At 36.2% G+C, this 72,089-nt stretch overlaps 1 protein-coding gene across 1 annotated transcript; it reads right to left on the bottom strand.

Moving 5' to 3' along the window:
• Nucleotides 1–15,767: 15,767 nt before the first annotated feature.
• LOC103015242 (dual specificity protein phosphatase 3-like) lies at nucleotides 15,768–55,518 on the bottom strand. The gene is made up of 2 exons (XM_057540389.1): nucleotides 55,428–55,518; nucleotides 15,768–16,336 (listed from the first exon to the last, which is right to left on the bottom strand). The coding sequence occupies exons 1-2, from the start codon at nucleotides 55,516–55,518 to the stop codon at nucleotides 15,768–15,770; spliced, it is 660 nt and encodes a 219-aa protein (XP_057396372.1).
• Nucleotides 55,519–72,089: the final 16,571 nt, after the last annotated feature.

Genomic DNA, 72,089 nt, shown 5'->3' with positions numbered 1-72,089 from the left:
GAGTATGGCACTGGCATAAAAATAGCACAGAGATCAATGGAACAGAATCAAGAGCCCAGGAATAAATCCCCACATGTGCAATCAACTAATATTTGACAAGGGAGCCAAGATTACTCAACAGAGAAAGCATAGTACCTTTATAAATGGTGCTGGGAAAACTGGGTAATCACATGCAGAAGAATATAACTGGACCCCTATCTTACACCACTCACAAAAATTAACACAGAATGGATTAAAGATTTAAACATAAGGTATGAAGCAATAAAACTCCTAGACAATAAAACTCCAAAAAAAAAAAACCTCCTAGATATTGGGGAAAATCTTGACATTGGTCTTGGCCACAATTTTTTGGATATGACACCAAAAGTGAAAGCAACAAAAGTAAAAATTAATACATTAAACTAAAAAGCACAAAAAAAGAAATAATCAACAAAATTAAAAGGCACCCTAGGGATGGGAGCAAATATTTGCAAATCATATATCTAGTAAGGGGTTAATATCCAAAATATATAAGGAATTTACACAACTCAATCTCAAAAAACAAGCAATCAATCAATCTGATTAAAAAACAGGCAGAGGACATTTTTCCAAAGAAGACAAACAAAGGGCCAACTGGTACATGAAAAGGTGCTCAACATCACTAATAATCAGGGTAATACAAATCAAAACCACAATGAGATATCACCTCACACCTGTTAGAATAACTATTATCAAAAGTCATGATGTAACCAATGTTGGTGAAGAAAATGGATTTTTTGCAATATTTTTAGGAAAGTAAATTGGTACAGCCACTATGGAAAACAGTATGGAGATTCCTCAAAAAATTAAAAACACATCCAGCAATCTCACTTCTGGGTATATATCCAAAGGAAACGAAAACAGAATGTAGAAGAGATACCTGCACTCCTATATTAGTTGCAGCATTATTCACAATAGCCAAGACATGGAAACAACCCAAGTGTCCAAAACAGATAAATGGATAAAAATAGATGTGGGTTGTATGTGTGTGCATATAGTATAAATAATATAAAAATACTACTCAGCCATGAGAAAGAACATCCCGCCATTTGCAACAACATGGATAGACCTTAAGGAATTATGCTAAGTGAAATAAGTTAGGCAGAAAAAGACAAATACTGTATAATATCACTTAAACATGAAATCTAAAAAATTTGCTGTCATAGAAACAGAGTAAAATGGGGTTTTCCAGGAGTTGGTGGGTGGGGGAAATGGGGAGATGTTGATCAAAGGGTACAAACTTCCAGTTTTAAGACAAATAATTTCTGGGGAGCTAATGTACAACATGATGGGATTATAGTTAACAATACTGTAGTGTATAGTTGATAGTTGCTAAGTTGCTTAAATGTTCACCACAAAAAGAAGAGGTAATATGTGACATCATGGAGGTGTTAGCTAACACTATGGCAGTACTTATTTTACAATATATAAGTGTATCAAATCAACATGTTGTATACCCTGAAATTAGGCAATGTTATATGTCAATTATATCTCAAACCAGAGGAAAAAGAAAACACAACTTATCAAGATTTATGAGATACAGTGAAAGCAGTGCTGAGAGGGAAATTTATAGCATTCAATGCATGTATTAGAAAAGAAGAAAGATCTAAAATCAATGATCTAAGTTTCCACCTTAAGAACTGAATAAAAGAAGAGCAAAGTAGACCCAAAGTTAGCAAAAGAAAAGAAATAATAATTAGAAACAAATAAAACTGAAAGCAAGAAATCAATAAATAAAATCAATGAAACCCAATAGCTGGTTCTTTCTCAAGGTCAATGAAATTGATAAACCTCCAGCCAGGCTAAGAAAAGAAGAGAGGGGACACAAATTACTAATAAAGTAAAAGAAGGAGGATCATACTGATGACACAGACATTCAAAGAATAATAAAGATATACTATTAACAGCTCTATGCCCACAAATTTAATAAACTAGAAAATGGACCAATTATTGATATGATCTGTCAAAACTTAAAAAAGGAGAAATAGATGATATGAATAGGACTATATTTATTAAAGAAATTCAATCAATAATTAATGTTCTTCCAAAACAAAAAGCACCAGGCCTAGGTGGGTTCACTGGTCAATTCTACCAAACATTTAAGAAAGAAATTATACCAATTCTCTAACATCTCTCAGAGAATAGCAGAGAGAATACTTACTAATTTGTTCTATGAGGTCAGCTTTACCCTAATACCAAAACCAGACAAAGACATACAAACAAGTAAAACTACAGACCAATATCTCTCATGAGCATAGACATAAAAATCCTCAATTAAATACTAATAAGTCAAATCAAAACAAGTATAAAAAAATTATACAGCACAACCAAGTGAGATTTATCCCAGTTATGCAAAGCAGATTCAACATTCAAAAATCAATTAATGTAATCCATCACATAAACAGAAAAATTACATGATATCAATAGATGCAGAAAAAATATGGGACAAAAACTAGCACGCTTTCATGGTAAAACCTCTCAGTAAACTAGGAATCAAGTCCTCAACTTGACAAAGACTGTCTACAAAAACCCTATAGCTAACACCATACTTACTGGTGAGAAACTCAATTTTCCTATGAAGATGAGGCAGAAGGCACAGATGTTCCCTCTCATCACTCCTTTTCAGTATCATACTGGAAGTCGTTACTAATACAACAGGCAAGAAAAGGAAATAAAGATATAGAGATTAGAGAGAAAGACATAAAAGTATCTTTATTTGCAGATGACAAGATTGTTTATGTAGAAAATATGAAAGAATCAACAAAACAACTCCTGAAACTAATAAGTGATTATAGCAGGTTGCAGGATACAAGGTTAATATATAAAAGTTAGTTGATTTTCTATGTAACAATGAACAAGTAGATTTTGAATTTAAAAACGTAATTCCACTTACATTATCACCCCCAAAAATGAAAGACTTAGATATAAATATAACAAAACATGTACAAGATCTGCATGAGGAAAACTAAAAAATTCTGATCAACAGCAACAAAGAATTAAATAAATGGAGATATATTCCATGTTAATGGATAGTAAAACTGTACTGTCAAGATGTCCGTTCTTCCCAACTTGACCTATAAATTCAATGTAATCTCAATAAAAGTCCCAATTATTTTATGGCTTTCAATAAAATGCTTCTAAAGTTTATATGGAGAGGTGAAAGACTCAGGATAGCCAACACAATATTAAGAACAAAGTTGGAAGACTGACACTATCCTACTTCAAGACTTACTATAAAGCTACAACAATTGAGACAATGTGTTTAATGAAAGAATAAGCAAATAGATCACTGAAATAGAACAAAGAGTCCATAAATAGGCCCCATGTATATAGTCAATTTATCTTTGACAGGAGAAAAGGCAATACAATGGAGCAAAGATAGTCTCTTCACCAAATACTGCTAAAAAAATCTGGGAATCCACATGCAAAAACTTGAATGTAGACACTACCTTACACCTTTCACAAAAATTAACTCAAAATGGATCACAGACTTAAATGTAAAATCCCAAACTATAAAACTCCTAGAAGATAACACAGGAGAAAACTTAGATGATCTTGGGCATGATGATGCCTCTTTAAATACAACACCAAAGATATTATCCTTGAAATAAATAACTGGTAAGCTGGACTTCATTAAGATTAAATGTTTCTGCTTTATGAAAGACAATTTTAAGAGACTGAGAAGACAAGATACAGAAGAAGAAAATATTTGCATAAGGCACATGTGATAAAGAACTGTTATCCAAAAATACAAAGAATTCTTAAAACTCAACAATAGGAAAACAAACAACCCAATTAAAAACTGGGCAAAAGATCTTAACAAAGACCTCATCAAAGAATATATACAGATGGCAAATAAGCATAGGAAAAGATGTTTCACATCATATATCATCAGGCAAAAGCAAATTAAAAAATAATACCTCCACACACCCATTAGAATGGTCAAATCTAGGACACTGACAACACCAGATGCTGATGAAGTTGTGGAACAACAGGAATTCTCATCCATTGCTGGTGGGAATGCAAAATGGGCCAGCCACTTAGGAAGGCAAGTTGACATTTCTTATAAAGCTAGACATACTCTTACTATATGATCCAGCAAACATACCCCTTGGCATTTATCCAAAGGAGTTGAAATTTTCTATCCACACCAAAACCTGCATATAATGTTAACAGCAGCTTTATTCACAGTGGACAGAACTTGGAAGCAACCAAGGTGTCCTTCACTAGGTGAATGGATAAATAAACCACAGTACATTCAGACAATGGAGTACTACTCAGTGCAAAAAAGAAATGAGCTCTCAAGTCATGAAAGGATGTGGAGAAATCATAAATGCATATTACTAAGTGAAAGAAGCCAGTCTGAAAAGGCTCTCTTCTGTAGGATTCAAAATATATGATATTCTGGAAAAGGCAAAACTATGGATACAATAAAAAGACGAGGGGTTACCGGGGAGCAGGGTGGTAGATAGATTAATTGGCAGAGCACAGTTTCACTGCCCTAAAGAGGATCTGAAATTGCTCCGTGTAATACCGTAACGGATATATGTCATTAAACATTTGTCCCAAGCCCATAGAATATACAATACCAAGAGTAAACCCTAAAGTAAACTCTTAACTTTGGATGATCATAATGTGATAATGTAGATTGACCCTTAGTAAGATCAGGTAAGTGATATTGATAATGGGGGTGACTACATATGTGTGGGGTAAGAGGGTATATGGGAGATCTGTACCTTCCTCTCAGTTTTGTTGCAAACTTAAAACTACTCTAAAAAATTGTCTGTAAAACAATACTTATTTGATTTAGATAAGCCTCAAATAATGCTTTAGATAAGCCTCTCACCACCACCCCCCCCCCATTCAAAACAGTCTAAACTGGACTTATTTTGGCTCTGTCCAACTTTTACTATAATTTGAGCACTTCCTTTGCCAATTAATTTTTTCAGTAATTTTAGCTGTTCAAGTATGCAAAGATTATTCACTGGTGTAAAACAAAAATCAGATTTAACCAATGTCGAATTATTTAGTAAGCAGAGTATTTTGTATTCAGCTTTTAACTACCTTTATCTATCATATTTATTATCGAACAAATTCATCAATTTCCTTTGACAAGTACGTATCAAATGCTTGAATTTATTAATGGATGGAGTGTAGAAAGTTGAAATAGGATTGAGGAGGTGATTTAATCACATTGGGTCTGCATTTTCTCATTTATAAGGCAGTGGCTAGGACAAGGCATTGTCTAAAGTCATATTTACACCTAATATTCTGTTAGGAATCTGTCTAATTTTGACAATGCTCAGTTATTAAGATGAAATCAACCAAGATCTGACCATTCTAGTCTTCTAGTTCAGACTTTTGTCTGAAATATAGAGTATAATTTAAATGATTTAAAATATACCACACATGGAAAGAATATTACATTGCCTTGAAGGTAACCAGTCTAGGAATGATGGAACAAAATCTGCTAGGAACCATATTTAATAAAAATCTAACTCTATAAATGCAATAGGATAACGTGAGAAAATGAAGTGCTATCAGGTAAACAGTGCATAAAACTTTGAAGTAAACTGATGATCAATTTTTTATTTTGAGAATAAGCAAAAGACAAAATGCTTTTACACTTCTGATTATTTCAACTTAGAGGTAAATTTAGGTATGAAGTTACTCTGAACAAGTCCTGGACCCTGAAAATTTAGCACTCCTATCTTCATATAGTAAATTCCTGTGTGCTCACTATATTATAATTGATTTATATTTCTTTTCTAAAAATCATAACAGCAAAATTGTATACCTTTATCACAATGCTATATCATCCATTAAGTTGCATATCAAATGGTGAATATTTTAACGATTTTAATTTTCCTATACCAAGAAATGTGTATTAAAAAAAAGCAATGTGTATTAATCTACTAACAGATTATAATCCATTTTAAGAAATTTTGATTCTTCCTATATATCATAGTAGATATGCATGCAATTGTATTGCATATTGGGTTTTTCTAAATTGCACGTGATAAACTTTACAGATTTATAGGAAAATTAAATATTTTCATATTTAACAGAATTTTCTTGGTTCAAACTACTTTGTTTACTGAATAAAATTATCTTGATCACAAACAGTGGGCTCAGACATTTCACATAATCTTGTGAAATTCGTAAATAAAATGAGAGGCCAAATGTAGTATCACAAGCTTTAGAAGCTTATGAAAATGAACAACACCTAATACATAATTTTACACTGCAGTTTCCAGCAGAATATATTTTATTATATTTTAGACCATATGCCAATACAGATGGAGGAATCAGTGGTGAGAATTTTCTGGATAATGATTTATGTTTAGCCGTCAGAATTTTCTAATTATAACTGAAGTAAGAGTCAGTGTAACAATTATGAAATTTAAATTGTTGATAAAGGCTCTAGAAAGCTTTGAAAAATGATCCCTGCCTGGGTACTACTCATCATATTCTGATTTAATTGGTCTGAAAATATAGGCTGGTGATCAGTATATTTCAAAACCTCCTCTGTATAACTATGGCTATGTAACTGCTTGAGTGCTATGACGAATAAACGAATAAGAGATACTGTAGTTTACAGGAAAATCCAGCAAACACTGGACCTCCTTATAGACATGTCTGAAACAACCAAATGTTCAACAAGAGTCACACATCCCCTTAAATGCACTCTAACAACATAATTAATAACTGATTTTAATCTTTAGGTAAATTTTGTAAATTCTTTTAACTTTATTTTTTAAGGTATGTCTAGTTGTTCATAAGAATTTAAACCAAAGTAACTAAATTATTATTTCTTAACAGATAAAAGAAATTTGGAAGAATAAATAAAAACTAGCTTTGTTATTATCCTTCATTAAAATGTTGCTTTGTATCAATTCTAAGCAAAGATAAGAGAAACTGGTTATTGCTACATTCAGCCTAATTCCTTTGACAAAATACCCAGAAATAGAAGCTCACATTCCATTTGTCCCAGATGGTCTTCTGGGTTGCTTAAAAATACCCTTATTATTCTTGGGCCTGGTATAAGACCTGTTCACTTTTCTCAGATTACTCTGAGATTAATTTTGGCGGTATGAAGACCTACTCATTGAAATCTATAAATAAAATAGCATTACTAGGAAATGTACAATCGTCTTAATTTGAATAATATTAGTTCAAAATAAATAACTTGAAGATGTAATTCAGTTCTATAGAATTTGAAATTTCACCAGCTTTCACAATTTTTTCCAACATCTTATGTCTGAAAATTTTCAAAAATTTGATTTTATAAGACCATTGTTTTACTAACCTTGAATATTCTTAGAAAATTGAATATTCTGATATTTTTGTGCTTTTGTCTTGATTAAAATATTCTCAGGCAAGTTTGTATCCCTTGGGAAATTCCAGGCATATATATAGTCTTCTTCAGTGGAAAGACAGAAGCAGTGACAACACTCAGTTGTTTGTAAAAAAGAAGGAAGGGAATAAGGAAGGAAGGAAGGAAAGGGAAGGTAGAGAAAAAAGAATATCAGTAACAATATAATAATTTAGTCCCCTCAAGATAGCCAAAAAGTATACAAATGGATGACAAGTGTCTGAATTGACTAGCAGAAGGGTGAATGTCCAAAGAACTCGGCAAATGGAAGTTTTGGCCATAGACAGGCAGTATAACCCTAAGTGTCCTATAATCTTAAGAAGGCCTGGTACTCCACGACTTGGGATATCAGTACAGTGTGTCTGAATCCAATGCTGTGTAAACATATGCAGGAAACCCACAAAACTGCTTTTCCACGCCTTGTGGGGAAACTAACTTTCTTTGTAATCAAAAGGTTTGTAGGTTCTGTGATGCGTTAACAAGACAAAAGAATATATGTTTACTGAGATGTACATGAAAAATGGAACAATGCAGCCCCTTATTTTCTATAAGTCATCTAATCTTCCTCAAGCTGGGAAGTGTGGGTAGAATTGAAGTTTGTTTGAACCAAAGTTATTGCAGTCCTCTCCAATTAAAACCATTTCTTTCGAGCTCTTTTGAATAAAGTCTAAATGGTTTAGACTGTCATTTCCTCCCTTATCCTCTATAGAAAGGAGGCTATGGGGAACTTAGATAGCCTTGTGATGCCAGGAAAGGGAGCCCCATTTTCCGCTCCGACCAATTGTCTAATAACGATTATAAATAGTAAATGGTCACAAATCTTAAACATTTTTTATAGCACCAGCATAGAGAACATTTACTGTAGGTTAAAGGGATTATAAGTCGGGGGTATTTCTATTACTTCCTACATAAAGACACATAAAAATGTCACCTGCGCACTCAAACAAGACACCGCAGTTGTTGCATGCCATTGACCTAATGGCGCTTCGATTTGTTCTACCACAAATTTAGCAGTAGTAGCAGCAATCATCATCACTCTGAAAATGTTTTTATTTCTGCCATGTGGGGATGGATGACTAAAGTAAAATTTTCATTTGTATACAGAGAGTAAATCCCACAATCTCAGAGTTGTCATTGTGAAAAATAAGGTGCAGTTCCTCAGAACTGACTTTTTAAGCTTCATGGAAAAAAGTGTCCCTGTATAAAGACACATGGTTATGAGCAAACGATGTGCAATGCTGATTCTAATAAATCAGAAAGTCATCAGAGCCAGAAAAAGCTTTATCTCAAACTGTTTCAAAAGCATATGAAAGATAAAATAAATTTTTGACAAGCTGACAACTTATTATGTTGTTACAGAGAATTTCTAAATTCCACAACCTCAAAATGACAATCTCGTCGGAAGTTTCTACTTAAAGAAATATCTTAGCAAAAATGAACTGGCACAGACGAAGAACAGAAATGACATTTAATCGGTCATGTCAACATGCCCCTTGGGTCAGATTAAAATGTAAAGCTAAAAATAATGCTTTTAAAACATGTTTCACTCACAGGTTTGTTGCCTTAAGGGATTGTCTTAAGGAAAGGAGGGCTGATGATACACTTATATTTATTTGAGATTGTAAGGATTTTCAGTGACTGGTGGAACAATACCAGCCAAAAAACTGGTATTAGTCCAAGCTATCCCACCTAGAAACCAAGATTTTTACATGGCAAATATAGCAATTTCTAAAAGGAAATGACAATTTTATTAATATTTTAGTGTCAATTTCAAAGACTTTTCAGAAATGACATTGAAATCAGAGTGTCTCAAAATTCATTTCAACTTTTAAAAAGTATTGGGTTGGCCAAAAATTTCGTTCAGGTTTTTCCATAAACCCAAATGAACTTTTTGGCCGACCCAATATCATGTACATGAAATGTGTTTAATATTGAACTTCATCTATAATCTTAACATGAAATTAAAAAATAATCCATTTTTAGTTTCTGTATTTGTAAAATTAATATGAGTTCTATTTTTGCAGCAGCTATACTAAATAACAAAAATCTGTTCTTTCACTGTGAAGAATAGCAGTGTATTGTCAGTTGTGTCTCTGTGGCTTTTACTAAAGAAAGTTATAAATTTAGCTTTGTATTGGGTCTGTTTACTATACCCTGCACATTGTTTAGGAAGATGATTTGTGTGTTATAAGTCTAAATTTTATCTTTTACAATGTTTTTCTCTCTAATTAGGTATTTTATGTTTTGACTTTTCTGGTCTTTTTCTTTCTCAATCCCTCTGTTTATGTCTTTTTCTTTGCAGTAGAGATATACATGTGTATGTATACAAACACACACACACACGCAAACACTTCTGAATTCTAAAACATGGTCTATCTAGGGAAGTCATAGATCATATATAGAATTTGAAATTAAGATCCCATCTCACTTTCTCTATCCTAGTTCTTTGTGTGCATTCTTCTAAAATGCTTTGGAAAACTTCAACCTTTGTCATATCTGGAAATTCCTATCATGTTAACTCTTTCAAGGAAAATGTGGAGACAACTATAAATAAAGAACTTGGCCATGTAAATAGATGTGCACTGACTATATCTTATCATTTTAGGGAATGTTTTCTTTTCCTCCTAAATTTTTTAGTTCCACAGTAATCTCTCAATTATATTTGATTTAAAAATGGAAACATTATTGATAAATCTCAAGTCCCCTATCCAGGAAAGAAGAAAGCACAGCTATTAGCCTATTGTGTATTTTTATAAATCTTATTATAATTGCTTTCTACATGTACTTAAATACTTTTAGGAATATAGGGTATTATTTTATATTTCTAAATCATAATTACACATTTTACACATTATTTTTCATATTGCTTTTTTCACTTCTCAATGTATTTTTAAAGATTATTACATGTTAGTACAAACAGATTTATCTCATCTTTTAACCTAATGCATTATCTTCCAGAATATGGAGGAACCATACTTTATTTAATCATTCCATCGCTGAAGAACATCTTTGTAGATTTCAAATATCTGTTTGGAAATATTTATTTCCAACTTTGAGTGGAATAGCTAGTGGCCATTTCACAGAACAACTACAAAAGTCTGATGATATACAGAATTCATATTTTAAAGACAGCAGAGAGCTGAGGGAGCAATGAAAACCACAAAGCTAAGATTCTATATAGGGGAAAGAAAAATTTAAAAACTCAAAGCTGATTTTTACTGTGAGGATATTTGCCAATTTTGAGCATGAACAAGAAGCTAAGATTCCAGTACCAAAATCCCAGGAAAAGGCTGCTGCTAGGAGAGAGAGAAACTAGCAGTCTTTCAGCATTCCAGACGGTTGGTAGAGACTTGGAGGATCTCTAAGACATGGCCAGCTTTCCCCTCAAGGCAATTACTGATTACAGAGATTCACAGGGCACAAAGGCAGAAATGTAAGCATATAAAACCTCTGAAAGCAGAGTTTTTCTGAAGTCTCCTGAAACAAAATTTAGAATTAAGGACAATCCAGAGTGTAGCACCCCACAAAATACATTTGGCCCTGAGTAGAAACCAAGAAAGACCAAAGGTAAACCAGAAGTAGATGACTCTTTGCAGGCTGAAACTCAACTTTGAGCCAGCACAGTTCCTTATTTGACTTGGAAAAAATTAATAAACAAAAATCCCACACAGAGTCGGGAGACCAGCAGGGGGAGCTCTCATGCCCTGCAAGGATAGCAGAGCCCAAGAGGAAAAAGAGACTCCTTGGTATGGACTCAGCCAATGAAAAACCGTGGACGCATTCTTTACTATAGCCACCCAACTTCCTTTTCCTCTCTATAAAACTGTTCTCCTTCCCTTGCCACTGGGGGACTCGTACATGGCTCGCTAGGGTGGCAGACCCTGAAATGCAATTCTCTGCTAATCCTGAATAAAGCCATCTTTGCTGAAGAAATATCTGGCAAATGTTTTGTTTCACGTCAACAGGCTAAAGTGATAACTGCCACACTATATCTTTCCTGCAGAGGGAAGAATAAACTTCGGCAGAGGAAGATAATATTATCTGGAGCATTTGTAACTTTTTGTTCAGGTATGCAATCCAAATTACCAGAATGATATAAAACACAATTGCATGACCAAAAATGAAGAGAAAAAAAAAAAAAAAAAGAAACTGAGTTGCAGATAAATGAGGTATTAGAATTAGCTGAATATGATTTTAAAATAACTATGATTAGTATATTCAAGGAAATTAAAAAATATAGAAAAACATGTTAAATGATTAAAATTTTCAGAGAATTTTTTTAAAGCCAGTGGAAACCTGGAAGTGAAAAATTAAGAATTCAAATGATAGATTTTAATGAGACTATCCAAAGAAGATAAGAAGGGAGATAAAAAGAGAAATGAAACAGATAAAACAAATAGAATACAAGATTTACCCAAACACATACAGACTAAAATACATAAATTATAAAAGGACTAAATGTATCAAAGAACTAAGTTTTCCAGATGACACTAAACAAACCTCAACAATATAATGCTTACAAGAAACACGCCTTAACTTAAAGTATAAATACCCAGATTTGAAAGGAAAAGGAAAAGGAGAAAAATTACATTGTAGAACACTAACCAAAAGAATGAAGGTATAGTTACATTAATATATGACAGAAAAACTTAAGGGCAAAAAGCACTATATAAAATAAAAAGGACATTTCAATATATACAGGTTCCACTTACAAGGAATATATTACAATTCTAAATCTGTATGCACTCATTAACAGTTTTAAAATGGCTAAAGCAAATAACAACAGAACTAAAAGGAGAAATAAATCTATAATCATAGGCATAAAAACATTTCTCTCAATAGGTTACAGAACAAAGATACAAAAAAAATACAAAAATATACAGAAAGGAAATATCCAACACATCAGAATTCACATTCTGTAAAGCACATAAAATTGACTATATTGTATATAAACTTCAACATTTTTCAGAGGTTGACATTTTTCTTTTCTTTTTTTTTTTGTAATGTAAGACATTTATTTTGGTTACAGTTTTAGTGTTTTAACACTGATTTGTGACATAACAGACATTAAACTTCCTTTTTTAAAACCAATTTAATACCTTCCCCTTTTCTGTCCAGAAAATTCACACTTTCACAATCAAATTACCCTAAAAGCTGACAGGAGGTAAGTAAAGCTTCCAACCAGTCTGCTCTCCCAACCGGAGATGGCCTCTCTTTCCAATCAGGATAAAATCTTGACTTGGAAGGACCAAGTTTGTTGGCTCTTCAGTGATTTTTGTGCAGTTTCTATGACAGAAAATTTCCTGCAAGAAAAGCTAATATCTTCACAGTTTAAGATCAGTGCTTACTTCGATTAAAAGATTAGCATCTTATCATTAACTTGTGACACAAGAGGCACCAACATTCCTTTTCCAAGCATCCATCACCACGGGTGGAACACATTGCCACCTGCTGGTCATCATATTGTTACACACCCTATAACTTCCAGGTGGCGGTCAATGTCAATGGGGATTCTTAAAGAACCCTATGGTGTCGGAGCCAAAAGGGACCTTAGAGGTCTTCAGGTTGCTTGAGAGATTGTGATTTCTGCTCTCCAGCTAACTCAGAGTGGCAGGGAAACAGACCAGCCTGCGGAAGGTGTACTGCTTTAGAATTTAGAAGAAAACCATTGGGTGCTCTCATCTGGCCTAGATGGGGGTTTGCTAGTCAAAGAAAGAGATCGGGTCAGAGGAGGGGGTAGAGGCACCGAGTTCCTATTCCATCACTTCCCAGTGTTAGAAAGCTATCCAGAAACAGCTTTCCACTCACAGCTGGGCATGTGTTGGCTCTTAAACAATAGAATTTGATTTTGAGGAGCTACATCTCCTGAAGTAAATATGGGGTTTCTGGGACTAAAGACTATCAAGAAAACCCAAGTTATCAGCAAAAAAATAGCTCCAAAGTGAAGGCACTAATTCTCCCCATGGCCTTTTCTCCAACATACCCCTAACAAAGAGCCCTTCAAGAGCTCTTGGTCAGCCGGCCTAAGTAGCTGTGGCTGTCCTGGGCAGGGACCACTGCCTGGGCGTGGGAGGGGGAGACAGCCCCAGCTCCTGGGCCTCTTCCGGAAGTGGAGCAGAAAGCTCTGACTTAGGGATGCTATATGTTTCCTAGAAGAAGAGCCATACATTCTAACCCAGTTGGGGACCCACGCTTTTTACTTCCTTGTCCTGGAGCAGAGCCCCGCCTTGACACCACAGCTTGAACAGTTGTCCTCTGGCCACAAAGCTAACTGGCTCTTGTGCACAAGGGCTGGGTCATGGACATGCCCGGGGGCTCATTTTTTGAGGAGGAGTGTCTTATGAGAGAAAGAATTCAGCTTCAGAGAGCAGCCAACCTGAAACCTCGCCTCAGTTCTGCCTTCGAGCTGGGAAGCCCTGAGCACCACACCCCTACTCACTCTGAACCCCAGTTCCTTTTCTTAAAGGTAGCAATACATGAATAAGCCCTACCAAGTTAATAGGGTTACTGTGAGGATTAAGATAGATTAAGCGGGAGAGTTATCCGAGCACTGTGAGGGACATGGTGGAGAGGATGGCCATTTCACTTAGGTGGGTCTATTGGGGCAGCTTCGTGTCTGAAAAAGAAGACAGATTCTAGTTTGTTCGGGGCTGCTGAGGTCACAAAGCAAAGAGGACATCCAGGCTGCGGAGGTGCTGCTTCTACTTCTGCCAAGATAGAGACCATTACACCTGGGTGTGAAACCGGAGGCACACCTGCTTCTCCTCAACCTAGCTGGAAGCTTCTGGTCAACTCTGGAAAAGGCACATTCCCCACCTCCATACAGTAATAACGCTGCCAAAATTGAAACTTAAAACTGAATTTTAAATATTCAACAAAAGTCCCTGATATTTCCTTTCAGGTAAGACTCATTTGCAAATCCTTGCAAGTGATCCTACCACCAAGTCAGGCTTCTGGGAGCTTGATACATCCACCAGAACAACACCCTGCATATATTTGGTGCTCAAAAAAAAGAAAAGTTTACTTCCACAAACTTTTATCAGACATCTATGTGCTAAGCACTAGGGCAGAGCTGAGGACCACCTCTCTGCCACTAGGGAACTTGAAGATGACAGCACTGCACCGCTTGCCCCTTTTTGTTCGCTCTACCACCAGTAAAGGTTCCATTTGGACGTTACGCCATGTTTCCTTTCTGCCTGGCTGAGTCATTTTTGCTGCCAAGGCTCCAGGACCTTTTCTGGCAGCAGAGAGCTGTAAGAACTACCTGTGAGTGGGCAGGATGTGAGCTTGGGCCTGTACATCCCCCTGCTTGTCCAGCCACTGGCTGTGTTGCTCTCTCTCTCTCTCTCTCTCTCTCTCTCTCTCTCTCACACACACACACACACACACACACACACACACACACGTGCGCACCCGCGCTATAATTGGCCAGCTTCCTCCTCCTGTTCTTGGAATAGCACCGAGACAAAAAGCAGTGAGCACGAGTGGCTTGGGCTCGCCAGCACTATAATTCAGGACAAAACCCTTGTAATTCTCCAAATGGTGGGGTTTTTAAATAGGCTGGATTTCAACACCCTGTTTTCTAAAAAAGAAAAATAAAACCCTGCCCAAGGCATTGCTCTTCTAACCGACCAAGTGACGCCTGAGAGCCGGGTACCCCAAAGCTGCGGATTCTGAACTCAAGCCTTCCAAGGAGTCACATTTTTCAAACGACTGATTTAGGAGAGTCCTCCAGGGGCATGTATTTGCCCACTCAAGGGTCTCTTTGTTTCAGTATCTTTAATCCTAAGGAAATCATTAAAATGCAGTCTCTTCATGGGGATTTCCACCCAAGGACAACTGACCCTGAGCCAACTTCAGATCTCGTGACGTGCCTCTGTCTAGGAGCAGGTGTGGACGGCTGTGAGGAGACAGGGGAGACGGGCACTGTTCGGGGGAGAGAGACCCGCATTTGCATAGTTCCTTTACAGGGTCGGGGTCCCCACTCAGGAGAGGGCCCAGGGGTGGGCAGTGGGGAGGTCAGGAGGGGCCCCTGTGAGCATCTCAGGCCTTACACTTCCACAGACCTCTTGCCCTGGGTCATCCAGAAGAAGCACGCCCGTCACAGGCCCTCCCCCGCTCTGCTCCCCCTCCTCAGGGTGAGGACATCATAAATTGCAGGCACCAGGGAGCAGGAATGCCCTCCTCAGCAAGCGTCTTTATATGCTCCCCAGGGGGAAAGTGGCCCAGGGCTGTGTTGGGACAGACTTGTCGGCAAGTGCCTGGTGATGCTGGGAGCAGGGTACACTGTGTTTCCTAAACATGGCAGCTTGGGACACCACAACCAGGCCCCCCCAACCCATCCAACCTCTAGAGAAGAGGAAGTGAGGGCACCCTAGAGTTTCAATTTCCCCTCCTTGACTAGTCTGTCATTGAGCTGGCAGAGCTGGGCCAGGAAACCATCCTTGGGGCCGATCTCACGGTCCTGCCTAATGGTGCTCAGGGCAGACTTGACACCCATCTTCTGACTCATCATAAGATGCGCGATGACAAGAGTCGGGGAGCGGCTGTAACCCTCATGGCAGTGGACGAGCACTCGGCCGTTCTTCTGAGCCAGGGCCTGGTCGATGAAGTCCGCCGCCTTTTCAAAGTAGGCGCTGAGGAACTCCTGTGCATCGTTGGCCTTGATGCCCAGGTATGTGATGCCAGAGTCCTTGGAGAAGTTGGCATTGGTATTGACGTGCATGAAGGACCTGCCCTCAGCCGCATTCAAGACGTGGGTGATGCCCAGTTTCTGTAGCCTGGGGATGTCTTGAGCCACAGACGCGTTGCCCACATAGATCCTGGGGGTGACCTCGTTGCAGGGCTGGCTTGGGAGGCTGTAGCAGCCGCTGCCGTCCGAGAGCAGGTCATTGAGATCCTGCACCGAGAGCCCGAACGGGCCCGACAGGCAGCAGCTGGGCCCTGCCGGTTGACATTTTTCCAATGCTAGAAAACTATGACCACAGGGGAACTATGCTAGAAATCAATAAGAAAAACTAACTTAAAATATACAATTGTTTGGAAGTTAAATAATACGTTTCTATACTGGAGAAATTAGAAAAATTGTAAACTAAATGACAATGATAATGCAACATATCAACACGTGAAGTATTCAGTTAAAATTATGATTAGAGGAAAATGTATAGCCTTAAATGCATATGTTAGAAAATAATAAAGGAAAAAAAAATCACAATGATTTATGCTTTCATATAAAGAACTTTGTAAGGAAAGAGCAAATCAACCTCAAAAAAGTAGTACAGAAACAATTAACATAAGAAAAAAATACATAATTAAAAAATTAATTTATTAAAATTTTAATTTAATTAAATTAAAAAATTTGACAAAGCCAAAACTTGATTATTTGAAAACACTAATAAAGATGAAAAATTCAAAAGACTTAACAAGAAAAAAGAAACCCAACATATTACCAATTTAATGCACCAAAAGAAGATTTTGCTGTAGGCTTTACAGATATAAAAAGTTAATAAACTAAAATTATGGAAAGTTTCATACCAATAAATTTAATAATTTAGATAAAATGACAAACTACATAAAAAACACAAATTACCAAATTAAAGTAAAAGAAATTAAAGATATGAATAGTTCCTTATCTATTAAAGAATTTGAATCCAGCATTAAAGTCATTCCCATGATGAAAACTCCAGGCTTAGATGAATATACTGGTGAATTCTTCAAAACGTTTTAGGAATAAATTAAACCAATCTTATACTAGCACTTCCAGAAAATACAAAGAGAGCACATTTACCAACTCTTTGATTAGATCAACAAAAATCTTGATACCAAAACTTAAAAGGGATGCTATAAAAACAAAATTTGCAGGCTAAGTTTTCTCATAAATATAATAAATGCAAAAATCTTAAACAAAATTTAGCAAAACAAATCCAAGAATATATAAGAAAGATAATATACCTCAAATGAGTAGGGTTTTTCCATGAAAGCAAGAGTGATTTAACATTCAAAAAAATCAATGCAATTTACCCTATTAGTAGAAATTTAGTGAGAAAAATAATACCATCATCACATTAGACGCACTTGACAGAATTCAACATCCATTCATGATAACAATTCTCAAAAAATTAGGAATAGAAAGGAACTTCAATAACTTAATGAAAACCATCTTGGAAAGATCCTACAATAAATATCTTAATGATGAATTATTGAAAACTTTCTATTGCAATCAGGAATGAGCCAATGATGCCTGTTATCACCACTTGTATTTAACAGTTTTCGAGTTCCTAAGCAGTGAGATGAGACAGTTGAAAGAAATAAAAGGCATAAAGATTGAAAAAAAAGGAAAAAGGAAATAAAACTTCCATTATTGGCAGATGGCATGTTTTTTCATGTAGAAAATACAAAAGGACCAAGAGCCAAATTATTAGAATTACTAGGTGAATTTACTAAAGTCACTAAATTTAAGGTTAGTTTACAAATATTAATTGCATTTCAACATATCTGTCTCAAATAAATAGAAAATTAAATTTAAAAAATGATACCATTTACAAAAGCACCAAAAAACTTGAAACACTTAAGAAAAAAAACAACTAAGAGGTATGCAAGACTGCTACTCTGCAAACAAGAAATATATTGACAGAAACTTTTAAAAGACAATAGATAGAGGGAAATCCAAGTTCATGGACTGGAAGACTCAAAAAATCATGTACAGATTTGTTGCAATACCAACTAAAATCCTAAAAGGTTTGTTCATTAATTCAACATGCTTGTTGTAAAATGTGTATGGAAATCCAAAGGGCCAAGAATATGCAATGAACTCCTGAGAACTATCAAAACTGAAGGACTTATGAGATATTAAGACCTATTATAAATCTATGCTAATTAATTCAATGTAGTTTTTGCACAATATAAACCAATTGACCAATGGAATAGAATAGTCCAGAAATAGACTCACATAGATGTGGTCACCTAACTCATGTCAAAAGTAACATTTCAGTGTAGTGAGTTGTGGCCAACTGGATATCTTTATGGGAGAAAAAGAAGACTCTTTGCCTTTACTGTATTCCACACATATATAAATCCTAGACAGATTGTAGATTTAAAAGTGAAAGGTAAAACAATAAGACTTTTAGAAGAAAACATAGGAGAATATCTTTATGACCTTGGAGTAAAGAGCACTTTCTTGATTTCTTAAACAGGACACAAACGATATTTAAAAATAAATAAAATGTAATCAATTAGATGACACTACAATTAAAGTATTCTATTCATCAAATGTTATCAATAACTCTGAAGAATACATACAGATGGTCAAGTGGCACATGAAAAGATGCTCAACATCACTAATTATTAGAGAAATGCAAATCAAAACTACAATGAGGTATGACCTCACACCGGTCAGAATGGCTATCATCAAAAAATCTACAAACAATAAATGCTGGAGAGGGTGTGGAGAAAATGGAACCCTCCAACACTATTGGTGGGAGTGTAAATTGGTACAGCCACTATGAAGAACAGTATGGAGGTTCCTTAAAAAACTAAAAATAGAGCTACCATATGATCCAGCAATCCCACTCCTGGGCATATATCTAGAGAAAACCATAACTTGAAAAGATACATGCATCCCAATGTTCATTGCAGCACTGTTTACAATAGCCAGGATGTGGAAGCAACCTAAATGCCCATCAGTGCAGGAATGGATAAAGAAGATGTGGTATGTATATATATATGTATACACACACACACACACACACACACACAATGAAATATTACTCAGCCATAAAAAAGAATGAAATAATGCCATTTTCAGTGACATGGATGGACCCAGAGATTGTCATACTGAGTGAATTAAGTCAGACAAAGACAAATATCATATATCGCTTTCATGTGGAGTCTAAAAAAATAGTACAAATGAACCTACTTACAAAACAGAAATAGAGTCACAGATGTAGAAAACAAACTTATGGTTACCAAGGGGGAAAGGGGTGACAGGAGGGATAAATTGGGAGATTGGGATTGACATATACACACTACTATATATAAAATAGATAACTAATAAGAACCTACTGTATAGCACAGGGAACCCTACTCAATACTCTGTGATGACCTATATAGGAATAGAATCTAAAAAATAGTGGCTGTATGTGTATGTATAACTGATTCACTTTGCTATACAGCAGAAACTAACGCAGAACTGTAAATCAATTACACTCCAATAAAAATTAATTTAAAAAACAATAGGATATTGCTAAGATGCTAAGTATGACATGTCATATAATAAAATATATTTGAATTTTTCTGAAAAAATGTTATAGAGTGAAAAGGCAACACAGAGTTAAGTATTTTTATTGTGTGTATGTATATACGGGTATGTATCTGACAAAATAACTCATTCAAAATATGCAAAGAATTCCTACAAATTAATAAGGAAAATACTATCAAACTAGTATAAGATATATAAAAAACTTGAGTAGGCAGTTCACAACAGAAAATGTCCAAGTAACATACACATATGAAACAGAACTCAAGTAAAGCACAAGGAAATACACACTAAAATCACAATGAGTTAACTTCGCACCCATTAGAACATCTAAAACAAAGGGTGAGACAAAGCTAGGTACAGGCAAGATTATAAAACAACTAGAATTCTGACACTTTGCTGGTTGGAGTATAAACTGGTATAACCCATTTGGAAAACTACTTGTCAGTGTCTAAAAGAGCTGGAGACATGCTGTTCTGTGATGCACATATTACGCTTCTAAGTGCAATACATAACGCAAATGGAAATGCATTTTTCATATAACAAAATAAATGTACAGGATAGATAAATCCCACAAATATACAATTTTAATACTGAGAGGGAAAAAAAGACAAAAGAGTACATCCTATATGATTCTATTTTTAAAATTTCAAAAACTTTAAAAACTAATATACAGGGCTTCCCTGGTGGCGCAGTGGTTGAGAATCTGCCTGCTAATGCAGGGGACACGGGTTCGAGCCCTGGTCTGGGAAGATCCCACATGCCACGGAGCAGCTGGGCCCGTGAGCCACAACTACTGAGCCTGCGCGTCTGGAGCCTGTGCCCCGCAACGGGAGGGGCCACGATAGTGAAAGGCCCGCGCACCGCGATGAAGAGTGGTCCCCACTTGCCGTAACCAGAGAAAGCCCTAGCATGAACCGAAGACCCAACACAGCCAAAAATAAATAAAATAAATAAATAAAGTAGCTATAAAAAAAATTAAAAAAAAAAAACAAAAAAACTAATATACAGTATTAGAATTGGGATAATGGTTAACTTGGGGGTTTCAGGAGTCCTGGTAATGCTCTATGTCTTGATTTCGGTGCTGTTTACATGGGTGTGTTTATTTTATAAAATTCATTAAACCCCACCCAAATTATTTATACATTTTATAAGTAAGCCTTCAATATATTTTACAGGGAGGAACTTTTATTTATGGGGCAGGGGGAGAGATAGAGAGGGAGAGAGAGGAGGTGGTGGAGGGGGCAATGGGGGCAGGGGGAGGAGATTAATAATTTCAGGTATACTTGCCTTTAAAGTCATTACACACTAGCTGAAATATTGGGAAAATTCTTATGCGGGTATTTGAAAGGCAGATGCAGTTTCTCCTTGCCAAGATGAGGCTGTCACATTTGAGGTAACTTTCAAAACTGTATTTTGTACTGAAAAGATGACCAGTTTGCCAATTTTCCTAGTTTCTGGCAGTTAGAAAATTCTCAAAAGGTATTAGTTATTTTAAATTTGGGGGTTTTGTTTCTGCTTTGGTTTTATTTTGTTTGTTTTGTTTTGTTTTAATATCCGGATATGTTGGTATGCAAAATCCTCAAAAATGATCAACTTACAAAACACACATGATTAATGATAGGTACATATTGAATCAAATTGTTTTTGACTCCTGAGAACTTGACTTCTAAAGTCAAGGACCAGTGGGTTGCACAACTGTACTCTACAGACTTTGAACAATAATTATTTTTCTTTTACTTGAAATACTGTAATGAAATAGCCATTCCTCTGAAAGATACAATATAAACTTCTATACAGAGAAACTAAAACTCATCCACCTTCATTTTCTACTTCATGACAGATTTTCCATTACAGGAAAAGCTGGAGCAAAACATCTAAACGTATTTATCTCCTCCCACTTTTTTCAGTGACAACGTATATTATTTTCCCTTTGTCTCTCAACAAACACAAAGGACTGTTGAATTTACTGGAAAATAATTAAGATGAATAACATTAAAAAGATATATGAACATCTCCAAGTTATTCCTTTTACTAATAAAAATTACGATTCACAGAGTCTCACTTCCCATAATTTTTACTGCTTACTATCACCTAGGAGGATCAAATCTAAAAGCTGATTATAGAAAATTATTTACAACCTTTGAAACCCTAAAGGAATCTTTCATGCAATTCTACCACCTCAGTACCTGACAAACCTCTCTGAATGCAAAAAAGAATAGAAAATTAACAACAAAAAAACTGTCTTTAAAGCTAATCTGTCACTTGATTTGACATGAGATTATTCTCTCAAGTCCAGGAATCCATGTAAATTTCCTCCAGGCATCTCTAGGCAAAGTTCCTCTTCATTTTACAACTTCTAGGCAATAAGTACTGAGGCATACATCAATTCTATTATTAAAGGCTCTGCAAAGTAGTGCTATACTAAGGAGGGAAAAGCAACATGTTGGGGTTATGTGTGCTCTGTACTACGGAGGTTGCATGCTCGTCCCAGCCCACTGATGATAATGCTCTGCCCTAGGAACGCCTGCAGTACTCGCCTGGGCCCATGTTACCGGGAGAAAAGCCCACAGATATTTCCTTACCGAGGTCAATGTTGTGGCTGGGCCGGCCCTTGTGGTTCTTATGATGGTCACAGAGTGCACTTTAGCAAAATACTATCAGGGAAATTTGAGGAACAAGATTTATTATCCACAAATCCTGAAGGGTACACAGCATGCCTGAAGACCACACAAGGGGGAGGTTGAGTAGGGGAAGAAAAGAGGTGAGAGGGAGGAGGGGAGGAGCAGGGAGAGTGAGAGTGAGAGAGAGATAGAGAGAGAGAGAGAATGAACCTGGGGCTCTACATTTATTTGGGTCTAAGAGCAAGGTGTTTAGGACTTCTCTAGGTCACTCATTATTGGCTGATTTGAAGCATAAGAGGAGGAATGAGCACACAGGAGCCTGGAGATGGGGTCACTCAAGCAGCCGGTTACCTATGTCACCCAGGGCTTTCTGAAAGGGGAACTTCATGGAGTGGGTGTTCTAGTTCTTTATCTGGTTGTCTTGCTAGTAGCTGTGTCATACAGTTGGTAATATGTTTATTCAAGCTGGAAGTCTTTTGAACTGGATGCCTTGGCAATCAAAACTTAGTGTCAGGCACTTACACCACAGAGATGAAGCCCAAAGGAGATACTGCTTGTGTACCTTGATGAGTATATTTCAGGTATTTCTATTTCTTTACCCGTAAAGTGGATATAATAACTTAAATATTGGTATACTGTGGGGGAGGTAAGATTACATATGAAATAACTTAGCAAAAATGACTGCAATGTATCTTACACAATAGGTGAATATTCAGTGTTAGCTTTTATCCTCATAATAAACTATTCCAGTATTTAGCAGCTTAAAACAACAAACACTGATTATCTTACAATCTCTCATGAGGATTGCAGTCAAGCTGTCGGCCAGAGCTGTAGTCAACTCACAGCCTGATGGGGCTGGAGAATCTGCTTCTAACTAACTCACGTGGCTGTTAGTAGGCCTTGGTTCCAGGATGGCTCCTGGACTAGGCCTGCTGTTGAACACAGAACATTCTATAAAGTTTTCACATGACAGATTGCTTCTCCCAGAGTGAGAGATCCAACAGAGTGCGAGAACCATCAAGACGGAGGCTGCAGGGTCTGATACACATGATCTCCTAAGGGACATATTATCACTTTTGCAGAATGCTAACAGTCACGCAGCAGAATCCTCATGTGCAATGAAGGAGGAGACTACATGAGAAAGTGAATATCAGGAGGTGAGGATCATTGGAGGCCATTTTAGAAGCTGACTCATACAAACAATAATTGTTTATATTATATCTCATAGTTATTTATACTATTTAATGAGCATCTTAGTGTTGTGTTTTTAAATGTATTAATTCATTTAATTTTCACTCTAACCCTATTTGATAGTATTGTAATTTCATTTTTCAAGTACGATAAAAGAAAATTTTAAAGGTATATTATAGCTAATAAGTGGTAGAACATTATGAAATGTAACAATCATCTAGCTAGTGTTTCACAATGATATAAATTAAAAAAGCAAATTTTTCAAAAGTGATAAAGGATTTCAGAAATGGTAGGCCTGCCTTGTGTAATTAACTCTGATTAAAAGTATGATATTTTGCTAGTAACATAAGATTCAGCCACCATTTCAGCTATTACTTCAGCCAAAGAAATTATACTATGCATGAACTATTTTTTAAATATCTATGTACTGTGGAATACTTTTATGGATAGTATTTATAAATATTATATTTAAACATATTTATCTCTCACAATTACTATTTTATGTCTTTCCTCTGTCCCCTGAATTGAGAATTACTTGTATCCCTGTCCTCATCTTTATTCTTTTAAGTTTTCATTTTTTTAAATATATAAACCTAACCAATTACATAACATTCTTCCATTTCCTAATTACATATTATCACTATTTTAATGGTGTATAAAGAGCAGTAGTATTCTTCAGGGAAAATATCCAAACTCAGTTTTTATCTGTGTACAGAAAGAAAATAATTACCAGATATTAGACATTGTAAAAACCTCTATAATTCAAAGTCCTGAGATTTTATATTATAATTCTACTGTTTTCTTTCATGCAGCTAAAACCAAATTATTCTTCCCTAATTCACCAAAGAATTTTTAATACCAAAATAATTTTGAAAACGAATTCCTATTAAAATTTCTTTCTGAGTTTATACCACTAAGATGAGACACACAGGAATCCATAGAGCCTGTGAAAGAGGTAGGAATAAAGAGGAAATTAAGAAATTGGGTATCACAAGCTAATCACCACAACCTACCATTGCTCATATTGCTTTGCTACTGCTTTTATTTCATGTCATTTTTTTTTCATTTTTTTCCCTTTCAGAACTGAAGAACTTCTCTTTAAAGAATACATAAAATTTAAGTAACCACACTTGTATTTAAGTAACATTATTCTTTCCACATCTTGCTCACTCCAACTAAAACTATCAGAATTCATCCATATCTTTTAATATAAAGATTAGAAATTGCTCTGTCTCCTACTACTCTACATTAAAGTTAAATGTGAAGAAAACTAGGAGCTCAGCCCAAAGAAAGCTTATCCAAGTTATAAAGCAGAACATATTTATCCAACTATGTTGCAAATACACGTGTCAATTATGAACATCAGTGTGTGTTTCCTAATTTTTTACATCATCTAAACTTCCCAGGACTAATTAAAACCACACTTATGAAGGGTTCTAAAACTTGAAGGGTTTTTGTTTTTTAAATGAGCTTGGAGTAAATATCTTAAGTCTTGGAGTGCATCAGATGTAGACAGTAAAGCTACTACAATCTAGACTGAAATAGACTGCCTCTGATATATTCCTGGTATACCAAAATTCCTCTCAGTGTCTCTTACTCTGCTATCTGTTACTTTGAAAGTAACATATCAGGATTATCCCCATCAGATTGTTCAAGATGAAGGCTATTATAGTTAAGTCACCCTATTTCATTCATCAACTTTAAAGCATAAGGCCTAAATAAAAACCCAAAGTACCTTTGTGAACTCCCCCAAGATAACGGAACTTGAAACACACATCATTTAAATTTCTATGAAAGAGTTTCTTGAGTATCAGTTGAGTTAGCTGAGGAATAGTTCTTGGCCTTCTTTGGAAAAATACCTAAGAGTAAATAATAAAATTCATTGCCCAGATTTGAAGTATTTCATAAAACCCTGAGTGGAAGTGTGAAATGGACAATTCTTCTGGAAGACAATTTGTCAATATCAAGGACCTTAAAATTTTACATCTACACCTCACCTAGTTTTAGAAATTGGTATAAAAATATGACTAACACTAATTCTACATAGTTTATTTTTATAATAATAACTAACTAAAATAATCCATAAATTATGTTTCCATATGTTAGAATATTTTTGGTCATTAAAATTATGTTTCATCAATTAATATTTAATAACTTATTAAAATATTCATGAAAAGGGGATAAAAAGTTCATAAACAGTATATTTATGAACAGTAAGTTCATAAACAGTAAATTCTGTTTAAAAATATTAGTGGTATTTTGTGTATACACACACACATATATATTTATAAACATTAGTAAATGATAAAATATTTTGTCCAGATTTGAAATATTTTGTAAAACATTGAGTGGAAATGTGAAATGGACTAATCATCTGGAAGATAATTTGTCAATAATATGAAGGACCTTAAAATTTTATATCCACATCTCACCTAGTTTTAGAAATGTATGTATATATTATGTACATATATATTAGGTATGAACATATGTATGTATGTATACATTTCTTTCTCTCTCTCTCTCTCTCACACACACACACACACACACACACACACACATACACACACACTGCTCATTCCATCACCCTAATGTTAGTAATTTGAGATTAGGGAATCATGTAACCCCAAATCTCAAATGGAAACAGCTGTATCCATTCTACTTAAAGGTCTTCACTACATTTTATAGTCAAATTGCAAGCAGCCAAACTGGGAAACAAATACAAATATTCTTAATCTCTAACACTTTTGTTTAATATATTGGATATGAAAGCCAAATTAATTATGAGAAATGAATGCTCCCATTTTCTCAGCTTGAGGTCCATTTTAAATATAGATATCTAGCCACACATAACTGGGTAAGTTCAAGGTTGGCCTAGCTACTTTTGTTACAGTAATTCAACAAAGGATAAATGTTGGAGTACCATGGAAACAAGGATATATTTAATTCTATATCCTGATCAAACCAATTTTGAATCACTTGTTATGCTGACAAATTTCCTTCAGACATATGGAATTAACTTAATAGATTTTCAAATATCATTTGCCCTATAAATCCATTAGTCATTTCACAGAGGTTTAAACAGCAAAATTAGTAAACATTCCTTGGCGTCATTTATATAGAATCTGATTTGGAAAAACTGGTCCTACCTCGTCCATCTTGTAGTGATAAATTTCTAGTAAAGAAAACTTGCAGTAAAATTCATTTATAACAATGGCTTATAACGAAAAATGGCAGTCCTAGGAAAAAAGTTCCTGAAGAATGTGATTTCTGTAACTACAGAGCTACTTCTATGATATTTAACAATGCAACCTTTCATTACTTTTCTCTACCTAACCATTCTAAACTGAGTTAAAAGTGAGAATATCCATCATTAAACTTTCTTGGAACTAGTGTCATTGACCTTGACCACACGTACAGTTGAAATCCTGAACTATGTGGATAATAGGGACATTAAGGTGAAATAAATGTCTTCCTTTTCAGTTCTTTGGTTAACCTCTAGATGTCTAACAACATGGCAGCTGTTGATCCAAACAGAATTTCAGAACAAATCTTGCCCTTTAGACACTTGACAGCAGAAAGTAATTAGACCCAAACTAGGTATAACTGTCCCTTACCTCAGTGAAAAAGAGAGAGAGGAAGATTAAGATGGAGTTAGAAGTGAGGTGGCTCTCTAACTATCATAAATAACCACATTTATAAAGATAACGTATCAGGTTACTATTAACTGCAGTGATTCAATGTCTTATATAACTCAATACTTTGTCAAAAACTTTAAATAGATTATGAAAAATTCTCAATTTCCAAAAAGACAATAAGCCACAAGTATGTTATTTACAAAGGTATTGCTCCATTAAATAATCACTATAAATGATGACTGAATCTCCAGTGCATTCAATACAAGCCTATTTGAACCTCAATGTATAGAAATCTATTAGGAAAAACACTCTGCAAGCTATTCATCATGTGTAAGCACATTTCTCTTTAGGAAGCATATTAAAAATTTAATCTTGGACAACCAGAAATGGTCTTTCTCCACCTCCCTAACCCAGTCAACACCTGAGGCAAATCAGAATGGCTGCTAAGCAATGTGGCTCACATTTTTAGGGTAATTTAAAGAGGTCATTTACCTGGACACAGTCCAGAGGTGAGGAGTAGAATGAATACTTTGGCTGGATAGATGAAGAGGAGAAAGAGCTGATAAGACAGTTTGAAAGAGATGAGACTGCTGCTACATTGGAAGAGTTTTAACAGCACAAGAGATGAACTATTCTTCTCCATTCCTTCTCTTGCTCCCTTTATCATAAGTTGGACACACACATACAGTAGATTCCGATGGACGATTTTAGATTCATCTATGTTTGCCACATGATATCTATAGTATTATAATATTACAAAACTTTTCTGCAGTTTACCCAGAGATAAATTATATTAAATATTTGATATATGTCATTTAGTACCGTTTCTCTTAATGTACAGAATGTGTATCTAATGGGTCACAGATTTGGAATCATGTCCTATATACAATTTTGTATTCACTGTGAGCAAATAATGAGCATTTTCCTATGGGATATTCTCCTAATTTTAATTTGTGTACAGTATTCTACAATATTTATTTACTGGCCATTTAGGTCATTCCCCACTTGCACTATTCAAACATTACCGAACATTCTTTTGAGAACTAATTTTATTCTGTTTCTATTTTATTTGTTTTATTTTACTTATTCTAGCTTTATTCTTATAAGAAAGAAATAATGAGTGAATATATTTTAAAATTGTTTATATATTAGTGTTTTTCAATCCTGGCTGCACATAGAAATTATTTTGAGGAACTTTCAAAAAATATTGGCAGAGTTTCTCTTGCTTTTTAAAGTTCCCCAGGTGATTCAGGTGTGCAGTCAAAGCAGAGGTTGATATGTATATTACCAAATTGACATCCTTAATCTTAATACTAATTCACATTCTTCCAGCATTATAAACAATTGTCCACTCTGTCCAACACTGTATTGTCCTTATTTGAATCTTTGTCAAATGGGTGACAATGGTATCTCATTATCATCTTAATTTGCATTTTTGCTTTCTAGTGAGAGTGAACATTTTTCAAATATACTACCCATTTATAATTTTTTTTTATGAATTGGCTTTTAATATTTTCTGCCCATTTGTTCAATTGCAATATTCAAGTTTTATTATTGTAAATAATCATCCATGAGAATTAAATAATTATTTTGCCCAATAGAGCAAATTTGTCATTTAGCTTTTTTTTTTTTTTTTTTAATTTTATTATTTATTTATTTATTTATTTTTGGCTGTGTTGAGTCTTCGTTTCTGTGCGAGGGCTTTCTTTAGTTGTGGCGAGTGGGGGCCACTCTTCATCGCGGTGCGTGGGCCTCTCACTATCGCGGCCTCTCTTGTTGCGGAGCACAGGCTCCAGACGCACAGGCTCAGCAATTGTGGCTCACAGATCTAGTTGCTCCGCGGCATGTGGGATCCTCCCAGACCAGGGCTCGAACCCGTGTCCCCTGCATTGGCAGGCAGACTCTCAACCACTGCGCCACCAGGGAAGCCCTGTCATTTAGCTTTTAATTTTGTTGATGTAGTAGATTATATAAAGATGTAAAATCACTAATCTATTTTTATAGTTTTCTATTATTCTTATCCTCATTTAAACTAAATGTCAACTGATGTCACTACACTTCTTAAAACTAAGATAAAACCATGCATTGAATTCATTTTCTTAGTCACCTCAGGCTCCAGTTTCCACTGAATTAGTTCAATTTAATGATCATCTTACCATCTCACTCGGGCTACTGTTGTTCTGAACTATATTTACCCAGACCAAGTACCCAGCCTCTTTCTTCAATTTATTACAAATTATTCACATATGGTAATTTTGTGTACAAATTTGGGGAAAACCATGTGACAAAATTCAATATTAGATGTTCCTCTTCTTAAAACTCTCTTGGCTTTTTGATGGATTACATCTACCCGGATCTAACTCTTCGCTCTCCTCTAATCCACAGATCTTTTTCTACAAACACCAAATTAATATTAATGCAGAATGGCTTAAATACTTCTTTTGTTGTCTTAGACCTGACTAAGTCCTACAACTTTGTTTTGGTCAGAGTGGACTACCTACTGTAACAAACACTTCCCAAATCTCAGTGGCTTAAGGCAACAGGATTTTTTAGCTATGATCAGTACTATGGTAGAGGTAAAATGGAGGCTAAGTTCAATTGTTTGGGAACCCTGAATTCTTCCATCTTGTGTTTCTACTATCTTCTTTGTTTTCAAACCGCAGAGGTCAAAAGAGAGAAAGAGAGCTTATGAAAGGCATAAATGCTCTTAACTGCTTTGGTCTTAAAATAACATACATCACTGACACACATATTCAATTAACAGGAAATAGTGATATGGCCCCGTCTAGATAAAGTGGGGCCTGGATATGTGGTCTAAGTGTGCTCAAGTAAAAGAAGAGACATGAACATTGGTGGACAGTAGCAAATCTCACAGGCATATTAAAGCATTTTCCTAAATAAGTAGGGTTTCCTCTAGAAATAAATTCTCATCTTAGATGTTAAGAAAACTAATTGTTTGTATGCTGCACTGAAAGACATTCAACACTCTGAGATCAGAAAATATTCAACCATATTTTATCTATTTACTTCATGATTTCATTATCTGTATTTAAATACTTATACTCCTGGAATATATTTTGGAGTGCAATATGGCTCAAACTTTATTCCAAACTGCTCACCAATTAACCAATACTATTCAATGGTTAATATTAACACTTGACATGCTATCTTCATCATACAGAGAGAGAGAGAGTTTCTTAGATATCACTTCTATTTCTATATCTATATCTATATTACCCCTGGACAAACTATAGTTGACTCTTGAACAGTGTGGGAGTTAATCCGAGTATAATTTATCAAAAGCCCTCCATAATTAGGGTTCCTCTGCATCTGTGGATTCAACCAACTACTGACAGTGTAGTATTGCAGTATTTCCTTTTGAAAAGTATATGTGTATAAAGTGGATCCATGCAGTTCAAACCCACATAGTTCAAGGGTCTACTGTACAATTGTTATTACTGTAGCTTTATAATTTAATATATACCATTAAAACAACCCTTTATCATACTCAAAAATTTTCCCTCCTCTGCTTATTTTTCATGTATAGTTTATATGGATCAAATTTTCTGTCTGGAGTCATATTCCTTCTGCCTGAAGAACTTCTTTTAATATTTCTTGTAGCATAGATCAGCTGGTTATAAATTCTCTCCACTTTTATATGTTTGGCCTTTATTCTCCTTCATTTTTTAATGCATTTGCTTTTGTTATTTTGGGGGGATTATTTTGTTGTTTTCTTATTTTAGTTGAAATTGTGATTGAAGATATTTATAGATTCACTTGCAGTTATAATAAGTAATACAGAGAGAACCACTGTACACAATGCCCAGTTTCCCCCAATGGTAACATTTTACAAACTATAGTATAGTATCACACCAGGATATTGACATGAATACAATGCACTGATCTTATTCAGATTGCCTCCGTTTTACTTGTACTCATTTGGGTGTGTGTGAGTGTATGTGTGTATTAAGGTCTATACAATTTTATCAGTTGTGTAGGTTTGTGGATTTCTTTTCCATTTTTGAGAAGTATTTTTTCTGGATATAACTGACTTCAAAAAAAAAAAAAATCTCTTTAAAGATGTCACTCCTGGCTTGTCTGGTTTCTGATTAGAAGTCAGCTAATACTCTTATATTTTTCCTCCGTGTATAGTGTGTCTTTCTTTCTCTGTCTGCCTTGAAGTTATCCTTAATGTTTGATTTTCAACACTTTGAATGTGACATGTGTAGAGGTGTGTGTATATGTGTATGTGTATATGTGTGTGTGTAGGTGTATGTGTGTGTTTATAGAGAAGGATCAAATCCAACCCATGGACTTTGGAAAGGAATAGAAATTCCTAAGTAGATTTAAGTTGCTCAGAGGAATAGAAAACATCAAAACTCCCCCCTGTGAGAAGACTGTCATTCTTTGACCAAATTGCAAATGGGGGCTGTAATAGAGGAAGTCGTATATTTTGTGACTGGGGATTTATTGCACTTCATTCTGCTTTACTTCACCTTCATCACTATCACATACATATTCTTTGGGGATTTCCTTTCACCTGATCAGGACTACCTTCACCATAAGAGGTCCACCCTGGAGATATTATAAATTTCCTTCTTGTCTTGAGATACTAAGCAACAGCCTATAAGTAATGACATTTTTACATTCTTTCTCGTTGACATTCCACAATTGTACAGAGAGTACAATTATAGGCTGACGAGTGCATTATGTTGTGATTAATGTTTACCTGAACAAACTGATATTTGTCATTTTCATCAAATATCCACAGTTGCATTCTAAAGCAGTTCATAATGACTATGAACCAAAGAAATACAAAAACATTCTAGTATAAGTATTGCTAGGTCTATAGTCAAAGAAAAATAAAACTTAGCAGTATCTGATACAAGTGACAATTTCAAGAAAATCATAATGAAGCCCTAAGTCCTAATCCACCCACACTCTCATAGAGATTACAGGAGATGCCATTACATATAACATTCCTTTTGGGGGAATAGTGATCCAATATCTGCACCTCCACTTACATGAAAGAGAACCACTGAGCCCTAACATTCATTCACTCATTCAACAAATATTTATTGATGTGTTCATCAATGTATTTATGAGCTAGGTATTGAGTGAGATGATTCTTAATAGGCACTGGACTGCAGAGCCAAGTGTGTACTCTCAATTGATTGTAGATCTACTAAGAAGTTTTCATAAAATTATGAAGCAAATACATAAGTATGTACATTTTCATGACTCTGTTTCTCTGCTCTTCTAGTCCAGAGCAACAACACAAGCCAGTTGTTCTAACTCCCAGTATTTCCCTTCTAAAAAAATAGACAATCTTTCTTCACCATTTCCTCCCATCTGATCAACACATATATAGCGATCCCTACACTGCAGTGGCCCAGTGGGCAGGATGGTAGAAGAGTGCCCATATCTTTCTTTTTGATGTCTGCTTTAGTGTATGTTCTGTGGCTACATATTTGCTGACAAGGGTGTAAGAGGTACACATATGAGCCAAGATGAGAACTACAAAACTGCTGCCTTGGGAAGAGCTTGATGTTATAGAACAAATTCAAATGAAGCATTTTAGACCCACCACATTGCATACAATTTCAAATGTTCTTAAGAACTTGAGTTTACAAACCAGGAAAAAAAACTGTTCTCCAAGGCCCCACACACATTGTAAATGGAAGAAGCTAACTAGAGAAGTACTCGCAAATTTACCTTTTTGTCAGCAATGCCTAAGAAGCAGTTTCCATAGACATACCTACTGGGGACTCATCTAATTTTTAGGGCCCTTTCTTTGAATCATCTTCCTCCTCAGGAAGTCTATGCAGAAAGGAATTAAAATAGCATAATGGAAAATGCCTTAGTTGTAATTTTGCAACAAATAGTGCAAATCACATTTGATTAATATATTATTTTTAAAACTCTTTTACATATATCATTGTCTCGGTTAATTATTACAATAATCCTGTGAAGTATTATCAACTTGTTTTTTAGTTATGAGAAATGAGCTCAGATTAGTGCAGCAATTTGACCAAGTTTACATGGCTAATAAATAGATGAAAAAAGATTTAAACTCATGTCTAATTTACAACCAAAACTCTGAGTTCTTTGCACCACATGAAACTGGATAGGCTTTATGCCATTATTTGTAAACAGTAACAGCAAAAAAAAAAAATCTAACTCTAAATAATTATTTATATTGTTCATCCATATAAAGCACAGTTCAGCAAATTTTAAGAAATACTCAGATTAGAAGGAAAGATTTAGTTGGCTCATCAAAATGTGAGATTAAGGAAACTGTGGTCTGGAGGAATGACCTGAGAAAAGGCACTGTCATAGGCTAAATAATGACTCCCAAAGATACCAAGTTCCTAATCTCTGGAACCTGAGGTTGTTAATTTATTACAGCACCAGAGACTCTGCAGATATGACTAAGTTAAGGATCTTGATATATGGAGATTATTTTGCATTATCTGGATGAGCCATAAATGCAATTACAAGTGTTCTTATAAATGAGAGGCAGGGATATTTGAATAGAGAGGAGAAGGCAATCTGACAAGAGCAGGGAAGGATTTGAAGAGGTTATACTGCTGACCTTAAAGATTGAGAAAGGGGCCATGAGCCAAGGAATACAGCCTTAAAATCTAGAAAAGTTAAGGAAACTATACAAGAAGAGTTATTTAGGTGCAAAGCCAGGTGAAGAATCCATGCTATATTTTCAGTCATGTAACCTCCCTGAATACTGTATTAATCTCATTAGTTTGTATTCAATTGTGCCTCAGATAAGTTATATAAAGACAAAATAGTATTAATATAATCACATATAAATATAATTAATGGACATAATTACCTAAAGGATAATTGTATTTTAAAATAATTATATAAAATGGTAATAAGGCATAATAAATCTTCCAAATAAATATCAACATAATATCTTTTATATAATATACAAAACAAATTATTCTTGGATTTTTACAAGTTCTTTTATTCATTCATTGTGGCAGAAGTAACTCACTGTCCAAAAAAACATATTGCTTCCCATTCTTTAGTGTAGAGTTGTTAGCAGGGAAATAGCTGCCCAGCAAGGGACTGTATTTCTCAGTTGCCCTTACAGTCAAGTGTGTCCTTGTGACTGAGTTCTAACTAATGGAATATAAGAGGAAGGTATCACTTCCAGCCCCAGCTCATTAAAAACATGGCATATTCTCCTCCATGTTTTTCTCCTTCTCCCCGTGGGATGGATGATCATCAGTAGTTCTGGATACCTTCAGTGAGAGATGGTGGAGCTACAAGTTAGGGGGAGCCCGAGTCCATAAATTGTCACTAACTGATAGTTATACATGTTTTCAAGTATATGAGCAAGAAGGAATTTTATTTTGAACCATTATATATATTTGTTATGATTTGTTTGTTAAAGTTGTTATTCTTACCCTAACAATACAATCACCACTTATTTATTTATTCAACAAATATTGAGTAAATACTATGGACCACATATGCCTCTGGATCTTGAGGACAAGTCAATAAACAAAGGCTTTTCCCTCATGGAGCTTATATCTACTGTCAGAAAAACAAACAAATGGATCAATCAATAATTTCAGGTAAAGACTACAAAAAATTATAGTGGGATATAGGTACAGAGAAAAATGTAGTATATTTAAACAGGATGGTCAGGAAAGTTTCTCCGGAGGTGACAATTAAATAAGAGTTGAAATAAATGACAGAGAGAGCATATGAATATTGTCAAAAGGGTATTTCAGTAGGAGGGAAGCAGTAAGGCAAAGGCCCTGAGGTAGGAATGAGCTTGGTGTGCTCACACAACATCAATGAAACCAATATGGTGGAGCTCCAGGAGTAAGGGGGAAAATTAGATCACCAAAAGAAAGATCATGTAGGATCTAGTGGGATTCTCATCCCAAGTGTATTTGGAAGCAGGAAGTCAAGAGGGAAAGGAAGAAAGTGATATAAAATACTATACTTTGTAAACACCTCACTCTGGCTACACTGTGGAGAATACCCTGTGGAATTAAGAGTTTAGGTAGGAAACAAATGAAACAGCACACACAAAAGTAACAATGGATTAATCTGTGGTAGCACATATTCAGATTGTGAGTGTAGAAAAAAATGAGAAATTGAAGAGGTGAGGTATAAAGGAAAGATATAAATATATAGTAGAATCATACAAATCATGTGATATACTTTTGTGTTTATGTAATTATATCAGTAGTTAGGATCTAGGAACAAATAATTATAAACAGGTTTGAAGAGGTTGAAGAGGTGAGGTATTAAAGAAAGATATAAATAAAGGATGATTTCAAGGTTTTTGCCTACAGTAACTGGATATTATGGTGATGCCATTTCAGAGATGGGGAAAACTATTGGAAGAGAATGTTTGGGGAAAGAAATCAATAGTTTGATTTTGGATTTGTTAATATTGTAATGCCAATTAAAGATCAGTCAGTTGTAGATCTCCAGTGAGCAGTTGGATATTTTAATCTGGCATTCAAGAGACAGATGAGAGTTGGAAACACTAATCTTAGAGTCATCAGCATGAGAGCTATGGGTTTTAACTAAGGACATAGCATCCCTCGGGGAATTTGGAAAATTTGTGGAGGAGTTTTAGGCCCTCTCACAATTTAGAAGGTGCTTCTAAAATTTAGCAGGTGGGGCCAAAATTGCCAGACTTTTAAATGTCATGTAAGTAGAAAACCTGTTTATAATTATTTGTTCCTAGATCCTAACTACTGATATAATTACATAAACACAAAAGTATATCATATGATTTGTATGATTCTACTATATAAACTCACACATATACAGTCAACTAATATTTGATAATGGAGGCAAGGATATAGAATGGGGAAAAGACAATCTCTTTAATAAATAGTGCTGGGAAAACTGGTTATTTACATTCAAAAGAATGAAACTGGAGGTCTATATTACACCACTCACAAAATTAATTCAAAATGGATTAGAGACTTAAATTTAAGACCTAGAGGATCTCCTAGAAGAAAACATAAGGAAAATACTCCTTGACACTTGGCTTGACAAGAATTTTATGGATATGACACCCAAACCACAAGCAACAAAAGCAAAAATAAACAAGTGGGAATACATCAGACTAAAAGTCTTCTTCACAGCAAAGCAAGCAATTAACAAAATGAAAAGGCAACATATGGAATATGTTGAAAATATTTGTAAACCACATGTCTAATGAGGTGTTAATATCCAAAATATATAAAGAATTCATACAATTCAACAGCAACAAAAACAAATAATTTGATTTAAAAAATGGGTGGAATACTGAAGTACACATTTTTTTCAAAGAAGATACTCAAATAGCCAACAGGTACATAAAAAGGTATTCAGCATCATTAATCATCAGGGAAATGCAAATCAAAACCACAATAAGATATCACCACACACCTGTGAGAATAGCTATTATCAAAAGGGTAAGAGATAAGGGCTGAAGAGAATGTGGAGAAACAGAACCCTGTATACAATCTGTGGTAATATAAATTAGTGCAGCCACTATGGAAAACAGTATGGAGGTCCCTCAAAATATTAAAAACAAAACTATCATATGATCCTGCAATGCCACTTTTGGACATATATCTGAAGAAAATGAAATCCCACTATCTCAAAGAAACATCTGAACTCCTATGTTCATTTCAGCATTATTTACAAAAACAAAGAAATAGAAACAACCCAAGTGGCCATCGATGATGAACAGATAAAGAAAATGTGGTGTATATACAATGGAATATTATTCAACCATAAAAAAGGAAATCCTGCTTTTTGTGACAACATGGATGAACCTGTCATGCTAAGTGAAATAAGCGAGACAAAGACAGTTACTGTATGAACTCACTTATATGTGAAACCAAAAAAAAAAAACCCACAACAACAACAACCTAACAGAACAGAGAATAGATTGGTGGTTGCCTAGGGGTCAGTGGGAGGGGGAGAGTGAAGGTGGTCACAGGGTACAAACTTCCAGTTATGTCCTGGGGATGTAATGTTCAGCATGGTGACTGTATTTAACAATACTATATTGTATCATATATTTGAGAGTTGCTAAAAGTAGATTTGAAAAGTTCTTACCACACACCAAAAAAATGTAACGATGTGAGGTGACAAATGTGTTAACTAACCCTATTGTGACAAGCATTTTGCAAGATAGATAAAGTCACTACATTGTACATCTTAAAAAGAACGTGTAATTTTATGACTAATTATTTTTATGCTTGGTTACTTATACAGAGTTCATATTTGAAAGAGAAAACACGTAATTGATTGGGACAACAGGTTAACTGTGGAAACCCACGTATTTGGAGCCTACCCAGCAGGTAATTGGGACACTGGTGTGGACTTCACCCTGTGGTAGTCAACACAACAAGGCCCCATTAGAGCTGTGGTCACCTTCCAAGCCAGTGATAAGTACAGCCTCTTTAAACCTGTAAGTCACAGCCTGAACATCACCAACTTACCCAAATTTCAGGGTAGCCAATTACCCAAATTGTAGGTCACGATCCTCCAAATAAACAAACAGCCTCAGTAGCATAATTCAGTAAACACATATGTAGAAAATGACAGGAAATTACACTAGTAATTTTGGGTTGTTTTACATAATTTGCAAACTTACTGAGTGCCTCATGGGAGTAAACCCCAAAAAAGGAGAGCCCTGATCTTCTAATGGCCAGGCTGCAACCTCCTGGGGAGGAGTGCCAAACCCTCCTTTCTGCTCTGAAGCAGGATTTCAAGCATGTTTAGACTCTGATGAAGCATCAGTCATTCCGTTTAACAAAGAGGAAAGCCTGGTCACAAACCCAGAGCATATAATGATTTTAAGAGTAGATGACTAGGCGAAAGAATGATGGTAAATGATGATAAATGAGAGTTAAAAAGTTGAGATTTGGACTTCCCTGGTGGCGCCATGGTTAAGAATCTGCCTGCCAATGCAGGGGACACGGGTTTGATCCCTGGTCTGGGAAGATCCCACATGCCGCGGAGCAACTAAGCCCGTGAGCCACAACTACTGAGCCTGTGTGCCTAGAGCCTGTGCTCTGCAACAAGAGAAGCCCCCACAATGAGAAGCCCGCTCACCACAACTAGAGAAAGCCCACGCGCAGCAACGAAGACCCAATGCAGCCAAAAATAAATTAAAAAAAAAAAAAAAGTTGAGAATTGACTAACCCAGGAACAAGGCTGGGTTGTTTATACTGTTACAAAGACTGCCCCCTAAATTGAAGAGAGGTACTGATCTGTTAAGGATTAAAGAAATATCTTTTCTCTATGTCTTTTTTCCCCCCAAACAATCATTTCCTGCCCAGATTAACTCAACAACCTCCTACTATTCTTGCCTCCAGTCCTGTCCTGCTGTTAATATATTCTCCACACTTCAGACAGTGAACTTTCTGAAATGTAAATCAGATCACATCTTTCCACTGCTTTAAAATTCATAATTGGCTCCCTGTAGCCTAGAGGATCAACTCTACACTTTTTTATTGTGTCTCAGTTTGAAACAAGTATCTGGGTACAATTTGGTTTTTTGGAGGTAAGCCCAAGATGCACAAATGATGGAATGAAAAAAGTGAGAGAGGGAATGGAGAAAATTCTATGAAGGATGTGTTAACAAGTAGGTTAGCTCTGAAGGTACCTGGGGCTCAGTTCCACCGCAGAACTGACCTGTGTGTGCACCACATCTTAAAACTGTATAGGGACTGGGGCATTTAGTCATTGTCTAACCGCCCCCCTGATTTGCTGAGAGTGCTCCAAGACATAGTAACACCCTTCCCAATCTGTACTGCTTGAAAGGGAGCCATCTTCCCTGGTCGTATAGACAAAGATCTCAGGCACAAAAGAGAGAAGCAGATACTTCTGTGATGGAAAGGCATCAGTGTTCCAGACACTGTCTCATCCTTCAGCTGCAGGTGAACTCAGGAAGGCTGAGGGAAGATGGGTGGGGCATTCATGAGTTTGCTTCACATGGCATAGCAGACCCTTGTGGTTTGGCATGGAACTCAGCAAACTTATCTCTGCCTATTTGATCCTATAATTCACCCACACCAAACTGCCTGCAGTTTCTTGAATGGACTACACCTTTCCAAAATTCCAAATCCCCAATTGTACAATCTGCTTCTCTTCTCTCTGTGCCCACTGCAGCTGGTTCATATTTTATGAGGGTGCTTATCTAGCGTTATGCAACAATAACAATTTACATACTGAGTCTATCACAGAGAGTGGCATAGAAGGAGCACTCATATGTTTGTTGAATAAAGATGAAAAGAACAGAACAATCCCTTGGATGGTGGTGAGATTGCTGACAGAACAAATAAACACACTTAGCCTGCTGGGATCACGTAGAATAATCCCATCTGCAAGGGAGGCAGAGAAAGTACTTTGCCAGTGTATTGAAACACAGTGTTCCAATACTTCTGGACAACACTGTGACAGGTAGACAAACTAAATCCTTAAATATGGCTAAGAGAAACATGGGTGAAGCTTTCTGAGCTCAAGTTTGGGGTCTGCCCTGAGTCTGAGGTTCTCAGAAGGACCCAAATGATACGTTGCTTTTATTTTATGTCTAAGAGATATTGCTAAATACCTACCAAACTGGATGTATTCTCCACCAGTAGATTTGGAGAGAGCTTCAGGGAGCCCCACTGCTCCTGCTACTTGGCAAAGTTATCACTTCTGCCTCCATAAACATACAATGGATTTTTCCCCCCTAATTCAATTGAGAGACTCAAATGTTCAGATTCATTGAAATGCTACAGAGACAGGATGTTGTGTGAGATTTATAGGGTGGCTCATGAACCTATTAACCTTGCTTCTAAATCTAGGAAGCAGAGTTTCTTTGAGCTCATCTGAGTCTTATAATTGGCCTGATCTCTTTAGGCTGGTGCTAGGTCTTGGCAGGATACTCATCTGGGCACCAATAGTTGTCACAGGACTCTTCTATTTCCCTGGGACCTATTCAGAAGGCATGCTGTAAATTTGTAGCAATAAGATATACCGATACTGGAGTTTTGTGAGGGTAAAGACAGATTTTAGAATTGATGTATCTTAAATACACCTTTAGCAGAAGTGAAAGCAAGCTGCCAAAGACAGTCTTTTTAGCCAATAAACTGGAATTTCTTTTTTTAATTTTCTATTTGGAAATAAAACCACCTTTTGCCACATAGGCAGCAGTGTGTTCACAAGTTGGTGATTTGGGGTCAGGGTCCTGAGCTATGCATTGGAGGGTGTATCCAAGGTTTCTTTGAGCAAACAGAAGAACAGCACCTGTACTTTTTTTTGCAATGGTACATATGAAACAAGAGCTGCCTAATGATTCTGTGAAACACTTTGCTGAAAATAAACTCCCTATACTAAGTGCTCAAAGCAAAACATAGCCAATGAAGGTGACAAGGACATCTATAGATGACACTGAAGAACCAGGCCAAGATCTTCACACAAAATTAAATCTTTTATTCAGAGACAGCCTAGCTCAGAAGGGAAAAGAGGAACAAATGACCCGATGCTTGTGCTAAACAAATGATAGAACACAATAAAAAAATCAACACAAATGATTGCTTTCCCAGCTATGGAATGTTTGGGAGTTATAGTACAGAAGGCCAACAGAGAAAATTGTTTTACCAATATGCCTCTTAACAGTCAAGGGAATGTTAATCCTCCTCATTTATAGAGTCTCATAAATACATATGACCGAAAAGAACAGAATGTGTTAATGACTAAACTCTGACTCATTTCTCTCACTCTGCACATGGAGTCTATTGCCAAAATCTATCACTTCTTAAATGTCTCCTATAATTATAACTTTCCTATTTGCTATCTATGTGGTTTACAACACACATACACGATGTCCGTGGGGTCACAACAGCACCGGGACACCATTTCACAGATTAATAAAACTGGCCGTCAGCAGCATTAGGAAACTGGTTCGACGTGACTCAGATAGTAAAAGGTATAATCTCAATTTCTCATCTGGAAGGTTGTCTTTAAGGCACCATCTAACTCTAAAATGCTATGGTTTGATAATTCCACACCCTCCTTTTCTTCATCAGTCTGCCACTGTCTCAGCATTAGACTTGACCATTTCTCACCGAGGCCACTACAGTTTCCCCTTTATCTGCCAGCAGTAACTTCAGAGAGCAAATCCTTCTTCTTCATTTTGGCCTCCTACAGGGTCACACTCTACTCTAGACATGAAAATAACTCTCTTGGCTCTTGTGCTCATAGCCAAGATGCTCAGCCTATTTTCTCAAGTCTCCCAACAAAGACTGAATTGTATGGCTGATGCCACGACATTTGGGCCTGGCCACTTCTCCACAGTTTATCATGGGTTCATTCACAGCTTGCCCTCTTCCTGATCTCCCACCCTGAGGTTCCACAAAGCTGTCTTATGTGCAAACACACGCATTTTATTTCACTCCACCTAGCTGCCTACAGCTTCCTCTGCTTCTGTTTTCATTTAAACAATTTTAAAAGTTCCCCTCAGAAAAGCAGTTTTCCCAGCTCCCGACTTGGCGTGGCCTAGTCCTGTGTGAAAATGGAAATGGCACATGAACACTATCTGCTGCAGACAGCAAACTCCTGCAGGGCAACGACAAAGCTTAATTATCCGTACTTTGTAGAAAACAGAAAATTAGCACTCAATATGCATTAAATAAAGGAAAACAAACATTTTTATTTTTGTTGCCATTTGATATTTTTATGGGTCATGTTTTGAAATCATTTTGCTCAAAATACAAACTGGAACAAATTTCAGGAGGCTTTTACAACAGTTACTTTAAAAATCATCCCCGCCCCCAGAAAATGAAGCCTCTGGATATTTGATGACTTGACATTTAAGGGAAATTTATGGAAAGTCACGTTATTTTTAACATGTTCATATATGTTCTTTCCATTTTGCACTGTGGGTCTGTGTGTCACAAAGTACAAAGAATCTTCCAAAGTAAAAGTAAAGGTACACGATTTTTATTTTTTTGCCACCATTGTATCCCTGGCACCTCATTGACTTAGAATAAGCCCACAATGAATATTAAATTGAACTTTAATAAAAAATGCATTTTTTATTTCTAAGTCATGAGCAGGATATGAGTTTTAATTGTATAATTTCAATTCTGTGCATGATACATTTCATGGGGAGGGAGGGCGGCTGCTAATTTGAAGGTGTTTGGTCCAGGCAACTAGGTTCAGCCCTGCCTAAGAGTTCATGAACCTCTTGGAAACAGAATTGAAGGCCCTAGTGATTAAAAATAATATCCAGGTCACACAAAAGATTCCACAGTTGTCTTAGGTTCACGCTTCTGATTCATTTCTCATTTCCAATAAGCTTCAAAAGACAAAAATCTTCCATAACAATATCCTTCATGGCTATGTTTTCTTTTCTAATCCCATGGCCATTAGCCCAACCCAAGCCCCTAGCTTTTCACAGAAGATTCACTGTAGCAGACATCACACAGACTTTCCTGATTCTCAGATTTTGCAATTCTGGTACAGTATTCCCTGTAACATAACACATCTTTTTTAAACAAGCATATTCTATCACACTTCGCAAAATTATTGTGTTCCTTGATTTTCCTGTTTATCAACACAGACCCTCACTATCTGACATTTAATACGCTCTGTAACCCAGCTTAAGAAATCTGACACCATTCTTGACTTCTCCCTTTCTGTTGCCAACTCCCCTCCTAAATTAAGCTCTAACCTATCACCAAGTCCTAACTGTTTTACTCTCATGTCCAAGATACTAGCATCTCTCTCAGACTACAGCAAGCCTGTATAGGTAGTAGCTTGATGATGATGGTGATGATGATGAGTGATCCACCCAATTTACTGTATACACAAGAACCAGAACAATCTTATAAAAAATAGGTCATATTTGATGATCTTGCTTAAAAGCCTCCAAAGAAGTTCTATTAATTACCTAAGAACAAAATCCAAATTCTCTACTCTGCTCCTCAATGTCCAGCATTATCTGGGTCCGGTCTATCTGCCTAATTCATCCTGAGCTACTTGCCCCCTTCCTTACTTGGCTTCAGGCTTTAACTTTCTGTTAGTTTTTAGAACCCATCAATCTCTTTCTGTGTTATCTGTTCTCTCCTCACCCCCTCACCTACTTGGCTCCTTTTCAACTTTTAGATCTTGGCTTGAAGGTCAACTCCTTGGAGATGTTTCCCCTCACTCCCCCACCTAAAAAATCCTCCCATCTCCAATATTCACTGTTGTAGCATCTAGCTCATATTGTCTTCGTCACATTAGTAGCATTACTACTACCATTACTTACCACAAACTTGCTTCTTATATGTATTTGCTTACTTGTTTGTTTGCTGCACTCAACTAGAATGTAAGTCATACAAGGGCAGTATATCACATCTGTCTTGTCTACCACTGACTCACCAGAACTGGATAGAGCCTAGTGCATGGTGTGCATGCCATCATTATTTGTGGAACATTCTATCAGTGGTTTTAATTTTACTCAACTAATTATTTGTCTCTACTCCCAGATTCTTGCTCTCCACTGTGTTCACAATTGCCTCGTCTTTGCATCAAGGTACACTATTCCCATCTCTGAGATTTCACTCATCCCCTTTGATTGGAATATTCAACCCTTCCAGCTTGGTCTGCCAAAATTCTGATGAAGTCATCTTGCCCTCACTGATCTTTTGCTCCTTAGCATTTCTCTATCACTTAAAAATTATCCACAAAATTCTAATTCTTATATATACAACATTATATACAAGACAATATTCTAATTCCTTAATATAAATTGCCATCATTTCCTCAACTAAACTCTGAATACATATGTTTGTATATATATTTACTTATTCCTAGAGTTACTATGTCAAAGAACACAACATTGGTTTAGAATCAATTGATTAGAATCAGATAACTTCATATGTATTAGATATATTTATTAGATATCTTAGATAACTTCATAAGAAGGATCTTAAAGAAAGCTAAGACCCATGTGTTTATACTAAAATTCTAAATATCCACCCCAGCAAAGCTTTCATCTTTCACATCTTAACATCTATTTTTTAAAGAATAAATTCCTTTCTCTAGTCCAAAAGACACTTTTGTAAGTTTTATAAGAATTGGGTTTTGCTTGGGTGGTGATGACACCTAAGCTTCCCAAAGTATTCCATACTCTAAAAATTGCAGGAACACAGCATACTGGAGACCATATGGAAACAAGTTCTGCAAGAATTCTGTATAGTTAGCATCTGCTTCTGTCATAACTGGTACAGAAACTGAAACTTGGCTTTTGATTTCTTCTCTCAGGCTAATGCTTCAAGGACAGTTTAATCAAGGAATACTACTAGGAAGTGTTTTGCCAAGATCTTAATAGCTGAGTTACTTTTCAGTACAAACACCTGTAATTCTGAGTATCAGTGCTACTGACTCATGCATCTTTATATAACAAACTCAGACATCAAGTGTAAGAGTAACTTTTACAAACATTCTTGACCCTCAAAGCCAAAGGAAGATTTAAATTTGGGACCAGGGCTGTTTCTGAAGCTCTGCATAGCCTCAACTTCTCCCATATACCAATTTTGCTCTAGGGGCCACTTATTCTCTCACTCAACAAAAAATTATGGGCAGCCAGCTCTTTGCCAGGTTTTGTTCTGGGTGCTAGAGACATTGAGGTAAAAGACGGGCAAGGTCAGTGTTATTCAAGGGGCTTTGTAGCATTCCACTGGTAATCTTAGTGCATTCTTTCCTAACTGGCAAACGTACTTCAAGATCTCTATTTTCCTCATCCTTTCCCTCTCTCAATGCTGGAAGGCAATATAAAATCTTTTTTTTGCCATAATTTACCTCCTAATCTTTAACTCCTAAAAAGAGTTTTAATTCTTAATATTTCTTCTAAATTCTCAAAAATTTCTCATCATACTTAATAATACCATGTTTATAAATCTAAGATGCCATAAATTATAAGAACACACCACTATTTTATGTACCACTAAGAGCAAAAAACAATATCTTTGATAATTAAATTATGTTACAATACTTTTTATCACTTGCAATTTTCTAAAAACATTTTTATTGAGGTATATTTGATTTATGATATTATTCACTTTATTCATTATTACTATGATTCATTTTATATTACAAAAAGAACCCATTTGAATTTATTTAGACATAAATGTTTACTAAATCACTGGTGTTTATGTGAAAAGAAATATAAACATAATAAATTATTTCTAAAATTTCTTCACATTTAGAATCCAAATTACTGATCAATTCAGAATCATTAAAGTCCATAATTTTCCATATAAAATATCCCTTTGTGCCATCAAGAGCCTTGGTGAAACAGCGTTTTTTAATTGTGCCTCATTTCTGTCTTCAGGATTCTCTTGCAAGCTGCAGATTATATATCGATATTTATATATTTATTGATATAAGTTTGTACGCCCAAATATGAGCAGTAAGAAATACATCACAATTGCTGCCTACACGACAGCAGTTGCATGACACCTTTTGATCTCACACATGTTAAAATGTACAAAGATACATGGTTCTTAGAAATGATGAAATATATCACACCAAAAATGTAAGCCAATTTTTTTTAAATGTGCATTATAGCTACAAATTTTAAAAGAAAAATACTCCTGATTCTATCCACAAGTATCTTCAAGGGCAATGTTAGTCTCACGCAGATAAGCAATAAATGTATGGCAAGTTCCAAAACTGTGAAAAACTGCCCAAATATGATTGTTCTCATCACCTCCTAAGGTAGAAACAAGAAATGTGTTCCCATTCAAAATTACCAGTGTCTGCTGTTTGCTCTGTCTGAGGAAACGTCTTGAAAGTGAAACGAAGATCCAAGACTGCCTACAGAATCAGCTTTGCCAAGAACCTTAATTTAGCGCTGTAAAATCCTAGAGCCAGTAGAGAATTTGTAGGATGTCTAGTCCCAATATCCTCCTCTGGCACTGAGGAAACCCAGGCCTGCAGTCACAGAGATAGACATTAGACCTCAAGCTCTCTGAGTCTTGTGCCATAGCTCTTTCTCCCACACACTGCAGCCCTTCTTCTCTGGGAGTCATTCCAGCACTTCCAGAAGAGAAGTAGTACCCCATTCATGCTCCCAATGTGATACTGTTTGGCACTTAAAGGACACACTGCAATACGGTTCTTCTGGGTTTGATTGAAAAGGACTGAAAAATGTCTTTTCAAAACATTCTTAAAGCAGAATTTGAAATGATCTAAGGACCTCTAGGAAAGACAGAGCTGACTAATGGGTAGGAATCACCAATCTGTAACAAAAGTCGGTGAACTATACTTCTTGGGCAAAAACCCCACCTGCCACCTGTTTTTAAAAATAAAGTTTTGTTGGAACACATTCATGCCCATTTCTCTCTGCATTGTCTATGGCTGTTTTCAAGCTATAACAATGGTTGAGTAGTTACAATGGAAACCACGTCGCCCATAAAGCTGAAAATATTTACTATCTGGCTTTTTACAGAAAAAGTTGTCCATCTCCTTACCTAGAAGATAGGCTTTTAAGGACAGAGGCCAGGAATAATAACAAGCTGCAGCTTCAGGCTCCAGAATAGATTTTATGGGTTGATGGTACAGAAAAAACTATTCTTTTTAAATATCCATTTAACCAGGGCACTCATTATCCCTACCTCATATTCATACTTCATCATCCCATAGAATAGAACACGAACACACAGAACATACACACAAACACACATGCACACTTCCAGAAAAAAGGGAGTGGCTTTTGTCCAGTTATCTGCCAGGGCTAACCTTGTTGTCACAATCTAATTAAGTGATACATTTATTTCTTCAGCTATGAAGAATTCTTCAATTACCCTCTTGATTCATTCATGTTTCCCAAAACCCTTGTCCAGTGTATTTGAGCCCTGACTCCAAACTTTCAATACTCCCACTCCTGAGTCATCCAAACCAGTAATCTATTCCTCTGCATTACTTCTACAATAAAATTCTTATCTGATAGACACTGAATCTGTACTGAATACATCCTGCAAGTAGTAAATCTCCATAAACATAATTGGGCTACAGAAGTTCTATTAATAAAAATATTATAAATGAAAATACTGCTTTTATTTTTATCCAAAAATTAATGAATATATATGACTTTTTTTAGAATATAATCTTATAGTTATCAGGAGCAGAGACTTTGGAAATAACTGTGCTCTTCACTTAGCACAAAATTATCCACTTATGCTAAACAAATCAAGGGACTGCCTTGATGGTGAAAACTCAACAGGACTCTTTTAGCATTATCCATATATAAATAAATCAAGAATTTAGCTCACAAAAGAAGAATCACTGGATTTATTTGTAAATCAATTTATAGATAGTGATTCTAGATAAGAAGTAAAGATTCTCCTTTAGAAAATGTTGTAGAACTTATAAAGTTAGGATTTGGGAAAGAGTACAACCCCTAAACTGAGGTGGTAATCTACTAGATGGAAAATATGCACCCAAATAAATGCCTATTTAAGTGCACAATCTCCTATGGCCTTAATGTGCCGCCTGCTAATTTTTTACAGGCAGTCCCTACAAGAATAGAAACATCTTGAAATGCAATTCATTAAATGAGTCCCTCAACCATACTTAAAAAAAAAAATATTGGGAACTCTAATTGACTCTGTAAACTTTCCAACAGAGAGCTTTATGTATCCTAATAGTGTTGGCCAGAGATCATTCCCAACAATTTTGCCTGGGTAAGTAAACCTAAGAGAGAGGTTGGCAGTCATCCCCACTGAGGTTCTCCTAAGCCTGCAAGAATACCTTTACATGCTGGAATTGGTGAAAATACTTCTTTAGATATTCACACTTTCCAATCCCTCCTTTTCCTCCCAGCTTGATTTGTAGTATTTTGGTTCATTTGCTCTCAATCCAAAAGAAAATAAAATAAGCTTACTGAGGATTTAGGAGAAAATATAAAAGATCTGGGGATGCTGAGAAGAAATACAAGAGAAACAAATACGGCACTGGGACATTAGACAAAACCTGGCATAGAGTTGCAGAAAGAAGGAAAACAGATTTACTTGAAGAAAGAAAAATAGTATCCAAAATATAAGAAGCTGGGTGGAGTGGGAGAGGAGAAGGCAGGGAACAGAGGAATGAGGGTAAATACGGCAATCAGATGGAGAACTCCTAGCTTTGAGAGCTTATAAACATTGGAATGATTTAACAATCTCCTTGAGAGAGTTGTGAAATGTTTGTTCCTGGAAATGTTTAGACAAAATGTAGGTAAATTGATGCAGAGAAGTAATTTAGTTGACATCTCTAGATGTCCTTCCAACTCTGATTCTATGATTTTGTAACTTAAGAATGACTGAGGTAATGCCAAAAAAATAATAAGAACCCAAGCTTATGTTAAGCATACACACAAGATTTATGGTCTGCCTCAGAACTTTTTTCCAGAGTAACATGGAGTGAATTTCAAATGCATCATTCTCTGCCGGTAATCATTTGTTTAAGTGCTAAGAGTGACAGTACAATTGTGTAACAATATTCAGTCTATATATGTAATTGCCCTTCTGGCTTTCTTTGTATTCTTGGTCCAATTTTCTTAAACTCCAAATCAGATAAATGTCTCATCAGCTTTCCAGTAGTCTTCCTAAAGATATTACAATTTCTTCAGATTCTACTAGATTATTTCTATATTCTTAATGACAGGCCCAGCCTCAGTTAAACAAGCTAAAGAACTTTTTTTTTTTTTTCAAATTTCACAAAATGTTGATCCATTCTAATGCAATTTTATTCTACATTATGAGGTATGCCTTCCTGGGAAGCAGCAGCATACTTATGTTTTCATTTAGATATGATATAATGGGTTTGATTTGGGGGACGTGAGTTAATTCTGTATTTTCTCTCATTTATCTGAGTTTTCAAAATTCTATATATTCTCCTTTTGGTCCATCACACAAAAAAATGTTCATGTTAATTTACCACCATGCAAACCAAAGGGAGGCTCTAACAACAATCAAGCTTCATGGTAGCAGCATTCTTCAGAATGTTATCCTTTATTATTCCCTAATGTATAGGCCCATTTTTTTAGGGGTAACATTGTATCTGAAGGCCGACTTTCAATTACATATGATATTCAAAAGCTGTGCAGTATTCAAACCTGGCTGAAATTTCCACCAGGATTATATTTAGACTATTTCCCACTATCATTTTAAGTGAGCATTTTTTTTTACCCACTCTGAATAATACTGAACTACCCAGTCATTATTCCTTTGGCCAGCCTCTGCTATTTTCTGTTCCCCTTTTCCTTTTACTCCAGTAATTGCTTGCTTTCAGTTCTTTTTATAGGCCAACCAATTCATCACATGTATTCAGTATTTTCTCATAATTTTCACTCTAAATACTGTTTCTGACATCTCATCAATATCCTATTGGGTCTCCCTATTTCTGCTTTTATTTAAATGCTAATTATTTCAGTCTTGGGCATTTTGGAAGAATTAATGAGTACATGAGAAAACTGATGTTCTTAAAATTTTAAGGTCATTAACCCAGCTAGTTATTAACTCTCAAAAAAGGTCCTTATAGGAAAGAAGGTGATTATTGTTCCTGTAGCATCTTTAATTTAAAAAAAAAAGAAAAAAGGGAACTATTTTCTTTGGTACAACTGGTTTTCAGACATAATAGGATTCATGAATTTAAAACAAATTTAGGAAATGTCAAAGAATAATTTTAAGACATTATCTGTCAGTGAGCCATTTTATTTTTATACAAGGGAAAACAATAAATAGATTAATTTCTTTAATGACAGACAAAAGCAGAAGAGGAGAGAACAAAACTGTTTGAGAAGAGTAAATCATTTTTTTTACCCCCTTGGGTAAACGACAGCTAGCAAAGAGCCAATCAAGATATTCACAAGGAGACAATTTCACCCATTTACAGATTCTCTGAAAAGCACAGCGAGTTTTGCAGTGAGGCGCAAGCAAGCCCATCCCTGAGTAATGGTTCTGGGCCCTTTCTCCTATGAGAATTTCTCAACTCCCCCCAGTTTGATCAAACTCAGCTCCCTAGTCTATCTGGCTGTCAGGGCATCAGTTCCCTCTGACACAGAACAATGACCTGAAGATTACTTGGGGGCAAGTGGCTTTGTATTAGCATGTAAGTATGTGAATATAAACAGCAAAGTTGGACAAAAAGCTTATGGATTTTACTTCTTGTGTCATCTTGATATGACCCCTTTCATCTTGGAGCACTTTCTTGCATCTGGCACAAGATGTGACAGGATCTCCTTGTACTTTTCTTCCCCCGACCTGGCTCAGCCATTTCTCTAGAGACCCTCATTTCTTTCTCTTGGTGAGTGTATTTAGAAAACAAATTCTGAGCACTAGGTGTGTTCATTGCTATAAGGGTATTCTTATATCTAGACCTTTCCAGTTCATAGAGCAAGAAAATACACCTATGCTTTCAAGTCCAAGTCAACACCACCAGATCAGTTAAAGGTTCACTGTGAAGCTAATGAGCTCCTTCTAATGTTCTATACCTAATTTTGTTATTTCTAATTTTTCTTAAAGAGATTCTGCACAATTGTATAAGCTTGAAGGCTCAAAAAAACTGTATACCTAAATTCTCATACCCTAACACAGGGTCGCCTTCATATTCTACAATACCATTCTTGTAATCTGCCTTCTTTAACAGTGAAAACCGATTCCTAAAAAGATCAATATATAAACTCACCTTCTTTATGTTCTAATATACATAAAATAGTTTTGGAATTATAATACCAATAGCAATACCTACAGCAAACCTGCTAAGTAAAGTTTAAGATTTGATTGCCATCTGCCCTTTGAATGCATTCTACAAAGGGTTGTTTAAAGTTATTTGAATTTTTACTTTGTGTAGTTATCAATTTCATAACACATTAGGTTCATTTATATGTATTTCTATTTAATTTTAGGGATTTTTACTAATTATATAATAATTTAATCTTAGTTTCATTAAATATTTACATGACTCAAAACTCAAAATGATAAAATTAGAGATAGCATTCCTATCCTTAACCTCTCCAATCTGTTCCTACCCATCTTAAGGCCTGCTCTGAAATCTCATATTATCCCTGACTCTTATGGGGAAGAGTAGCCTTACTCTCTTAACTTTATCATACTTAACTTGCTTTATTGTCCTTAATATTACCTATCACTACAGGACATAATTTTATTTATTCATTCATTCATTTATTTATTATCTGCTTCTACTAGAATATAAATTCCCTGGGAATACTTTGTTTCATTCACTGCTATACTCCAAGAACCTAGAATAATCCCATGCATAGTAGGTACTCAATACATATTTGTTGCAGGAATTTAACGAATGAGTAACATATTTATTTATACAAATTGGAGCCACCCTATAAAGACTGTTCCAAAACTTGTCTTTTTTACACAATATTTCCTGGAGATCATTCCACATAAATGTTTCCCTTATTTGTGGAAGGCTACATAATATTCCATGGTGAGGCTATAGTGTAATCTGTCCTCTGTTGAATGGCATCCAGGTTGTTTCCAGTCTTTCACTGCTGCAGACCCTGCTGTAATGAACATCCATTTACTCATAGTTGAGTTCATTTTTATATTTAATATATTTAAAATATTAATCTTCAACAAAAGTTGCTGTATAATAGAGAAGAAAGGAAAATTTAGATCTATTTTATAAGATAAATATGATTTCAAAGACATTTCCTACTTATGGTAGCTTCAGATTAAGCTGCAGACTTATAGATGATATATATTGGTTTTACGCATTCTAAATGGTATTTAGGTGCAAATGCTTGAGAAGAATAGAATAAAATGATTTCTAAGATCCTATGTAACCCCAGGATTACTCCAGGGTATCCTATGCTCTTTTGGTTCTATAGAATATACCAGATTTATTTTAACCCATTTTTCCCAGATCTTTTAAGATATTAATGTGTAAAATGATAGAAGTCTTTTGAAATAGAGTATTTACATCTACAGGTAGTATTAGGGTTCTTTAATTCACTCAGATGTTTACAGCAAAAATAATGACAGTAATGGACAACGTACTGAATTTAAGAAGAAAAAACTGAGTTCATAATGATACTGTGAGAAAACAAGAGAAAGAGGACAAGCTGTACATGTGTAAAGTGAAAGTCCAAAATGTGAACAATTTGGAAATCTAGGAGAAAGTATCCAAGTGTACTTTAAAATGTTTCAAAAATTTTAAAAATTGGGGGAAAGGAAACAAATAATGAAGGTGAGTCTGAAAGGCAAGGAGCAGGTGCATGGTGAGATGCAGAGACATCTACGTCTCTCTCACCCTTCTGTTCCTCAACCTACCTTCCCTCTAAAAAAAAATAAGTTGCACTAAACTACCTGCTCTGACAAAAGCAAACGTAATTCCATATACAGTTTGCTATGGATAATGCATTCTCAAGAACTACTTTATTTTAAAATACTAAATTTTACATTTGAGGATTTCCTGGGAAGTGGAAGTGACATTTGAAACTAATACAAAAATAAATGTAAATACTGTAACAGCAGGATATTTTATGTGTCTATTTGATAGGCAAACTGCAACACAATCCTAATTAAATGTAGTCTCTTTAGAAATACATACTGATGACAAAGGAGGCAAGGATATACAGTGGAGAAAAGACAGTCTCTTCAATAAGTGGTGCTAGGAAAACTGGACAGCTACATGTAAAAGCATGAAATTAGAACACTCCCTAACACCATACAAAAAATAAACTCAAAATGGATTAGAGACCTAAATGTAAGGCCAGACACTATAAAACTCTTAGAGGAAAACATAGGCAGAACACTCTATGACATAAATCACAGCAAGATCCTTTTTGACCCACCTCCTAGAGAAATGGAAATAAAAACAAAAATAAACAAATGGGACCTAATTAAACTTAAAACCTTTTGCACAGCAAAGGAAACCATAAACAAGACAAAAAGACAACCCTCAGAATGGGAGAAAATATTTGCAAACGAATCATCAAAGGATTAATCTCCAAAATATATAAACAGCTCATGCAGCTCAATATTAAAAACACAAACAACCCAATCCAACAATGGGCAGAAGACCTAAATAGACATTTCTCCAAAGAAGACATACAGATGGCCAAGAAGCACATGAAAAGCTGCTCAACATCACTAATTATTAGAGAAATGCAAATCAAAACTACAATGAGGTATCACCTCACACCAGTTAGAATGGGCATCATAGAAAATCTACAAACAACAAATGCTGGAGAGGGTGTGGAGAAAAGGGAACCCTCTTGCACTGTTGGTGGGAATGTAACTTGATACAGCCACTATGGAGAACAGTATGGAGGTTCCTTAAAGAACTAAAAATAGAATTACCATATGACCCAGCAATCCCACTACTGGGCATATACCCTTAGAAAACCATAATTCAAAAAGACACATGCACCCCAATGTTCACTGCAGCACTATTTACAATTGCCAGGTCATAGAAGCAACCTAAATGCCCATCGACAGACAAATGGATAAAGAAGATGTGGTACATATATACAATGGAATATTGCTCGGCCATAAAAAGGAATGAAATTGGGTCATTTGTAGAGACGTGGATGGACCTAGAGACTGTCATACAGAGTGAAGTAAGTCAGAAAGAGAAAAAACAATATCGTATATTAATGCATATATGTGGAACCTAGAAAATGGTACAGATGAACCGGTTTGCAGAGCAGAAATTGAGACACAGATGTAGAGAACAAACGTATGGACACCAAGGGGGGAAAGCGGCTGGGGGTGAGGGGGGTGTGATGAATTGGGAGATTGGGATTGACATGTATACACTAACGTGTGTAAAATGGATGACTAATCAGAAAATAAATAAACATTAAAAAAAAGAATGTGTCTTGGTTTAACAACAACAACAACAAAAAAGACATACTGAACACACATTACTTTAACATTAGCACTTATTCTAAATCCAAAGGTGATTTAGGTAATGTAACATAACATACCTTTCAGGAAAGTGTCATATTAAACTAAGCAGGGCTGGCCTGTTTATCCTTCATTCCCAGGCTTCTCTCCTCCCTTTTAGAAGATTCCCACATCTTCAGGGGTTCGCCATCCAAAGCACGTGTTATTTATTCATTCACTTTGTTTCTCCTCACCACCGAAATCTTACCTCTGCCTTGTATCTGCTCTACTCGACCCTCTGCTCCCTGATTCTTAAGCACTGCATGGAAATTCACCTTCTGTATCCCTTTCCTTCATGGTCCACAGTATTTGCTAGCTAGCATTATAAATCATTCCTGCTTAGCATGCTAATTAGGAGAGCAAGTTGACTGCTCCGTAAGTATGTGAACTGTAGCCTTCTGACAACACCACGGCTTTCTAATGCCTCAATTACATCAAAGTTCTTCCTCAGCTTCCTCTGTAAACCTACAGCCCTGTGCACATCTTTGTAAAACATATTACTTAATAGTGAAATTATTTCTCTAGGTCTTTATCGTATCCCAATCAGACCAAGTTCCTTAAGAGCGCAGATCATATCTTGAACATTTTAGTATCCCTATACATAACCCAACACTTAGCACATTATAAATGCTCAGTAAAAGACTATGTGACTTACTTATCAAATTGAAAACAATTTATTTCTGGAAACACTTCAGCCTGGAAGTAGACAGTGCATTTCAGAGAGAATTCTTTAAGAAAAACCAAACTAATGTGAGGAGTAACAAGCAGGGAGACCAAAGACCAGAGCCTTTTCCAGTTGCCAGAAAAACTCCCTGTTGTTGAAAGCAGGTAGATTCAAAATAGCCTTTTGGTTGAAACAAGGGTAGCCTTATGGGAGAAGCATGCCTAGTGCCCAATCTTGAGATAATCCAACAAAGAACCCATTTCAAAAGAACAGAATTTGAGCCATTTCTGTTAAGCCTTCACTTTTACCCAGGTGATTCTTGTTACAGTCAGAAAGCGGGGGGTGGGGGGGAGAAACAACTTTACCCAAAACAATTTTCAAGAAAAAGAGTACAATAGATTATATATGACCACGAATCTCCTCCTGGAACTTAAAACCTTAATCTATTTAATATCCTGGTCCTACAAAAAGCAACAGTGCCTCTCAAAAATAAGCGGGAAAGAAGAAATTGTCTTGGGAGGCAAACACAATCACGGAGTTGACATCTATTGTATACTGCAGTAAAGATTAAATGCTAAAACTTTCAACTATGGGAAACAACTTACAATATTATAGTTCTCTAGACCTGACAGATTATAAGAGTGAAAGAAAACTGGGGTGAAGGCAGAGAACCAGAACTCTAAACCCAGCATCTGTATCTTCTGTTCACCCAAGCAAAGCACTTGACTTACCTGCACCTCCGATTCTTAATCTGAAAACTGAGTACGTTGAACTTGCTGTGATTTTAAGGTTCTTTCGAGGCATATTATTAAATAATTCCATGTTTGATTTGTTTTTTTCTGAGAATAAAAGTAAAATGGGGGTGAAACTGCCCATAAACTGTATTAGTATATATGAGTTTTGAGCGATTCCTGGGCTGCACTGCCCAGAGCTTGCTCTCAAGACCAAAGCTGGGCTCTCACGGCGTTATTCTCGGGCGGTGGGAGTGCTGGCTGCAGATAGCTTACAGCTGAGTCTCTCTCAAGGAATTAACCTCAGGTGCAGGGGGTTGACTGGCAACAAACACTTCTTCCCAAGGAAGAAGTAGCTACCAATCAATGCAGAGATACGAGGACTCAGCCCTCTTGCCTCAATTTGGGACAACTCTGAAAGACAATCCGAGGTCTAGAGCACCCCAAGGACTCAAATAAAGCCCATTACAACCACAGTGCAAATTCTCCCCCAACCCAATCCTGCTATCCCTCACTCCCTTTTATGTATCGTGTCCAAGAGTATTCCCCAGTGTCCTCCTAACAGCACATCTCCATCTCAAGTCTGTGTCCTGGGGAATCCAACAAGTGGTCCTAGAAACCAAATTATAAAATGGAATTTGAGGGAGCTGATAATGAGGATTCCTTCATTGCTGGTAGGTAGAATACTTATTCCTGGCATGCTAAAGTGGTACAATTATTAAAACTTTTACCTGTGGTAAACTGAAATGAGACAGTGTGTCAGAAAGCACTGACAGGTACAGCGTCTTAGGTATTTGAGAGAATTAGGGGAAAAATAATTATAAGAACTATAGAATCTGACAACTTTTGCTGGCTACTACTGATGCACTGTAAAATTTCAAGGATACTCTGAGAGGGATTAATCTCAAATTTAAAACTACCAAAATCAAAGGGCCTCCTTGGAAGCATATAAAGTAGATGCTTATCTACTGCAGCCAGAGGGCAGAAAAAGCTTAAGATCGGGTGCAACAATGAATTATAAGGAAAGCAAAAGTCCAGAGAAGAGAAACTGAATTCTCAATCACAGCAGGTATGCCACTCAAGATAAAACCCTGAGACTTGGAATGGGGACATCTGGGTTGAGACACTTGAGAATCTTGACCCCTCAGATCTGTCTAGCTCTGCAGAAGTAGCTTACCCTTCTCAAAGCTTAGTATTCTGCCCTGGCTCTTAGATGATGCAGAGCCTTGAAAGAGAACACACACCCTCCTCAGATTCTACCCTACTGACGCTCCCAGCTACAAGACTACTAACTAGGGTCAAATCACTACATAACCCAGCCAAGCACATTCTCGGCCTGCTGAGGGAGAACAGGGATGCAGAAGGAGCTGCAGGACCTGGCGAATGTGAGTTGGGAGGAGCCAGGAGAATATGTATGGAGCTGGAGACTGAGCGTGCTGGATCAATGAGTGCGGAGCACAAAGTTAGGTAAGGGAGAGTTTATCTATACGAGGACACTATCCAGTGACACAGGAGTTCGTAATCTGGCAGGACCCTGGGATATGGTGCTAAGACACTGTTATCCACATCTTGGATGCCTAGGAAAAGCAATGGCCCACACTGAAAGAACAAGAAATGGGAGAACAGCTGTGCTAGTGGAAAAGGGTGCAAAAAGATCAGGAGAGGTAATATGCCAGGGAGGACATTCTAATACAATGGGGGGGAAAAAAAAAAACTAGTCGCTGACCAACTGTGTTCCATGGATGCACTTGAAGGGCAACACTGTTTCCTAAAGCAATAAGGAATGCGTTGGTGAAAGAAGCACCAGAAATGGTGAGAAACTTACTGGTACCTATTCTTTCTAATGCAGGGATAATTTTAGGAGATGCTGTATTGACCTACTGGATAGTAACCGGAATTTTATAATCCTAAAATAATACAGGACAGGATGCAATTGATGGAATTCAGAGTACGCCACCACAAAATATGCCAGTCTGGCTTGTGGATTATTTTGAGCAGAAAATAAACAAAGCCCAGGAAGAACCTTTGAACTCCACCATAACTGCCTAAAAGAATTTAAGATACAAGGCCTCTTCCAGGAAGGAGCTATCACTATAGTAAAGTATGGACTAGGTGTGGTACACAGGGAGGAACCAAGCAAGACCCCTTTGATCAAAGTCCTCTCTGTGTTCCATTGTCTCTAGATGGCCCAGCAGACATTTGTTTACCAAATATTAACTCTTTTCTTCTTCCTGTGAATTACCTCACCTCCCTTTGAAGTCCCAAACCCCTACCTTCTTCTCCTTAGTCAAAATGACATACATAATTCATCTTACCTTACTGTCTTTGGAATTCTTCATGCTTATGTGTATTCCCCTACAAACATAATAGAATTTGATTTTCTCTTGTTAATCTGCCTTATGTCATTTTAATTATTTGACCGGCCATGAGGGGAAGGGGGAGAATATTCCCCCTTCAGAATACTTCAGAAACAAGGGGTATACACTTATCAAAATGAGGGGCAAAGTGGAGTTGCAAATTTTATTTTATCTTAAGATACCAGTGGAGTACTGGCATCTTAGGTGCCAGTACTTCTTAAAAGATTTCCAAATCTCTATTCTGGGATGCAATTAAATTGCTTTAAAATATTTGATCTTTTTAAGAATTTATTTTAAACTTTGTTAGAAGGGACCAAAGCAGTCTTTAGAGTTAATTTTGCCTCACTGATGAAGCAATAAATACTCTTCTGGGTACCCCACCCAACCCCCACCCCCATGTGGCTGATGGGAATTCCAACAATTTCTGGCCCTCTCTGTGCTCAGGGGATTGTTTTGATTGCTCCCTTTTGGTGGTTTTTTTCCCCTGCTTTGAGAAGTCAGCTGAAGATCCCAGACTCTCAAAAATGTTTGGAGTGCCCTCTCTCTCTCTCTCAATCTGTCTCTGCAGCTCTCTCCTCTCCAGTATTTTTCCCTAAGAACTCTAACCACATCAGCCCTCCCAAACTCCCAAATCTGTCTCTTTAGCTCAAAATACTTACATGTGAGAACGCAAGACTGTATTAAGGAAACAAAGCATCGTGATCAAATTGACCAAGTTTATGCATCAATCCATACAATCTGTGTGAATTTTCTCAAATAATTACAAGTTGGTATGATCCCCTTTCCTAGAAATCCCAGACATTTCTGAAATATAGAACAAGTACACTTCCCAGGAAGTTTTATTAAGATGTTTAATTAGCAGAATATACTATAAAACACATATACCTATAACCATCGAGATTTCTGAGATAATTTCAATGTGCAAAAGCCAATATTCTTACACCCCAGATAAACTGCCAATACCTGAGTTCCCAGCATTCTTCCTGTGGCCTCTATATCGCATGCCTTTGTAGTAAACAAAGATGGAATTCCTGGCCAAAAAATGCCCCTATTGTCAGAGAACTTGTTGCTCTCCCACAGTTGTGGGTCCTGCAGTCATGTTGGAATCACATACCCTTGTACCCACAGGAGTAGAGTTATACAAGTCAAGATAAGCTCAGAGAATTCTCCACCAACCAAAATTTGGAATGAAACCTAGAGATACCAGTTAATTTCTTTGGTGCCTGAACTGAAATGACCTTTACAATTACCTACAGCTGTTACATGGAAAAGCCAAGAAAGTTATCTAAAGAGAGAAGAGAGTAAAGATGAGATGCAAAGAGAAACAGATGATTTGGGAGAGAGTAAATGAGGTTATAATAGCCTTACAGTCCTCAGTAATCTCTATGTGTGAGACACATCTATGTTTCCTGACATTGAGTTCCAATAAGAAATTATTTTAATAAATTCTCCTTTTTCATTTAAACTATTATAACAGAAAAATTGACCTAGCATGCCTTATGGGATGCAATCAAAGTGCAACTTTATTTATCTCCCCTTGTCCTTTAAACTTCATTCAGTGAAAGAAAATTTTTCTTTTGCCCTTGCACGAAAATTCTTTCTCTAGTAAACCCCATAAGTTTTTGTTCTCATTTAAAGTATAAAATGACCTCCAGTCACTTTAAAATCCAAAAACTGCCTCAGTTCTCTAATTATCAAGGCGTAGGTAATAATTCAAACTCAGTTTTCCTCTCAGGCTACTACTGATGGTTAGCAACTTACAAGTGGAAAGGGAGAGAAGCTGAGGGGGTGCATCATCTTTCTTTCTCTACTCACCATGTCTCCTCTGTTAACTGCAGCTTCTGACATCCCCAGGGTTGAATCCAGTTGGGAAAGAGGGCTTGGGGTCAAGAGCAGTCACACTGGAAGTGCAGGGATCATCTGGCAATAGGCCCCTCTCAATGACAGATATACAGATGCTGACCTATTTCATCAGAACCTTTGTGAACTTTCTAGAGGAAGACCCTTCTCACCTCATGCTTGATCCCTTGGGCTGCCATACCTGCAGTGTGACAAATACACATATTCTTTTGGTAGTCCTTTCCTCTTTGACCCCCAGATTCCCAGGAATCCAGGTAATTCATACCACACAAAACTCTGTCTTGGAATACTCAAGCTATCTGGGAAGTTCTCTTGGACAGAATTATAAATGGCTTCACCACTTCTGTCTTTCCTGTGAGGTCTACCCTTGGTGCATGGGAAGAACACGTACTTTCCACAGCTGCCACTAGGAGTGGGTTACATTTCAAACAGTCCTCTGTTCTCTTTCTTTGCCCTGCTGCCACCAGCTGACAGCAAGAGCCCCTCACCTAGACCAGCAGATACATCTTAGTTTCTTTTTCTTTTTTTTTTCTTTTTTAGAGGGTTTAAACAGAATTTTATTTTCTTACAGTTCTAGAGGCTGGAAGTCTGGGGTCAGGGTGCAAGCATGATTGGGCTCTGGTGAGAGCTCTCTTCTTGGCTTGCAGATGGTTGCCTTCTTGTTGTGTCCTCACATAGCAGAGAAATAGAAAGAGAAAGAAGAAGAAGAAGAGGAAGAGGAGTAAGAGAGAGAAAGAGAGAGAGAGGGAGAGCTACATCTTAGTTTCTGAGTTGTCCTATTGAGGTAGCACTACCCTCACTTCTTTCTCATGGAGGAGTGGAAATCAAGGCAAGAGTTCACAACTCCCTCTTCCCTGGATCACTTTATGCAATTGGCCTGGCTCATGGTCCTTGAGAGAGGTCCAACAGTCTAAAAACAATCTGTCCATTTTTTAAAAATTTCAATATGGCACCTTTTCTTTGTGTGTAGCTCCCATTGCATCCTGGTGCCACAGGCAAAAGTTAAATTTTATCATGTATCATTAACATTAGTTGGTTTCTATTACTATCCCTCCCACCCCTGACAAAGAACCATTAATGAAGCACTCACAGTATTCATGGAAAATATCTATATTATAGGCTTTATGAACCTGAAGGTAAATCTCACTGTTGAATGACTGTGAATGTTCATGGAATGTAACTATTTGCTGAATCAAGAATTTGAATCACATTAGCTAACAAATGATCTAGCAAACTATTCTACATCCTTATCCATGTGTTATCTTGATTTTCTTTACCCTGAGTGAAATAGAAAGTAAATCTTGTGGAATGGTTTAAGGAAAAGATCATTCTTATTTAGAAAATAGAAGTTGTAAAAGTATCAGAGTATCAAAAAATCAAAGGCTGGGATTGTAGAATATGACTGTGGCTTAAATCTATGATTATTAGAACCCACTAGACAATTCATTCATTGAACAAATATTAACTGGGCAGCTAGCATCTGCAATCCATTATGATGGGAGCTAAGTATAAATGCTGAATAAAATGAGCATGATTCCTGCTCCTTTGAAGCTTACTATCTATATTCACTCTAGTTAAAAACAAGAAAAAAACAAAGATTCATGAAATTATTTCCTCCAGTACCCTACTTACTCATCAAGAAAGAAAGAAAATTGTGATTAAAGGTAAAATCTGCTTAATTTATGGTGTGAAAATAAGCACAGGAAACATGTGCCTTTAGTCAAAAATGTGAATCCTTAGAAATCCATCTGCCGTACAAGTTCTTTTCATGAGGCAAACATAAAAGAACTGACCTTTAACAGAGTAAAGGTATAGAAAGGCAAAGAAATATTTTTGCTGTGTATAATATGAAGTTAACAGGAAAAAGAATAAACATAAGGTAATCACATTTCTTCAGAATTGCTCTCCTCCAATCTGAAGAAACTAATGAAGGATGAAGGTTGTAGCCTGGAACAAGTGCTCAGTGTCTGCTGAAGAAAATGCCTGCAAATACACACACACACACACACACACACACACACACACACACTTCTTACGTAGTACACAGAACAGCCCTCCTCATTCATCAATGCTGCTTTCATTCTGTACACTCAAGGAGGATGAAGGTTGATATTATAATAATGATGACATGTAAGATACTATAAGGTTTATTTTGCCAGCAGAAATCTGACTTTAAATTTTATAAACTACCTTATTCCTCTATTTATGGGTTACTTGGACATTTCATTTATTTTTTGCTTTATTAGAGAGATATATAGGATATGGATTCTGATGAATTACCCCTAAGATTGTCAAGAGACCTACCAGCTGCACCTAAAGTCAGCTGATATACCTGGCTTCCACCAGTGCTGATACCTAGGAACAGTCAGACAACCCATAAATCATGAATATTTAGAAACCTGCTTTAAAACACTTTATCAAAAATGAGTGTCGGTAACCTGCATTGTTATTTCTGGATATTTTGCATGTACTTTGCCAGGGTCTACTATGATTTAATACTAATTGGTGATTCGTTTCTAGATTTTGGAAACCAGAACAGCCTCTTGAGGAACAATTCCCCATTAAGGCTAATTTATAATCCAGCTCAGGACACTCTTGAGATCAAAAGGAGGAGCTATTACAAGATATGGAAACAACCCAAATGCCCATCGACAGATGAATGGATAAAGAAGATGTGGTACATGTATACAACGGAATGGTACTCAGCCATAAAAAAGAATAAAATAATGCCATTTGCAGCAACATGGATGGACCTAGAGATTATCATATTAAGTGAAGTAAGTCAAAGAAAGGCAAATACCATATGACATCATTTATATGTGGAATCTAAAATATGACACAAATGAACTTATCTATGAAACAGAAACAGACTCACACACATAGAGAACAGACTTGTGGTTGCCAAGGGGGATGGAGGATAGGGGAGGGATGGATTGGGAGTTTGGGATTAGCAGATGCAAACTATTACATATAGAATGGATAAGCAACAAGGTCCTACTGTATAGCACAAGAATCTATATTCAGTATCCTCTGATAAACCATAATGGAAGCGAATATTTAAAAAGAACGTATATAGATGTACACCTGAATCACTTTGCTATACAGCAGAAACTAACACAACATTGTAAATCAACTATATTTCAATAAAATCAATTTTTAAAAAAGGAGCAGCACTGATAAATATGCCAAAACAAGAGTTATAAACCAGCAAGCAGCAACTCATGGTCACTCTAGCTGAGTTTTCAATCTCCGAAGGCAGAGTCTAGGATATTTGCTTTTCTTGAATAGAATAATAAAAATGCAACTTCAAAGGAAGCAGAGATGTCACAATGTGAGGAGATACACAATGTGTGGAGGCTCATGGCTGAGCTGTGTGTATCTTCAACTGCTTAAACTGCTAAAGATAGTAGCAATGGAAGAGAGGAAAAAGACTTGATCTGACACCTCACTGCCCACACAGTGTCTACCTCCCACAGATGGCGACTAACTCATAGGCTCTCTGAGTTAATAACTAGAGTGCTCAGTATGACATCAACTCATGAACCATGCAATCCCATAATAGGAACAACCAGACCATGTGGGAGCAAGAGCACATCCAAAAGAGCAAATTTTGCCAACTCACTTATCTAGAAATTGTGATTTTATGGGATTGCTTTGGGGAAACTTAGACTTAGCATAATTTGCCAATTATTTATCTTTAAATATAATTTATTTTCTGTATTTATATCAATACCACAGAACCTTTTATGTCACCAGGACTCTGACATTAGGATTATTGATGTAATTTAAGGTTATCTCTCTGATCTACCCAGCAGGATCCTAGGTCACCTCTCATATCCAGAAGGCTATAAATAAGTGCAATTTTCTCACTAATGATCTCTCAGAAATTGTTGTGTTATGCCAAGAGTATTTGTCTATATTATTGGGACAGAAAGGCATAACTGTATTTGAATAAATTACTTTTTGGGAATTATCTTTGCTACTGATACATTATCAAAACGTAAAATCATGAGTTTATAACACATTCTTTCTACCCATTCATTCGTTTGTTCATTCATTCATTTATTCAACCAATATTTGTGCCTACTATGCACTAGGCATTGTGCTTTGTTGTAAGGACACAATGATGGATAAAGCACAGCATGGCTTCTGCCTTTGTAAAGCTTTCCACAAACTTACAAGTGAAAAGGAAGAGAAGCTGGGGGGGTGCATCATCTTTCTTTCTCTACTCACCATGTCTCCTCTGCTAACTGCAGTTTCTGACATCCCCAGGGTTGAATCCAGTTGGGAAAGAGGGCTTGGAGTCAAGAGCAGTCACACCGGGAGACAGACCACAAACAAGTAAACAAACCTACAAGTCAAGGCTACGGTCCAAGTCACTAGAAAATAAAAAGGGGATATGTTCAGATAGAATAGTCAAAGAAGGCCCTTGGAGAAAGAAAGTCTTCACTTGCTCTATTCTTTCTTACTATCTTTAGAGTCTCTCTCTCTCTCTTTTTTTTTCCATTTCTTCAAATTTCTAATCTTAAGTGACATACCCTTATGAATTTGTTTTCTTTCTCATCCGTATTTATTTGGTTGCCTTATTGATTTATTCTACACTTTTACTCCCTCTTATCTTGTGTATGTGGCCTGTCAGCTAGGAAATCTTATGGAAATTCACCATTTTTCTCTGGTATAAGGAAATTTAAGCCAAAACTTTATTCGTCATTAACCTCATGTTCACAACTTTGTCACATTATACTATTTAAGTATTTTAACAGTATTTAAAATACCGTTTAAGATGTGAAACAAGGTTCAGAGCATATTCTGTAACATTTTATTTGAAATTTCTTGTATGACCTGCATTGTTTTCGCTAGAAAAAATAATTGACTCAGTTAGTGAGGCTACTTGTCCCATGAACATAACTTGGGTTTCTTTTCTTCTTCCCTCTCGCTCAAAAGTGTTATGGGAGACTTCTGAACATTGACAAAGCATCTGCAACATCATGTAGAGGCATAAGAAGATATTTCTAATCGTTTTATGTAACCAATTCAACAAATTCATTAAACTGCATTCAGTGGGGAATATAAGCATAACCTTGTCCCTCCAAGCTCACGGGTCAGCAGAGTGGAGAAATTTGTTTTCATTGCTATGTAACACAAATTTGTCCAAGCTTCATTAGTCTATTGGTAGTAAATGGAGTTCATATTAACAATAATAACTCTAATTTCACTAGTTCTTATCTGATTGCTGAAGCATGGCCTTCGACTCCATGCTGAGGCCCCACTAACATTTCTGGTGTCTGCCAGGTACTCTATTCTGTTCTTCCCAGATGGCACTTGTGTTCTGCAGTTTCTGACAGGCACTGCGATATCACATCCAGAACACGGTACCTTCAATGTTTATTTATAACCTACTCTTTTCCTGGTACCCAGCTTCGTTATCGACCTGGCTTACTGTGCCTGTATCATTCTATCCTCAGCATACATCCTCTCCAAAGAGGCACCTCAGGCCCTGTGCAAGCAGATGTGAGCTCTCAGGTCATCCAATCAATTGGAAATAATTGGCTAAACCCAAGATATATGGTCTCTGTTTACTTGGACCACAGCACCCCTAGGCCTTTTACAGCTGTGGTCCGGAGTTAAGAGAGAACAGCACAGGGGGGAGTGGGAGAGGGAAGGATTGGGAGTTTGGGATTAACAAATGCAAACTATTATATATAGAATGGATAAACAGCAGAGGGAACTATATTCAATATCCTGTGATAAACCATAATGGAAAAGAATATGAAAAATAATATATATGTATATAACTGAATCATTTTGCTGTACAGCAGAAATTAACACAACATTGTAAATCAACTAAACTTCAATAAAAGAAAGAGAGAGAGTGATGCTCAGCTTTCCCAGCTATCAATCTCATTAAAGGGGTTAAGGTGGAGCCTCCAGGTTTGGTATAAGTTTGTTCCTCAACTAAATGACTGGAATTAATACCAAGCCTCCTCTAGATCTTCTACCCCCTTTATCAGAGGTCAAGAGGAAGTCTGTGTAATGAGGCTAAGACTACATCTCAAGATGGCTTTAACTATCATCTTGACCCTAGATCAGTGGATTCAAGAAGGAACCCCAAAATCTAACCACTTCCTATCCCCAAAACTCACACCTTTGCCACAATCTGTGTTGATTCCAACAAGATTAATCTCATTATTCCCTTTATTCTCTATAATGTTACCATAAGAATCCAGAATCCCAAGATGTCATCCATCATCTGCACCCTAATCTCCACTAGTAGATACAAATCACATCCTCTCTTTCCCCCACTTCCACCCAAACTTCAAAAACTCTTCCACCCTCTCCTCTGAAATTCACCATTCAGCATCATCAAAACCCTCCATCTTAATATTTCTGAATATTTTCTTCATTTTCCAGCTTTAACAAAAGGCTGATTATTCCCTTAGAATACTCCTTCCCTTCCAAGCATTTCAAGTGTTGGATTTTTTTTTTTTTCTTTTTTCTCTTTTTGCTTCCCACAGTCTTTATAGTATTGAGCTTGGAGATTCTCTGGGTTCTAACTGCCACTTCTACACTATTTTCCCTATGACCTCCGTGTTAGTAAATCCAGCACTCACTCTTAGTCTTCATCTCAAGTCACCCCTATTGCAGTGAATAACTTGCATTCCCTCCATGTACTTATTTCACTTGTCATCCGAGATATCATCTTCTCTTGGTTTTCCTCCAGCATCACTAATCACTTCTTCTCCATTTCCTTTGATAATTATTTTTCTTCTCACTGATTTCTTAATGTAGAAGAGCCCCAAACTCTCTCCTTCTGGTGACTTCATTAAGTTCCATGGCTATACATTTTATGTATGAGATATATATATATACATCTCAGCTCAGATCTCTCTCTTGAATTCTAATCTCATACATTCAATAATCTTCTCAGCAGCTTTACTTGGTTGTCCAAGAGATATCTCAAACTTACTATATCCCAAAAGTTACCATATCCAAAATTGAACTGTTAATCTTACCCTCCACACTTCCTCTATCTACCACTTTCTCAAGTGAGGACAATTCCATGCTTTCAGTTTCTCAGGTCAAAATTCTTGGAATTCTTGTCGATTCCTTCCTTTCCTTCACAACCCATATCCCAAATACTAGCAAGTCCTATTGGCTCTGCCCTCAGAATATAATTAGAATCTGACCAGTTCTGAACTCCTTCATTGTTACCATCCTAGTTCCATTCTGTATCATGCCTAACATGGATTTCTGTTTTTCCCTTTGCTCCCCTCCTGTCTGTTCTCAACACAGCAACCAGAATGATCCCTGCAAAATGTAAATAATATAATATTTGTCACTCCTCGGTTCAGAATCCTCCAATGGTTACCTTTTGTTCTGAGTACAAGCCAGTGTCCCTGAGGAACTATAGGGCCCTATATAATGTAGCCTCTGCTATCTCTCTCACTTCATCTCCTAGTTTTCTTCCCCTTGTTACAAACCGGGCACACTAAAAACTAGGGTCTTGCACTATCTCTTTCCTTTCCTTAGAAGTTCATTCTCCAGATTGTCACATGGGTGATCCCCTCACTATCTTCATGTTTTTGCTCAAATTATCTCCTCAACAAGGTCTATCTTACCCATTCTATTTCAAATTTAACCTGTCCCCCAATACCAGCCAGACTCCTGATTCCCTTTGTCCAGCTCTCATCTTTTCTCTTTTTCATAACCTTATCATTTTTTAACATACCATGTAGCTAACTTACTTATGATGTATATTACTCATTATCTGTCTCCCTTCCCATAAGGGCAGGAATTTTTGTTTTGTTCACTGATATATTCCAAGTTCTCAACATAGTGCCTGGCATAAAATACATGCTCAACAAATATCTGTTAAATTGGGTTAAATTTGGGACCCAACAAAAGTACTGTAAAATGTGGTCTGTATTTTCAAAAAAGGATAAATAGAATGTTCTAGGGAAGAAGATAAAGGAGATTATATTTCTTCTAGAAACACTGAGTAAAGCTTTATGAATAGGTAGTATTAACAAGTCTTGGTGACAGAAAAAATAATTACAAAATATGAGAGAAATGGAGATGACAAGGATTCTATTCTTAATGACTTAGTAAAGTATAATAGAGAATGCAAGATGAAGATGTATGCAAGATCTCTGATTTGAAAGTATATTTGAGAAATTCAGGAAACGTGTTGGAAATTTGTGTTTGTAGCTCAGGAGAGAAGTTTAAACTGGAAATGTATATTTGTGATTTTATGGTTAATGGGTACATCTATGAAGTATGTGACCATTAAGTTCAGAATATACAGAGAGAAGCAAATAATAACAGAAGGAAATGTCTTGGAAATATTCAGAGAGGTGAGGGAAATGATGTCATAATGCACTTGAAAAAGAGGAGGAAAAAATGGAAGTAGGAGAAAGATAAGAATGGTCAGAGACATAATGTCAGTGTTCCAGATCTTTAGTAAGTCAAATCTGAGCTATAGAAAAGTTCTATACACTTAATAAAGAATAGATCAAGATCATTAGAGTGGAAGACATGAAAGATTGATGAGATCAGAGTGATCAGAGTCATTAACATGAATGCTGAAGTCTGAAAGGACAATGACAGGGGCTTGGCTGAAGAGAAAACTATATATTTGCAATGTATTATGGCTACGAGTGCAGAAGATACCAAGCAAAGTGATAGAAAAATGTGGTTTATTTCTGTGTAATTACTTAAGCAGATGACACAATAGTAACCAGTTTTTACATTTTTAGCTAATGATCTGACAAATAAGTGGTGGAGCTCTGAAAGGGTTGCAGGGCTCTATAATAAGCCAAGTACATGAGAAAATAATAAATTAGCTACCCATAGAATCATAAGGAGAAATTACCATCCACTGTCCTTAGGTGACAATAGATTCAAAAGTCAGTTTTGTTTCATATGATTTAATATCTTATTATGTGGTGTTTCATTTATGTGAAATAGTTAGACTTCCTGACTGGGACAGCAATAACTGTTACGACTGTTACTTGCTATGAAAATAAAACATTAAACTTGATAGTGATCAGTGACTTCCATTACATTCAGAACCTAGGTTCAATTGCTGGCTTAGGAGACAGAAATATACAAGGCCTACAAAAGATGAACAAACATTTTAATATGTTTTTGAAGTCCTAGATTTGTATATGAGCACTTCACTTGCAATTCACTTCTCTATATCTATTTTAAATGAGGCGGTCCTTTTCCTGTAAAGATTAAAAGATTAAAGATTTCATCTTTGTTCTCTATAAAAGTCAATGGCCAAGTTTTTTTCTTTTTTGTGTCATAAATCTATTTTCTATTTGATGTCTTGGGGTCAGCCACATGATTCCTTACACTATGAATGATGATTTCACAGCTGAACCTTGGAACTATCTCTCCAAAAGCACATCTCAACATTAAATATTAAGACATTACATTAAAAAGGTAAGAGACACAGGCAGCAGCAAAGATAATTAAAGTTACAAAGAAAAAACTAGACAGGAAAATAAGTGATCTAAGGATGATTCTGGGTTGTCAAGAATTTTTAAAAATTTATAAGAACAGAAAAATCCAGGTCCCTTTGTACTCATTTCTCTCTTCCTTCACTCTGCTGATCTAATATCTGCTATTAGTCTCAGTCTCTAGCACTCAAGGCAATCCTTAAACCTCAAATGAAGGTATACGGATTTTCTTTAAAACTTTTGTTTGTGATTATTTTGCCTTCAGAATAGAGGAAATGGGAGTTGCTAGTTGCCAAGTATATTTATGTAGCAAGTGTTTTGTTTGTGAATATCTTGCCTTGAGAAGAGATGGGAGTTTTGAGTTATCATGTTGATTTTAGTGTTGAATAGATTGATTTCAGGAGACAGGCATAAGCTTGCATTTGTCAGCAATTGCTAACAATAAAATATGTCCATTTCTAGCAGGGTGGTATTTTATTTCACTAAGAAGTCAAAAGTTAAAGACTTAATAAAAAATAAATCTCCCACTTGTGGTGACTGAAACAGAAAAAGGCACTCAAAGAAGATCAAAACCAGTGAGAGGAGCAGAACTTCACCAAAGGGCCAATCCTATTGTTCTGGAGCTTGTTAGAGGACCAACACAACTCCTTACCTTTGGATGAATTCCAGACTCCAAGAGGAAAGGGTCGTATTTAAATATTGAGAAAATTGGGTGATATTAAATTTGCATAAATCCCTTGGTTGAGGGAGGTTTAAAGAAAAGAGGCTTCTGTGATTGGAACATTCATTAGCGCACCCTCTAAACTCCTTATCAGGACTGTGACTTACTTTTGGTAGTACACCTCACAGAGGTCAGCAGTATACTTAGTTCCCTGAGCGTAGCTGATGGCAAGTGACCACTAAAGAGCGCTGTACTCCCCAAGGGGCATCTATTAGTGCCCAAGGCTCTGTAAGCAACAGGGACCAACTTCAGAGGCTGCGAAAACTATTCTTATCTTTGGTAAGGCATGTCTGGAGACTCTCTTGGATCAGCCCCTGACTCTTATTTATGGACTGGCTTCACGTTCTGATGGTAAAGCCCTTCATTTTCCTAATTTATTCTTGAAACTTAACCAGGTGAAGAGGCAACTCCAATGACAAACTTCTCTCACTAACAAGAATTTTTATTATTCCCTTCTCTCTACTTTTACTAAAGTTAGAAATCATACTCAGATGAGAATTTAATATTTTTTTCTAATCGCAAAATGAAAATGAAGTATTTGTAAATCCACAGGATTAAAGAACACTTTCGAAGGTAGAGGATACGGTGTTTCGTACCTGACATTATTCCATTACACAGTAGTGTTATTAATCTTTCTTGCTTCTTCACCGAACTTGAGAGATCAGGCATCCTGTCTGTTGCTTCATTATAATGTGTTCTTCAACAGTGAGCCAAAGATAGATGTCAGTCTTCAAGTAGAGGTTCATTTACCTTCATGTACTTTGCAGGGAAAGCCTCTGATGATTATGTAAGATGCCATCAGAATTAATTATCAAATGGATGAATGAATTTTAAAATGAGGTTATAATTCATTGACCAGATTCTTGTTCACCATTCTTCAATTAGGGTAGGTCTATTCCATCTTGGATTAACATTCTTCTTTCTTTTTAATTGATCTCTTGTCATCCTTGAACAAAAAGTCATTTGTTAGTGCAGGAAGCAAAGTTAAACAAGGAGCCTACTGATGTTGAAGGATTCTATCTCATAGAAAACATGGCATGCAGAGTGCTTGCACTAGATAGAAATGGATCACACATACACATACACACACAAATACACCCTGTTGGAATTATGTTAATCAGGGTTGATATTCAAAATATGTTACAACTAGTACAGTATAGACCCAACCACTAGAAAGAATGAAATGCCTAATCAGAATGAGCACAGCATATCCATTGGTATAGCCAGATTTATACGTTTTGATTGAATATTAGCTTTGGGAAATATGATTTATTCTCCTTATCTTTAATTCAATTTAAAATTAAAATGTCATTTATAACTCTCAAGCAGGAAATTCTATAATTCTATAATCTTCATTGATATTTGCAGTGTAAACTAGGAAATGCAACCTCAAATGCTAAGGGGCAAAGCAGGAAGTCAAAGCCAGGAAATAAAGCTGGGAGGGAGTGGCAAAGTGTAAAAGAGGAGAATGCATTCCCCAACCAAAAATATTCAAATTCAAATATTTATAAAACTTCTGGCTAAAAAAACAACATGCTCAGATTCTGTCTCATGTTCAAACTTATAAGCATTCCTAAGTCCAACAAATATCTTCAAACGTTGTCATATTTTCCGATCTAACCATCTATTTCTGAAATACACTGCATTCCTCATGATGGCCTATGTCTTTATGTCAAGAAAGTAGAATCATTTATAATAAAAATAAATAAAAATCGAAGACAAAAATTTCCCTCATGTATCTCTTAGACTATAAACTAGGAGGTCAGGGACCATCACTTATATCATCCTTACACCTAACACGGTGTTCCTCATTTTATGTTACCCAATGCAGAATGAATTTTTTAAAACTTTATTAGTTCTTTTAATATTTTAAAATAAGAAGGCTATAATTTTTCCAAATGAATGATAATAAAGTATAAATATAAAACTACTTCCCAAAAGTCACTATAAATTATGAAGGGCAACAGAAAAGTGTGCAACATTGTTACTAAATTATAGGTCAAATTACTCAATACTAATAAAAGCTATATGGAGAAAGAATAAATATGACCGCAAATACCACCCACAATTTCTTTACCCTATCAAAAGATTTTGCCAACTGAGTATAATTCATGAGCATCTTGAAACCTACAAAGTTAGTTATCCAGAATTGGCAAACCAACCTATTCATTCATTCAATGGGATTTCATGAGAATCGTAGCAAATTTCTTACAGCACCATGGAATCAATGCAGAAATTCCTTGTGTATGCTTGGATTCTA

This window comes from Balaenoptera acutorostrata, chromosome 2 (genome assembly GCF_949987535.1).
Source record: "Balaenoptera acutorostrata chromosome 2, mBalAcu1.1, whole genome shotgun sequence".
Taxonomy (NCBI): Eukaryota; Metazoa; Chordata; class Mammalia; order Artiodactyla; family Balaenopteridae; genus Balaenoptera; species Balaenoptera acutorostrata.
The sequence above is the reverse complement of the archived record's forward strand: the minus strand, read 5'-3'. Positions and strand labels throughout refer to the sequence as shown.

Coding starts and splice junctions, on each gene's coding strand:
- LOC103015242 (XM_057540389.1), bottom strand. CDS start 55,518: ATGGAATTATTTAATAATATGCCTCGAAAGAACCTTAAAATCACAGCA. Junction 16,337..55,427: donor ATTAAGAATCGGAGGTGCAG/GTAAGTCAAGTG, acceptor GTCAACCGGCAG/GGCCCAGCTGCTGCCTGTCG.